Here is a 72,089-nt window from a genome sequence, read left to right as displayed (position 1 = left end):
AGAGGGCTAACCTGTTAAGTTTAGTCTCTAGAAATGTGTTATGATTTTGTTTAATATGTAACCATTTGTTCCAATATACTCTCTCACTATCTCGTGAATCTTAGATATATGTCTAATGAAAACAAGAATAAGTTTATTATTAAAATGCTGGTAGTCAGCAAAGTGCTGATCCTGAGTTGAATCACACAAACTAGTGTGCATACTGTTCCTTTGTGGACAGCAGACCTGGTATTTCTGTGCTTGTTCGGTGGATAAGGGGGCTGGACACTACAGGGGAATATTTCAAAGGGACTCAAGGACTGCAGTATTAACCTGCAAGGCAAAGTAAGGGCTGGCATTGCCCAGAGGATAGTATTGGCAATTATTATTATTATTATTATTGGCAATTATTTTTTAGAAAATTGGACATTTTTTCAGTAGCTCTCATAATTTTAAATCATGCCAGTGTGTACCCATGAGATCTGACATTTTGCTGATACTTCCTCCCTCCAGGGGTGTGAAGCACGACACAGAAAATGCAGCTCACATGGGCAAGACATAGATTTTCAAAAGATTCATAATGCACAGTACAATATACTGTTAAATTGGCAGCTTCCTATCCGATTTAATTTCAATTATATATGAAATGCTCCCATTGCTTCCAGTGGTTTAGTCTATATTGTAATTGGGTGCAGTTTTTAGGCTTTTTGATATTTTATGATATAACAGATTTTCTTTAATTCACTACATTTAGGCAAGCAAAACAAAATATTTTGTATTCAGAAGATTTTATCCAAACATGCTGGATTCCCACAAGACAATGCAAGATAAAATCCCAGTTAAATATGTGCCAAGGGCAAATTAAATATGGCCTTGTTCAGTTCTTCTTGTAGTTAAGGATGTTTGGCATAAACATTAGTTATAATATAAAGTACATATCCTGAGGTGCTGGGAGGGCGTCTAGCTGAGCTACATACTGAAGGTTCCGTCCCTTTATACACTACATTAGTGTCCACACTTGTTAAGCAAAATCCTCCTGATATATGTTATCTAATCCAGAAGAAGTCTTAGGATCTCCCTTTATTGGGTAGGCAGACTTGTGATGGCATTAATAAGCTAAATACAACACCATGAGAACAGTAGAACATCACATCAGTGAGAAACGTCACCAAAACATAAAGTTAGAGCTGACAAACGATAGCGCAAACCCTGTATCATAATGTATCATATCTAGCTACTCAGAGTTTAAGATGACACAAGAGCAGTATTTTCTCACAGTAACATATTTGTTCAAATGGTGCAACATTCTTTTTACTAGATTCTGAATTAAACAAAAATTAATCTGTTCCTGGTGTTTACACTTCAATTTTGCTAGATATTGAATTGTTGCTTCCGATTTCTTCCCCAGAAACATCAGAGAAAGCAAGATTTTCAGCTCTTATCCTAGGAGATGAGAATTTTTCTGTGTTATATAAGAGTTCTTTTTTCCCTTGGCTTCAGAAATACCTTTGACCTTAGCCTTTAAATACACTAATTGTATGATTATTGTGCATCTACCATGCAGATTAAGGCTGAGCTTCCTAGCTATTGTGGTATCCCCACCACATGAGGATCTTTGTGCCAATGCACTCTGACAGCCATTTTTCTAATCCCTGTGATGCATTTTCTCCTTCAACTACTTAGAGTCCCTCCCAACTACTTGGATTTTATGCGTTCTAGTGTAACTTTTCTAGCAATCCAACACAGCTATTTAATGCCTCATTACCCAGCATGGATGTTTTAGGGGTTTTGATAGATTGCTTTATCTTCAGATGCTTTGAATTTTAAATCAATATTACTCAGAAATAATTGTAGTAACATGTAACAACTAGTTGTTCATATACATGATCTAATTACACATTGCTCAGCCGATCAGGATTCAATACTTCCCTGTCTTTGAGACTTTGAAGTGAATTTAGTGCTCACAAAAGATGCCAGCATGCCTGACAGCCCTGTGGATTAAAGTCCTCTCTCCATGAGACAGCAAGACAGTTTTTTCCACACTGCATAACCAATATATCTCAAAATATTATCTCTTGAAATGAATGGTTAATTCAGCCTCCATCTGCATTCAGTTCTTTGCCTTTCTGCTAAGACTGCCACCTAGTGGCATAATTAGAGATGAATGAATATTGCAAAAAATTATTTGTAAACATTTCTGATTTTGAAAAAATGTAGATTTTGAGAAGACTGACTTTTGAATTTGTAATCATAGTTGCTCTAGAATTACAATTCTAACCTACATTACTTATCCAACCAAGAAACAGACTCACACCATCTGACTTTTGATTCCATTCAAAACAACTTGAATTGTGGATATAAAATACACAAAACAATATACTCAGTGAACTATTTGCTGGTAGGCCATAGGCTGAAATTTGTACACAAAGAAATAAAAGTGTATAACGCAAGCTAATACCTAACTTAAAGTGAACTTAAAAACAAAAAGTTTTTGTCTCACTATAAACTTACAGCATAGTGACTGAAAAGCCTTCCAGCCAGGACGACCCCCTCCCCCAGTTCAATTATACTTTATTTGTATTTTGAGCATTGTAGCTGCTGTGAGTAGAGATGGGGGGACAGAGAGAGGTGTTTTGTAGGCCACTGTCTCTCATTCTTATACCATTGTTACCTCTTTGTTGATTACACCCTGCTGTATTGCAAGTAGTCCCTTGTGGATGTGAGGTATGACCCATCACTGTGATGGAATGTAAATTTCTTATTCATACCTTCCCCCATCAGAGAATGGCCACTTCAGTAAGTGATGGTCCAACTGACTTTGTCGATACTTGTCTGGGGATGTCAGTGTGTCTTTGTCTTTAAAGAACTGGTTTAGACCTGCATTTCTAACTCTGGAATATGTTAAAGAAATGTTATATAGTAGAAACATATAATTTTACATAAAATGTCGATACACATATTTTACCAGGACAATAATGTTCAGCAGATTACGAGTTTTAAAATGATACCTCATAAGGCATACTTTGTACAAAATTTATCATAGTCTTGTAAAAGTGGTGACCATAATGGTGTAGACCAGTGGTGCTTAACCTTTTCCAGTCACACCCCCGCTTACCAGTAACAGAATTTGTTCATGCCTTCTCCTCATTCAAGGCTTCCTTAGCAGCAGAGCTTGGGCTGAAGGTGGAGCTGGAGGCGAACTGGGGATGGGGGAGGAGCTGGGGCTAGAGGTGGAGCTGGTCTGGGGATGGAGAGGGAATGAGAGCAGAGCTGTGCGGGGGCCAGAGCAGAGGATGGAGTGGAACTGTGGCTGGGGTCAAAGCTGGGCTGGGGTTGGACAGGTAGTGATGGAAGAGCTAGGCCTGGAGGCAGAGCAGGACTGAGGGCTGAACAGGGTTGGAGGCAGAGTGGGGCTGGAAGTTTGTTGCTCCCTCCCCAGCACCCTCCATGGGGGCTGGCCCTGGCTCCACTGAGTGCCCCCCAAACATTCTTCCACATCCCCTGGGGGGCATGCCCCATACTGTGAGAGCCACTGGTATAGACTGTCACACGGTATGTAAAATTATAAGTTTCTACTGTATAACATGGTTTGAGATAAGTGGTATTCTTCTCTCTTTCTCTGCCTCCCCTCCCACTCTGTATCACATGATCCACATCTACCTACTCACTGCGATTCTCCACTCATGGCCTCCCCTCTCACATCACATAGCTGAAAGTCACTTATTTATTTCACTGGCCTTTTAACTTTGGAACATTCTTCTTTCTATCCACTAGCCATTTCTTCTTTTCCAGTTTTCTCACAAAATCTTCAGATTTTTCATTGTTCCAGATCTGAGACAGATGCAGTATGTTACATCACCTCCAACATAGCCCCCTTCCAAGATATTAAAATTAAATAATTAAAAAATTAAATAATATTAAAATTAAATGTTTGAGCAAATGAAGACACTGTTTGCCATCAAGCAGATTTGCAGAGCCACAAAGGGGTAAATTGTGACCCAACATACATACTGTGATTTTGAACTATGCACTGCTTTTGTATGGAGTGGGCATAGCTTCTCTTACCACTAGAGGAAAGTATTGAAAAAATGTGGTACTCTGACTTGATAAAGCCTATGCTGAACAATACCACTGGCTACTCATGTGAGGATGTAATACCATTCCTTCTTTCATACCATGTGCCTGGGACCAGGATCAGAGTCATAAAGGTCAATGCCCTGTCATATGGAAGGGGACTATCCATCATCCCAATTTTTCAATACCAAGAGTGGGTAGGACCAACTTCTGTTGGTTTCTTGACTTAGTACCTAGAATAACAGCCACTGATACAAAGGATTTTTAAAGCAGTCCTGAGCTGTGTAAGGAATCAGCACCACAAACAGCTCCCTGTCACACAGCTGGAGCAGGAGGAAAACATCATAATTTTGCCATGTCTAATTAGCATAATTAAGATGGCAACAGTGAATCATAGTGATTAGATGAACATAAAAATGTAGTTATTTTAGTTTTAAAAGGTTTAATAATTAATAAATAATGACTGTTGTCATTGCTAAAATCCAAGTTGACTGCTGCAGGTATTTTATCTGAGGAAATAAAAATGGTGGCCTTAGAATGATCTGGAAGGGTCTAAAGACAAGGTCACACCAAAATACTTGAGGAGAGGGGTCAGTCAGGTAGAGCTGTAAGTTCCCAATTAGGTCTAGCATGAGAAGCACAATTCTCAGTCAGGTCCAGCATGACTGATCATTAGCATATTGAAAGCTGATTGGCAGAACAGGTACCAGGATTGAAAGAGCAACCAATAAGAAAGGGTCAGGATTTGTATATAAGGAGGAGACCTGACAGGCTTAGAGTGCAGTGCAGTGTGTGTGGAGAGTTGGAGAGGAGAGGTAGTGCGGCGGAGAAGGTGGTTACAGAAGGTACAGTAGAGCAGAAAGGAAGGAGCGGAGGCACCAGCTGAGGGTGCAGCAGAGACATCATTCTAAAAGGGCTGAAATTGAAACAGAGCAGAAAGACCCTTTGATGAATCAGAGGGAATAGAAGGAGTTTAAAGAACTAAGCCTGACTTTTATTAACATAAGGAATGAATGGTTCGGCTTTGAGCAGGGGGTTGGACTAGATGACCTCCTGAGGTCCCTTCCAACCTTAAACGTCTATGAATTAATTTAACTGAGTTAATAAAGCTGGATGACCGGGTCTGCTTGAACATAGTTATAAGTTTTAAATAAAGAACCTGCGTCTCCTATTCCATATGTGACTGATCACCACATGTGGAAGGTTGCTATCCAAAACTGCCACACATAGTGTATAGTGTGCAGTGTTATTATATTGCTTATAGTGTTGTGTTTGTGTTTTTGTATAAATAATTGCTGTGCCACATTGGGTTATATGACTTCTGTTGCTTTGTATTGTGTTATATGACATATGCTATTTGGTGATTTTAGAATCCATTTGTGTTAAGAATTGGTAATAAAAACATACTTTGTCTGGGTGTCAATCCTTCGATCAGAAGGCTGTATCTGTGGCCTCTCATGGGTAAACTGAGGCAGTCAGTTCTGTGGAGTTTTCCAATAACCTAAAGGGAAACACCTGGTAAACACTTGCAAATCCTCTAGGGCAAGTTACCTCATGTTACCCACTGATTGAGCCAAGTCTTGTGGTTGGTCCATTAATAAAATTAGGCCATTATGGAGGTGGCTTGGGTTAACACCACTTCAAGTCTAAGCCCATTTTACAGATGGGGAACTGAGGCCCAAAGAATCTAAGTACCTTGCCTAGCGTCATACAGAAAGTCAAGTGCAGAGCAGGGACTTGAACCAATGTCTGGTGAGCACCCCAACCATTGTACCATCCTTCCTCTCCATTGTTCCTTCCTCTAACTGCTGTGACAGCAATCATACAGGCATGACCCTAGAAGTCTAAATCTTATAGAGTATTTGTTCTCCAAGCTTGGCAGTCACAGTGAGTGACGTAGAGATCCTTGTACAGATCTAGCCTGAATGAATAGAAATGGCAAGGAGGCACAAAGGGAGAGTGACCCAGCCATTATTCTAATAACATGTAAGCACATTGAGAAGTGAATCTATTCACAATTTAGATTCTGAGTGATTAACCTAGTTCCCCATCCAGCCAAGGACTGCACTGTTCCTTACAGCAGTTAGCAAAGAAGGTTGCACAGAACTCTAAAATAAGATGTGTTTGGTCAGCTAACTTTCAATCACAGCTATTTTACTTGAACGCAGGCTGAGAGTTAACTACTACAGCTGCACAAGCAGTCCAAAATTACATCTTGCATGGTGCAAACTCTTGTCACTTGCAGCTGACTCACAATCCATATTGCAGGATGATTCATACCATGCCTTTTTTAAACAGTATTTCACCTATATTTATATTTTGCACCAGGCCAGGTCATTATTGCACCCTCTCTGGATTTGGAAATAAGGCCATGTAAAGACACACAGCAAGCATGTAAGTCCTTTTCCTACAAGTGGGTGCAGAGCATTCCTACATGTCATAATGCACCTGCGTAAGCCAGATAATGATTAAGGCCAAAGTAATTACAATATGACTTTGCACTCTTCATACCATCACAATGTTCTGTTGTACTCCCCTATCTGTTTATATCCTGTATCCTATATCGCTTGTATTAGACCATAAGCCCCTTTGAGCAGGGAATGTCTTTTTTGATCTGTGTTTGTACAACATCTAGCACAATAGGGTTCTGGTCTATGACTAGGGTTCCCAGGTGCTACAATAATACAAATAAATAATAACAATGCAGTGTCATAACATAGTGATGCAACATCATAACGTGAAAATTTGGCCCTCTGTCACTAACATGGGGATTGATTTACAATGGCATCCCAAAGCATACAAGATACTCGAAGGGAAGTCATCAGTTCTCATGTAGTAATGAATAATAAAAACAACTGTACTTACTGAGTGCCTTAGGATGCATAACGTATGGTACATGGATGGTTGTAGTTTACTTTTCAGGGATATTCCTTTACAAATAAAGGAAGTCATACAAAGTATGCCTCTGAGCTTGTACATGGAACATGGCAGAAGTTGGGCTTTATTATTTCAAGTCAACCATTCTCGCGGTACTGCAACTCAAAACATTACTTACTTTCTTCACAGGGATTCTCTTATTCAATAAAAATAGCTTAACTAGTTGTTTTACCAGGTTAGTTTATTAGAAATCCCAGCATCCTGTGTAAAAAAAGGTCTTGCCTCTCACATTGGGGAAGCTTCAGGGACAGGATCATTGTTAGATGGTCTTCATCTTTTTCTATGAGGCTATCACTTTTTTAAAAACACGAATAGCATTTTGAATCGGTACAGTCACTACAGTCAACTCTATCAGCCTTTAAGTCACATTATCTATGTTTTGAATGGAAATTAATGTTTTCACTTGTCATTGTTTCTTGCTACAAATCTTCTGCAATCTTTTTAATGATTCAACTTGGTAGCTCCTCTCTGGATGTTTTTTTTTGACTTTGTGCACTTCAGAATTGGATAGGCAAATTTATAACTGTGTGTAGCAAAATGGTGTGGCCTCCCTCTGAGGCTGGAACCAAGGGGCCAACACATGCCAGCTGGTGGGCAGGCCCAGGTACGGCACCACTCACAAGCCAGAAGTGCAGGGGTGGGACAGGAAGTGGAAGTATAAAAGCCAGGCCTTGCAGCTCAGTCAGGGAAAACTGCTAAAGGAGAAGGACGTCTCTCTCCCAGTGCTGGGAATTGATCCTGACCCTGGGTCTGCTAAAGGGCCACCCGAGCTACCTACTGGCTGGAGCCTAGAAGGCCTGCCAGAGCTGCCTGCCATTGGCAACTGGGAAGAGCTGCCTGCCACCAACAACTTGGAAGAGCTGCCTGCTGCCTGTGACTTGCCAGAGCTGCCGGCCACCAACGACTTGGAGGAGTTGCCGGACACTAGCACCGCTGAGGCCTGTTGGGACTGCCTCGTGTAATCCACCCCCAGGAGGTGGACCACAACTGGGGCTACAGGTATCTGGGCACAGGGGTGGAGGAAACAGCCCAGGGATAGCTGACCTCAGTCTGGCTGTGTTCAAGCCCAGGCAATTGTCAGCGAGTTTCAGCTGGAGCCCTACTGATCCAGTGGCAGGATGCCCCACCACTCTTAGGGCCCTGGGCTAAGACACAGTGGAATAAGGTGGGCCTGTGTCCCCCTGCCACCTTGCCATGCCACCTCTGGTGTAGTAACCCCCTCCTCCCTCTCCCTAGCAAAGCCTTTTAGGGCCATAGACTGCTTGCTTTGCCTGCCCCACCCTGCCTGAGGGCCTGGGATATAGACTATTTATTTGCCCCACCTTGCCCTAGGACTTGGACTCCTAGACCCCTGAAGGGCTGGGTAGTGAAGCGGTGTAGCCTCCCTCCAAGGTGGACCCCAATCTGTTACATTGTCAAAATAGGGAAATGAGTTCTTATGGGATCTTCAAGTAGAACATTTGGTTGACCTAAAAAGGGAAACAGAGACCTCTTCTCATCTACCCCAACAGCCATTCGATAATTCCAAATATTATTTCCTTATTACATATTCAATTCTAAAGCCAGACAATCATTTTCATGTCTACTTTTGTTTTTCTTTTATTTCCCATCTTTTTGTTGGCCAGTGCATATACTTTTTAGCCAAAATCAATTATAAATCAATTTCCTGTCACTGACTCACCAGGTACCGGTTACCTAATCTCTCAGTACCTCACTTCATTCCTCTAGAACAGTGGTTTTCAACCTGTGATCCATGGACCCCTGGGAGTCTGCAGACTACATCTAAGATTTCCAAAGGGGTCCGTACCTCCATCTGAAATTTTTTAGGGTCTACAATTGAAAAAGTTTGACAACTACTGCTCTAGAAAATGATGCTAACGATACTTCTTTAATGCATACTAACAACTTTTGTGTCGTCATCCCCCTCCTTCTCCCCCGCCGTGAGCAGATCACTTAATGTGTTTGAGTCTCCTACTGCCATCTATTTAATTAACTTGATCCTTTAGTTCATGCTTTCAGATCTAGAAGTCTCAAGGTAACTCCCTGCAGATGAACTGAGCAGGTGTGTCATTGCACAGACAGGACTATTATGAGGCTTACTTAAGTGCTTTGAGATCCTCTGATAAGTAGGGTAACCAGATAGTAAGTATGAAAAATTGGGATGTAATAGGCACCTATATAAGACATCACCCTAATGATAAGGCTCCTCTGATGTAGAAATATATAGAAGTAACAAAAAATATGTTATTACTCTTAACTGCTTTGGCTATTAAAAATATTCTGCATCTAATTTTGGTGTTACTCATTTACCTTGTCTTCAAAGGACGTTTGGATCAGACCCTATGCAGTAACAGAGTCTGAAAATACAAGGGCTACATCACAGCTAACACACATCTCTAGAGTTTCATAAATTAATATGGGAGTCAGGATGCTTCGGTTCTATGCTAGACTCTAGAAGGATGTGGGTATCAGTGGTTACAGTCAATAAAGACAAGAACATAGGCTAAGGCAAAATAGAAACATGGAAAATTTCAGGGAAAACACTTCAAGTCTCGCAAAATTATAAGCCATTTATATAGAGGTTTATAATGGAAGTGTTAGACAACTCCAACTGTATGGGTCACTATCCATTGGGCCTATATATATATATACACATCCATTTTAAAAAATCTGCTAAACTTTTCATTAGTTGGATTCTTTTAAAAATGCTTTGCGTGCAGCACTAGAATTACTGCTTGTGCTGAATGTATACAATCTGGCTAAATATTCGAAATAGTGACTGTTTTGTTTTCTCCTTCGTTGATTTTTTTCTGTGTTTACAGCTGGAGAAGCTCATAAATTCCATGACAGTGGCTATAGGAGCCGCAGACCGAGTGTAGCTTGGCAATACTGAAGTAACCCTCCCACCTTTGTGTCCTCTCTTATCACGAAGAAAATTATATGCCACGGGAACATTTCCTTCTGTTAGCAGTGTACTGTTGTCTTAGGGTGGTCAGCATGGGATTTAAATACACACTTCTAAAGCAATAATGTTTTCCAAGAATAGTATTAATGACCTTTCAAGCTGCTTCTGTACCTTTTGTTTAGCGAAAATGAACCAACTTCAGGTTTGATGTAAGGAAGTACAACGTGCCAATTTTATTACAACTTTGACAGCTACCTCAGCAAGTGTGTATTTTCCAACTGGATTCAATTTCATGCTAAGTATAGTCATATAAACTATTGCGTATAATAAACTATTTCAGTAGGTATACCATACACCATTCAGTGCTGCTGGTTCAATAGGATGGGTAAAAAAATCAACTCCAGGAAAATAAAAATTAATATGATATTTGCAGTTAAAGCAAATGCTACCATAATTGTGAAACAGCAATGTAGGCCTCCACTGCTCTTTTGAATGACACATATTATTCACCAGGCTATTGTCTAAAGGACGAATTCAGTTCTGCTGTGTGTGGATGCAACTCCAGAGCTGTATTTGATCCTAAGACTCTACTTGACAGGTCTCTGATTAGGATTCTTGAACTTTTGGTCTTTAATTCTGCTTATCCCCTAAGAACTTGTTCCTTAAACTTTGATTTTTGCTAAGATGGTCATCAATCTATGTAAGTCTCACTGTATTATAAACTATTGCTGTAACTATTGCAGCTAAAAAGAAAAAAGTTTGAGAAATGTAACCAAACAAAGTCAAATTTCACTGACATCAAGAAAAGAACAGATTAGTGTCAGATAAGTTAACATTTTCTGCATTATTAGAGAAACTGCCTTTCATAATACTGAACACAAAGCTTTACTGCATACAATGGAGGTCTTAAGTTCATTGTCTCAGTATTTTGAGAGATATATTATAGAAATGAAATAAAAATTGTCTCTAACTACAAAGCTAGGATAACTTCTGCTATGAATATTAACGTACATATTTAGATTTTGGCATTTTAAATATATCCTCCATATCTGATTAACATGAAATGATTAACTCTACATATTATACAAATAAATGTATACATAATTTTTTGCCGGTTAGATCTACCTGGAGTCCATTCAGTTTTCACAAGGAAAATCAGTGACACGCAAAAAGTATATTGTTAATTCCATTTACAGGCTATTACTGAATGTCAAAATGTTTCAGAATAACATCTGACTCATTCAGAGTCATCATGCTTCCAGTTACTGTAGGAGGAAGAGAATATTAATGTACTCTTGACAGTGGTGTACTTTTCCAGAGATCTTTCTAATCTTGTACAAATATACTTCAATAAAAAGTTGCTGCTAACTTTATTACCAAAGGACAAAGTAATTAAAGATAAGGTCAATAGATAATAGAAAAGATCTGCACATCTAAAATGCAGAAAATATTCATCTGGATAACTGATTATATTATATTCAGTTCAGTTATACAAATCTAATTTTAAAAGATTCTTTGCATGACATTTGGGACTAGTACTCCAGACTAGATGAACAATCTTCAGAAGATATGTTCTTTAGATAAAAAGGCTGTCTAATATAAATAAATAGCAGTACATGCAATCCTGTTGATTAGGAAATTCAGGAGTGGTTATTTTGTCTTCTATATTCCTGTTTTTTCCAGTTGGGCATTCCCCTTAGATGGTACTTGAGTCATAATGAAGTGCTACTTCAGAAGCTTTATCTCTTACTAGCCACAGCAATGGTCTACAATTTTGCTAGAATGTGGAGGCAACCACTAAGAGACCTATTTTTTCATTAGTGTACTGAAGTGTCCATGGAGCTGCATAACTGCATTAGTGTTGATGGATGTTCCTAGAATATGTGCCTCATAAAAAAAAACCCCACATTTTTGTTGGAAGAAGGATAGTTCAGAGGTGCCCTTCAGATGCCATTGCACTCCCCTCAGCTGAAGATTCTCATTTTAATCACTAATTCCATTATAATGACTACATCAGGCTAGATTCTTTCATGATTTAGTTGGAGGCATGTCACTTATGTAAATATTAAAAAGGGTTGGTGTGAGTACAGAGCCTTGTGGTAGCCCATTTTTTATGGTACAGGGTGATCTGGTCTTATTGCCCAGGTACACCTGTAGGAGTCTATTACTCAACATAGTACACAGCTGATGAAGTGTTCGATAGCTAGGTACAATTTTTAAAAGTACCAGCATCATGCCGTTAACCCATACATTGTCATATGCAGAGTCAGGTTGACAAATACTGTACCAGTCTTTAGTTTTTTCTAATAGCCAGCCTCAATATGAGCTGTGAGTGCCAGAACTTGGTCACAAAAGCTACATTTTGGCCAGAAGCCTGCCTGTTCAACAGAGATAGTTGGCTTAGTTTAAGGGCATATTTTTTTGAGGATGGTATGTTCAAGAAGCTGCTGCTGCTGCTCTTGCTATGACAATCCAAGAACCAAACTTCATGACATTGACAAAGCATTAACTGAGGATCTGTGAATTATGGACCAATACTTCTGGAAATGGAGGCTCAAACCAAGCCCTGGAAAAACAATAGTAAGCACATTCCACCTTGATAATAGGGATGCCAAAAAGACCTGAAAATAGCTGTCTGTGGTTAAAAATGTGTGACATGATTACATCCCATCGTATCTCAGAGTGAAACTTGACCGCATCATTACCTTCCATGACCACCTTCAGAAGGTAGCTGCAAAGATAAAAACAAGAGCCAACGTAATTCAGAAACTAGCAGGTACCACCTTGTGTGCATCAACATCAGGGTTGTGAACATCTGCAATGGCACTTATAAATTCGGTAGCTGAATATTGTGCACTGATATGGAACAGATGTAGCCACATGCAACTTGTTGACACCCACCTGAATACAGTGATGCCATGCATCACTGGAACCCTGAAGTTGACTCCAACACCCTCGCTTCCTGTTCTGTCTAACATCACTCCCCTACCGATACGTCGAATTGCTGCAACACAGCGCGAAACTCAGCGAATCCAGGAAAATAGATGTCTTCCTGTCCACCAAGACCTTGCCAATGCCCCCTCCCAATGGCTCAAGTCCTACAAGCCTTTCTGGGAATATTAGCTTAGCCTCATGAAATCAGGCTATGATCAGAAGGAGGCTTGGAAAGCAGATTGGGCTAAACAAGACAAAAAATACGTACCTTGTGCCAGATCCCCACACAAGGTTCCCGTAGACATCTTGGTCAACTCTGAACTGAATCCGAACCAACCATGGTAGATGAGGACATTTAATGTATAAATGGAAAATCAAGGACTCCCCGGCATGCTCCCCACAACAGATCATCAAACCTATCAGCACCTATTGCCCAATTTATAAATATGAAGGAGGCATCACTGCAATAAAATCTGCCACTCCTGATGTAGCCATCTGGCTCGATCAACTTTATGTGAAATTATAGTTTCTGCTGTATGCCAGCCATATGGAAGAAGAAGAAGAAGAAGAAGAAGAAGAAGGCTAGATTCTAACTTTACTGTCAGCCTAAGTGCCAGGTGGTGTAAGCCTGCACTGCCACAGAAATGCACCAGAGAACAGCTTCTGACTCAGAGTCACAACACCTCACCCGCTACAAAAAGGGAATGTTACTTCACCCTTTTCATGGAGCAATTTACTTCTCTCTGTGCGCCGGCCAGCTGCTTTGGCTGGCAAGCCGGAGGGCCTTGGGGCAGGGCTCCTCCCACTTCCCATCCATTGCTCCGAGGGTGGGTACCAGATGGACAGCCCTTGCTCCCCTGTTGGAGCCAAAGTTGGAACCCGGGCAGAGGACTAAGGGAAATTTTACTCCCTTATACAACCAAAGGAGGAGTATAACAATCTAGCTGATAGATACTAAATTCTGTTTCCTTGGTTATACAGCAGCTTAATCTACAAAGGATGAACCACAACCCCCCTGTAATCCTTTTGAGCTGAGCAATTAGCCAAATAGGTTTACGGGTTGTTCTAGCCAGGAGGAGAACCTGATGATACATCAGGTATTTTCTTTGATGAAATCTTGTTGATTTACAAAGTTTCTACATAATGTCCTGTTTCCTTGACCAGTGCAGGAATCAGACAGCAGGACACAGGTTTTTTTTTTTTGCACTCTTCCGAACCTGCCTTTCCAGCCAGTGCTCTGCTTTCTCTCAGCCCCAGTGATTCCTTGATGCCTGCTTGGCTTTCTGGCTGCTTCACACACATACACCCCAGCCCAGCACCTGCTCACATAATTCAAATACCCAAGTGGCCTTGATGTGCCTTTGTGTTGGCTGGAAACCAGGGCCTGTGTTTGGGGTGGATGCTATTTACTGTTTCAGCCACCTAATTACAATGGCTTCTGTTGTTTATTCTGTATGGAAGCCAGTGGTTTCACCTGACCCATAACACCAAGGTTTAACGCAACTGATAACAATAAGGTCTCACCCAACCTATAACATCCATGTTGCATCTCCATTGGGTTCAGGAATGACTTTAGCCCACTACTTTTAGTATGCACCCATCTAGACACCTTCAATACAGATTTAAGAGGCTGGTATACAGAGCAGCCATTCCAGCAGACACAGCTTTACTTTATGTATTTTTACTCTACTTCATTGATCAAATAAAGGTGATAGATGTGTGTGCAACTCATCAATGTTTATGTTTCAAGTGTCTTTGAGCTGTCACTACCTCCTCATTTCACTAGACTGCCCTGTCACAGAGAAAGAGGAAATTAATCAACAAATCAGCACACTCATTCTTAGTAGATGGTTTGGTATTCTGAGGCACATTATTCCACAGAAACAGTAACCTAGGTAGAAATTTACTAACTAAATAGGAGGTGTTACGTTCCTAACACTGTGGTTTTCACAATTGGTTCAGCTGTCAGGCTGCTGCTGTGGCTGACATCTAGAGCTGAACCTCCATTAAAAAACGTGCTGCAAGTAGGGTGACCAGATAGCAAGTGTGAAAAATTGGGACCCGGGAGGAGGACAATGAGTGGGTAAAGGGGTCCTAATAGAGCCTCTAGTGAACTGGGACATCGGGTAACCCTCGCAGCAAGCCCCCAAAACTACTGTGGTTGTACTGTTTTCAAAATATTTCTTTTTGCTAATCTGTCCTTTTCCTTCTTCCCCTTTGTCTCCATCACTACCGCATGTTCAGGATCCTTTGATCCAAAAGCAGAAATCTGTATCTATTTATTTTTATTTTTGTCAGTTATCAATATTTTGCCTACCCTTCTGGTGTGAGAACAAGGGATCCTATTATCTTTGAGGAACATATGTGTATGCTCACTGCTTCTAAACAGGTCTCCATTTCCCCTTCAGTTCTATCCTGTTTTGCTCCACTCATCACGATAATAGTATTACATCAAACCTTTCCCTCCATTTGACCTGGATTTACAGCTATTAGAGCTTGGAACAATCTATCTATGGAATAAGCCAAAAGAGATATATGGATTCACAAGCCTAAGGGGGAGCATAATTAAAGCTACTTGCTACAGTGTCAAAGCAGGAGCAAGCATTTGAAGTGACAGGTCTACATGAAAGTACAACCCTCTCGCTCACAGCAGCTAAGTCCCACCCGTAATTAATTTGTTTTCAGTAATAGTGGCAATTTTCCTAGCTGGCACCTTGCCAGCAAAACTCACCTGTAGAATTTGCCTTCTGAAAAAGACCGAACTATTGGGGTTGAAACAAACACAATATTCCATGTGCAAACACTGGATATGGGTTTTTTCCCCCCTGTAGTGGAGTTGAGCTGTCTAGTTCATAGATTAGGTAATGAGGCAGGAACTCCTGAGTTCCAGTTGCAGCTTTGACACGCCAAACACTCTATGGTTTTTGACAAATCACAACCTTTCTGGCAGCTGTATTGTCCCAGAGCAGAACAGCTCTCTCAATGGATTATGAACAGAGCAGTGATCCCTGATGTAGTTTGGTCCAACCTATTCTGGACATTAAAACGAAAATCATCAGTGCTTTCAATCAGCAAAAGAAGCCAATTGAGTCAGTGATGTGTACAGAGCACTGATGTGTGCAGGGCCAGATTAACGCCTAAGCAAGCCAGGCATGTCCCTATGGCCCAAATTCATTGAAGGACAGCCCCAAACTGAGTCATTCTGTGACCCTGTGTGCCAGTTCCACCACCACTCACTCAAATTTGGCCCTGCCGCCCTTTCATCAAGACAGGCCAAATTTCAGTGGTGCTGACATCATGATGGAAGGCTGGGCCAAACCTGAGTGGGCAATGTGTGGCCAGCACTATTGTTCTTCACCACTGCCATGGGGCCAGCTCCTGCACCAGGGTTCCCCCCAGTGGTCTGCCCAGGCTCAGCCTGCTTCCAGCTTGTCCCTTCTGCTCAGCAATGGCATAAATGCCTACTACAAGTCATCCCATCTCAAAAAAGACATACTGGAATTGGAAAAGGTACAGAGAAGGGCAACTAAAACGATTAGTGGTGTGGAAAAGCTGCCATATCAGGAGAGATTAATAAGTCTGGGACTTTTCAGCTTGGAAAAGAGATGACTAAGGGGGAACATTCCAAATGTATTTACCAGACATAGGCCCTCAGTCCAGCAATGAGCTCTGGGTGGGCAGAGCCCTATGCCAGCGAAGAGCACCTTTGACATCTGTGGAGCCATGGTGGACCTCATTACAGGATGATGCCTTCTGATTTGAAACAGGTCAGCTTTCCGTTATGTATTAACACAGTTTGGTTTAACTTTAATCTTTTATTAATGGTTCATTTTTAAAAGGGAAGCACTCTATTATGGTATGTTATTTGGTTTGGTGGATAGAACAGGTCAGTTCCATCCTTTACTAACAAGTCAGTAATTTTAAGAGCATTTCTTTTAAGGGCACTGCTCTTTAGGTCAAGAAAGAACAGAACTAATTTAATATTGCATTAATTTCAATAGTGACATATACTGCAGCACTGGAAAAACATGGAAACAAATCCCATAGAGAAAAATGCTGCTGTTAAATGTACCCTTAAAACACTTGACTAGCAAAGAATAACCTTATTAAATACAGTTCTTCAGCTGATCATACAGAGTTCTTTGGTTGCTTACTAGCTCTTTCAGCAAGTTCAGAAAGAGCTATATAAAAACTCATCCAGATTTGACCAACCCTGATGTTGGTAGAGAAATAGACTGGGACAAACTCAGTCAGTTTTCCAATGGCAGCATATCACAGACGACGTGCTTATTTCAGTAAATCCTGACATATTGCTCATTCTGTCAGTCTGAAGTGAAGAAAAGATTTCATTATATATTTACTGTCCTTGCCAAAGGATGACATTTAGTAATATCTAAATGGAATGGTGACTTTTTTCCCCCAGAGCAGAATGAAATATTGAATGTTTGAGGCTGTGTCAATTTTAGCCGAGAAGGTTCTGGCTCCCTGAGCATGGTGAACTTCTCTTTGTTAGTACCTATGCCTTTTCAAACCTGTGGACCACAATCTCTTTAAGGTTGTTTGAACCAATATTTCATAGTTTAAAGACTACTAGATTAAATGTGAAGAGTTGTATGCTTGGGACATCTGCCCACTAGTAACTGGACTGAGGCCAACAATTAATTTCACATAGACCATTGAATTGCTATCAGATAACTTTTAGTCATTAATCATCTAGGCCACATTAAGATTTATGACCTAGAGGTGAAAGACCCAGATCTCATTACCAAGCTCTGGGGGCTATTCAGTCCTCTAATATCTTTGTTAACAACAAATCCTCTTTAATGAACAAATTGAAAGACAAACAAAGAGTTTGTTCAAAGTTACTTTTTTTCTCTGCAGGGGTTGAATTCTATTTAACATGGGCTTGAAAACTCCTGAGGGTTAGAGACATCTGCATAATTTGTTCTATCATCTTTACTGCAGAAAGTAACTTATAAAAAATGGAAATAGCACATTCATAGTTTTCATCCTTGCAATAGCTTTGCACAGCAGAGTGTGGAAACAGATGCATCTTTTTATATAATAGAGATAAAGTAGGAACAGGTTTCCTGCTGATTTTTTCAATGAAAGAGTACTTCTGATAGTGTGCAGCTTTGAAACAGTTGGTTATTCAAGCCACGACTCAACAGTGACTGTGCATCTGCACAGAGTCTTATATATCTATAGCAGATGACTCATTTCCAGTTTTATACTAGTAAATCTGCATCACATCTCAGGGATGTCATTGCTGTAATACTTGTTGGTCACATAGAGACCAATGATGCACATGATTCTCATGTGCTTAAAATTACCTGGTTTGAAACACCTTCCTTTAGTACTGGAGAAGAAGTGAGAAGGTGAAGGTTATAAAAGATTCTATACTACTGTGGAAAGCTTTAGAGATTGCATTTCCAAGTGGAGAGTTTTTATAAACTTAACACACTTTAAGTTTTCAAAGTTCTGTACTAATAACAAACAATGTTTCTCACAGTGACCCCATCTACATTGGGCCAGGGACTGTATGAACTGAGTTCGATCAAACTTCCAGCTAAAGTAGTTTCTCACACAGCCATCATGATACTGTTTATGAGGCATTCTAGCGTAGGCCCTGCTATGGTCTATTTAATGTGGAATTCTTAGCTTAGTTCTGTCTCCACTGTCATTGGCTAGGATGACCTGGGTGACTTTAAGACTGGCTACCTTAGCCTGTATAGTCAAGTATTTTTCATTCAGCATCCATGAGCAGATGAAAACACTGCTCACTCTCACCCCATATCCTCCTTTGCTGATACCAGGAGTGCAAGGGACAGGACAAAGGTATTCTGATAGTAGGACATCAAGTGAACTTTACAAAATCATTAAAAATGTGGCTCTCTTTCCAATGCCCAGGAAGATTCTTGCAATTTGAGTTACTTTGTTGCTTGTCCAGAGAGTCACGTTGGGTGAAATAAGGGCCAGCCAGTTGCAACCAGCTTCCTGTTTCCTCTTGGCCCTGGCAATGGTGGATGCAAATCAGTGCTGATAAGAAGATCTAGAATGGAACCTTCTGTCCTTCTCTTTAGTGCAGAATCCTGGCTGGGAATCCATGAACAGAACATGTCATCTTTGAAATTAATAAAAATACCTTTCAATCATTTAAAAGTATGTCCAATCTCTAAATCTCTAAATTTTATCTCTAAATATGATGCATTTCTCAAACCAACATGAAAGCTGAAATTAAGGCTGGCAAAGCTTAGCTCTCTGATTTTTTCTTTAGACTGAGCCATGGATGTGAAGGAATAAGTGAGAGAATATGCTATAGCTTTTGGTCACTGGTCCCCACTAGTTGATGGAGCAAAACAGTCTAAAATTAATCTAGTAAGTTTAATGCCAGTGTTCTCATGTAACTGTACTAATTTTAACATCAATTTATTTTATCGCTCTAATGTCTGCAGCTGTTCCTAATATAGGGACATTTAGATGAGAAAATTGCAGGCTTTCTAGAAAAGTACTAGAAAGCAATAAGCAGTAGGATATTAATGTCCCTAAAATTTACTTATTCAGCATTGGTCATATAATCAGAAAACAGTCAAACCATGAGAGGAAAATACTACTATGAGTATTTTTCCTTCAGATACATTTTGAATAAAACTTTTATATTAAATAGAATTGAGTTTCTATGTCTGACTTAGTTATTAAAAATTTATTTTTATTTCTCACGTGCAATAGATAGATGATTGGATATCACATCAATTGGTAAACACTCTAATGTTTATCAGCAGTTATTTGTAGTAGCTAATACTAACTGAATAGACCAGAAATAAGTGGCTTATATATTTACACACTACAGAATTACATTAGAAGGGAAAATTAAGGGAAGGAAAATTAAAGGAGGGGATAGGATGACGACAAAAATGGTAGCTGATACATTTATGTAAGTTTCTTTGAATAAATAAAAGTTTCATTGCAGATAGTAAATGAAAACAGAAATGCTACAATATTAAGTCATGTCAATGAAAGTGTAATGGGGAAGGGGGATGCTGAACAATATTATCTATAACGAATACACTCGTCTTCTTTCTGCATCTCAGCCTCTTTCCTGAGGCACAGGCCAGAGTTCTGTCTTTTCAATATTGTTCAGAAAGCAGTACACAGACTTAAACCTAAGGGCTATTGTATGTAAACCCTGAAAAATAATAATTACCAGTCAACTTCAGGCAGAGAGTACCATACACTTTCTTAGCAAAACAAACATTTAATGCACACAGAACACATTGTAAATAGTATTTAGAATACTATAAATAACTTTTAAACAAAAGCCATTAGACAGTAAATCTATTGATGTTCTTCATATCGACTGCTCCATTTTGTTTCAGTTACATATATTCAAATATAAGGTTTCAGCATAACATATTATATACCTTATTGCACACATCAAAATCTTCTCTCAGAGATGGTATCTCAGTCTTTATAGTGTGGTCATAATATGTAATGTGTGTAACCTGGAGGCTTCAGAGTTTGAGAAGAATGGCAGCATTTCAGTCCTTTCAAACACTTCAGAACCCTGTCAGCAAACAAATAGTCTGGGGCACTCCACACCTAGCAGCATTACTGCCCTTATGTTAATAGCTAACTGGTTTTATTTTGCTGGTGAAGCAGAAATCTATACCCTCTACCTTAAATGGCACAGGTTTTGGGATCAGCATATAAAATATCCATTCCTTGGATCTCTATAAGGCTATCATTCTAGAGCACTATCTTTCCCCCATAGATCTGGCTAAAAGTCAGGCAAAAATTTACAAACCTTCATGTTACTAAGCTCTGCCTGATTCTCTCTTTAACTGAGACAGACTCCCAGTTTAAAGCAGTTAGCTGATAGCTAAATGTAAATTCCATAGACTCTGTAGCCTCTTGGGGTAGCCAATGCTTCCCTCCTTGCTCTCCCTCTATAGGTCTATAAAACACAACATGGTGGACCAAACCTTATCCTGATGGAAGGCTTCCCTATTAGTAAGCAAAGCTGGAATGGCACTCATATTTATCCAAAGTGGTACAGTTTTTGAGACCCAGAAGACACATATCTTGATTGTTTATGGATCACTGAATCCATAGGGCTGTCTTTAACTCCTGTATTCATAACTTCCCAACCTTGTGCTCTGACTGGGTGTGACTGCCCACAATGAAAATTTCCTATACAGTTTAAGAAACAGCTACTGAGCATGTCTAGTAACTGCCACACCCTATTTCTGGATGTTTCTGGGCCCTTTTAACTGAGTAGCTATGCCCTGGGCTCTGCAAGTGCACGCAGACAGAATATTCCAACGGAAATCCAGGTCTCCTTCCCAATGCTTCTCTCCCTTTCTTTGGGAAAAAGAAAGCCAGATGCTGCAGTATAAAGCATGTGGATGCAGCGATCCCTATCCACCAGGTTACAGCTATTAGTGCCAGTCTCCTGATGGGTGTCGATGGACAGGCCTTGGTTCTTCTGGATCCCGCCTCCCACTCAGCAAGGGGTAACTTCTTGATTTTCTTCCCATATGAATGTATGTGGCATTGCCTCCTTCCTCCTCGCTCCTTCTTGGCATGGTCACCAGGGAAGCTTGGAAGGAAAATTCTAACCATGGGGTAACCCCCAGTCACTTGCCAGATAGTTGGGAGACTCCCAAGAAATGACAAACACATTCAATATATTCACCACAGTAATTATATTAAACAGGTGATAAATATGACGTAACAGGGTAAAACACTATTCTGTGCGTCACCGGTGCCCACACTGACAATACCCATGAATTCTCCCAGTCACGTGACCTGCTATAGAAAACATAAAAAATTAATGTCCCATTGAGACATGTACTTTGAAGGGGCCCTTGATGACCTGTTACCATGGTATCTTCTGTGCAACAGTTAGCAACTTGGCTGACTGGGTTCAGTACAGCTCAAAAGACTCACAAGAAGATGGTAAGTCCCTCCACAGATTTAATAGGCAGCAGGTAATAAAAGCCCCAAACCCTTACCCCCTGGCTTGAGATCACAGTTAAGGGATCCGGGAGTCTCCCAAACAATTTCCTTGACTATCTAACTAAAAGATGGTGCACTCACAACTCCTCAATGGATCCTCAGGTTCAGAGAGGACGCTGGACTCCTCAGTCCCTGCAGATGAGTGGATGATTGCTGCTCGTAGGCAGCTTCTTCATGCAGGAGTCAGGCTGCTTCTGGTCCCAGGATTTCCCCTCACCACAAAGGACTGAGACCCACCCAGAGATTGGGTGCACATCAGAGGAACTATACAAGCCTGCAACTCCACAATTCTTCTTCTGATGTATATGGACTTTCAATCATTTGTATATATCTGATTGCTCTAATCCTTTAACATTTCTCTTATGGTTTCTTTCTTTCTTTTTACAATAACATTTTGGCAGCGTGGTATTTTAGGTAAGATCCAAACTTATATTGAACTGGTACTGTGGCTGACCCTTTGGGGTCAGAGGGAACCATTTTAGTAAAAAGCATAGAGTTTAAATAACTGGTTTCTTTACTGGACCTACTGAAATGCAGTAAAGGGGTCTGTGTGCATTTGTATACTGGCTTCTGTGGGGATTCAGAAGTACAGTTTGTGGCTGGTTGGGAAGTCTGGCTTCAGTGCCACCCACCAGTGCTGGGAGAATCTGTTCTCTGTTTGCAGCCTGCCCTGAGCTTGGCATTTTCAGGTGGCTACCCTGGGCATGGGACGGGTCACAGCGTGCCCGAGTCCACCAACCCAGTATGGCAGAGCAGCACACCCATCTTCAAACCATTGAAGGTCTTTTTATTTGCTTAGATGACAAAGAACTTTCTAGTGTAATGTAATAATGAGGCTGCTTGTATAATTTAATTTTATTAAGCTCAGAACTTTTAAATGATATGCTCCTGACCTGATTTCATGGAAGAAAAAAGAAAAGATTAATTACCCTCTGTTTTAAAAAGGTTGAGTTGATACTAAATTCCACTTAAATGAAGTTCAAGAGAATACAATTTATTCAAACATAATCTTCCACTTATATACATTAGTCCCTTTCCATTTCACATTGTTAGCTATTGCTGTGCCTCCTAGAACAGAGAGACAAGGTGGGTGAGGTCATGTAATTTATTAGACCATCTTCTGTTGGTGAGAGAGACAAGCTTTCAAGCTTACATAGAGCTCTTCTTCAGGTCTGGAAAACTTACTCAGAGTGTCACAGCTAAAAACAAGATGGAACAGATTGTTTAGCATAAGTAGTTAAATATTTCAAGGAACCATTCAAGGTGAAGAGGCCAAGTAACACCCCTCCAGTTATAGGAAGGAGGGAGGAGGAAGCAGCTGGGGGGCAGTTAGTGGCTTAGATCTAAATCTAGATTAAATCTCGTGTCTCTATTCCGTCAATGATGTTTAGTGCCTAGCAAAGTTATGAATTTGAGCTCCCAGGGTTGTCTTTTGATAATTATTTTGGATTTCTTGCATGATTTCCAGGTAATTTCCTGATTTTTTTCTTCCAATGTATGGCAGCATGTGATGATTTCTTGTTTGAGCTGGTCCCTTCTGGAGTAAGTGAGCTGCAGTGAGTGGTTCCTCAGTTTTTCTGAAATTCGTCTGCAGAGCTACTCAGCGTATTAGAGCTGTATGTAGCTGTCAGAGGGTTATGGATGGTGAGACCTCTGGGGATGCTGTTTTGTTTCTCGAATTTGCTCAGGAAGCAGATGTTGTTGTTAAGTTTTGCTTCCTTTTTCTTCATGTTGTGGAGTTTCCATTTCAAATAGCAAAATTCAATGTCTTCCATTGTTGTATGTAGTATTACTGTAGCTGTGTCAATCCCAAGATATTAGAGAGACAAGGCAGGTACCTCTTATAATAGACAATTTAGGAATCATAATCTTATACGTTATCCCAAATTCATTAGCTCATCTCTTGAGCATCACATAATGACAAGAACGTATTGGTCCAGTACTCTGCACATCGGACTTCCCATTACCAGATCCAAAACAAAACCTTGATGATCCTTATTTTACAGGGCCCTCAGTGGTCTTGCTGTCTCAGGAACCACTTCTCTTTCCATAGCTATGACTTGCTGTGACAGATGCAATCCAGGGCAATGATGAAATTACCATTGTCCAAAAATGAAATTACCATAAATGCATAAAACTATGCCCTCTTAATAGCTGATCTACCTCTGTGCAGCTCCCATCTACCTGACGTCAGAATGATCATGGATCACCTTCCATTCAGATAAAAAAGTAAGACATTTCTTTTCAATGGCCTTCACAAAACAACTACATAACATAGCTCGGTATGAATAGACTAAAGCATAAATACAAGAGAACAGAAGAGGAAAAAAATTCAAAGGACACCCGGACAGCTCCATTAAGGAAGGGATGGAGAACATTGTTCTCCAACATAGTGTGCTTATGTATTTTTTGTCTGTGTTCAGACATCAGAGTCACTGGAATGTTACAATACCCACCAACCTAGATTAGATAGGGAGCCCTGCTTTACTAGCACTTAACCATAGCCTGGAAAAGAGGTAGGCAAAGATGGTTTTGTTATTAAAGCAGAGGATTGGAAATTAGAAGATATGGGCTCAGTTCTTAACTCCGGTACAGACTGTGTGACCTTGTTCAAGTCAATTAGGGCCACATTTTCAAAAAGTATTTAGGTGCCTGAAGAGGCGGCTAGGCACCCAATAGTATTTTCAAAGGTGCAGAAGAAGGTTAAGTGCCTAATTCCCAATGTAAAATGGGGATAATATTAGTTCACTACTTTACTATGGATATACATTTGTAAACCAAATACTACAAACCAATATTATAATATATATTACAGTATATTAGTATTATAAACCAATGCTGCAATGCAGATTTAATGCCTTTTTTACATCAGTCTTTATTTAAAAAGTTAATTATGCCCAGATGCTTAACTCAATATTAACAAGGGAGAAGGATCTCAGGCTAGAATAAGTAAAGAACAGGTTAAAGAATATTTAAATAAGTTAGATATATTCAAGTCAGCAGGGCTTGATGACATTCATCCTGGAGTCCTTAAGGAACTAACTGAAGCAATATCTGAACCATTAGTGATTATTTTTGAGAATTCATGGGGAATAGGTCAGGTCTCAGAGTACTGGAGAAAGGCAAACATAGTACTTATCTTCAAAAAGAGGACAAAAAAGACAAAGAGAATTATAAACTATAAATTATCTTAACTTTGATACCCAGAAAGATACTAGAACAAATTATTAAATAATCAATTTGTTCAAACCTTCGAGATAATAAGGTGATAAGTAATAGTTAAAATGGATTTGTCAAGAACAAATCATGCCAAACCAATATAACTTCCTTCTTTGATAGAGTAACTGATCTAGTGGCTAGAGAGCAAAAAGACATCACGATATAGATGGACTTTAGTAAGCCTTTTGACAATCCCATATGACATCTCATAAGCAAACTAAGAAAATATGGTCTAGATTAAATTTCTATTAGGTAGGTGCAAAACAGATTGAAAGACTGTACTTGAGGAGTAGTTATCAATGGTTCGCTGTCATACTGGAAGGACATATCAAGTGGGGTCCCACAAGGATCTATCTTGGCTCTGGGATTATTCAATAATTTAATTAACAACTTGGATGACAGAGTGGGAAGTACAATATGTTTATAAAATTTGCATATTATACCCCAAAAGAGAGTTGCAAGGGCATGATTAGATGATGATCAATTGCTGTCCATGTCCACTGAGGATAGGACAAGAAGGTATTTGGCTTAGTTTACATCAAGGGAGACTCAGAAATGTATTCCTAAAATCCAACCTAACTATGAGGATAGTTAGGCACTGGAACAGTTTATCTAATGAGGTTGTGGAAACCCCATCATTGGAGGTTTCTAAGAACCGGTTAGCCAAACATCTGTCAGGGAAAGTCTAGGTATACTTAATTCTGCCTCAGCATGGGGGGAATGGTCTAGATCAGTGGTTCTCAACCTGCGGTCCATGGGCCGCTCGTAGCCCAAAGAGCACACAGCTGCGGCCCATGTGACATTCTCAGGGCCATACAGATACTATTGGATGTGGCCCACATAACACATTGTGGGCTGTATACGTGATTCTCTGCTAAAAACAAAAACAATTCAGACTTCAGTGTACTATGTGTGCATGGATGGATGAGTGGAGCACGACAGCAGATTTCTGAAGAACGTGCTATAGAAGTTCAAAGTGAATGTGTGTCACTTGGACAAGCTATTGCCCATATTTTTGTTTAATCATTAGAGCAGTATTTCAGCGACCCAACTGGATCACCCCATTCCAACTTTTACCAAGGCCCTATGATATCCTCATTTTAATAAAACTGACTAAAGGTAAAACAACCAGGAAGCCAGTCAGAAGACATCTTTATGATAGTATCACTCTGAAAATGCTGTGTGCAAGTTCCTGGTGCAACAATAAACTTAGTGTAAGCTTGGCATAAGGACTTTTTAAAAGAAGCACCCATGAGCCCATCATTATTGCCCCAGGAGGCTACCTTTAGTGTTTCTGAATTGCTTTCTCACTAAAGAACAAAAATACAAAAGTTACCTAAAAGGACCCTCTCTGATGAGTTTTGGAACATGAACAAAGATACAATAGGTTGCAGTACTCATACTGGGCAGAGAGAAAGGGTTTCACTTTCCCCCTCTATCCAAAACTGGTAGGCTCCAACTTTCTCAATTTTTTCCTTTTATCAAGTAGGAAGGAAAAAGAGTGACAGCAAAACCATCTACATCTCTTCTTCCATCATCATCCTCTGTAATGGAGTGCAAGAGGAGTACAACAATGGAAAAGACAACAACATAAGTTGTCATATGAAAACATTTTATGTTCCAATGTCAAATTAAATGAAAGTGGAATACTCATTCAATCAAGTAAAAACTGGTTATAACAGAACACAGAGTGTTAGTCTGAAGGCATGATGCAAATTAAGTGAATCTTGAAGTTTTAAGGAACACAACTATGCAGAATATCACCCAAAAAAATTTTAAATAATTGAATTAGAAAGGTTTCGGAACTCTATATTTAAACCAAGGAATAAAAATTATATTGCACCAAGGACTGTGATTTATTGTATTCATTGTCGAAATGCATTGTTTCAAAGACGGAGCAGAAGAAATCAGATGTCATATTCTCAAGCTCAGGTGATGGAAATTACAAGTAGAGGCCTTTTAGTCTTTTGATTTCCTTGTGTATTTGAGTTTAAGAAATCTTAGTTATTTTGTAGTTTGTTATAAATAATGTCTCCAAGATGTAATTTAACCTGACAACTTTAATGAAAAGAGAAATTATAGTTAATAAGGCTCTTTGCTAAGCTCCTTTTGTATAATTAACACCAAAGTTAATGAGTACTGAGCACCACCTTATGGATCAGTTGCATCTTAATATGGTGATGTAATTAATAGTTCAAGACCCTGGTAATGAAATTTATTTTATTAGAGACTTTGTTTCTAATAAGCTAATCAAGATGTTATCCAGGCCTAAATTAAATGGACAGGTTTTAAATAAGTCTTAATAACCTGTATTAGCAACTAGCACATTTCGGATGCTCTGGTAATATAAGCTATTCTTAGAAGCATTTCAGCATCAATATTTGTAACCATTACTAATTTTTGAAAATCATGAAGGGATTCCATTTCATTCAGATATGAATTAGAGTCAAATCCTGCTCTTTATTCTTGTGAGTACTCCCATACATTTCTGACCATCCTTTGATGATTAGTGGTGTTATATCCATCCATATTTATGAATGGGTTATTGTTTGGGTCATAGCTATAAAAATGAATGTTAGACCCAGTCCCTTCTAAACAGATATGAGGCTAAGCTCAGGATGTTAACAGATATTGAGATGTAAGACTGCAACAGTTCACATGTTCTAGAAAGCATTCTGTAAATGATGAGGAATTGTTCTGCTTATCTCTCAGTTACACTGACCATGAGTTAGTGTTTGGGTTATCCCACAGGATCTGTTAAATCAAATACTTAGATTTCTCTGATCCTTGAAGAAATATTAACATCTAGTGCCTTCCCAGAGTAGAATATTAGTTTCACAAGAAAGGGAACATATTTTTTTTTCAATTCTTGTGTGTTACCTGGTTTTGAAGTCCATTTCTCAGCTTTCATTTCCATTTTCACTCTTCCCAGTCAGGCTTCTGTAGTTGTTTAATCAAGAGAATTTACCTGATCAAAACTTTGTATGCAACTGAGAGCTGCAGTTGAGTCTTGGTTGAGCATTCACTATCTTGCATGGCAACATTTCAATTCCCTTTCAAGTAGCTGAATATTTGCTGTGAGCTCTGGAGTTCTGACTGAGACAGGCAAAGGCAACATCTGATTGGCCCAGGTCCTGTGCTCCATTCATGATATTCACAGAGTGCTACAGATATCTGGCAGGTTGCACGGTACAGCAGAACTGTATCACATTTCTTTGTATATTTCCAATGTTGTTTTTTTGGCCATGCTGTTGTGATGGAGACAGTTTGCATTTGTATGTTCATATTGGTATTTGGGGTCCAAATCCCAACAGTGCAGACAGCTGGATTTGAGTGCTCACCTGCCCATATGGAATTGTGAAGTGAGCTTTGTGAGTGTTGGCTTTGGGTGAACGTCAGGTGTTTGGTGTGCCTTCATTTTACCAAAGACTGCACGTATGTGGATGGTGGGGCAGTTTGCCCTGGTAGCTTTTGCTAGTAGCTCAGACCCTCTGTGTTACAGGTTCTACTGGAGGTAGATGCCCTATGACCATTCCACATTACCTTAGTTATGGTCTTTTTACATCAGGATCATCCCGCTAAAGACACTATTGCCAGGAGCCATGTTCCATGATTATAAGGCCACCAGTTCAGGTACTAAGCACAAATGATGTGGAATGTCTTACTCACAAATGAGCAGGGAAGCAATGCTGGAATCTTCAACATGAGGCTCTGGAAGGGCTTATCACATGGAAAGCACAACCCTGTGCTCCAGAAAGTGCTGGCTGCCCTCAATATCCTGACCACTGGGTCTGTTAGCAGGGTTATGACAGCTGTGTTGGACAGGTCACAGCGCTCAGTGCCTTGAACAGTTAGCTGTGGTCATAGATAGGCACAAGAAAGAGAACATTTGTTTCAATGGCATGATGGGTGAATGAATGAGAATACAGAATGCTTCTTTGGCCATTATAGGATTCCCAATTTCCCAAACATTATTAGGACAACCAACTGTACACGTCCCCTTCATTCACCATCCAACCAAGTGTATACGTCCCACTTATTCACCATCCAATCAAGTGTACACATCCCCGTCATTCATCATCCAGGCAAGTGTACACATCCCCGGCATTCACCATCCAAACAGGAAGACATATGCACAAATGATAAGGGTTTTTCACAGTATCAGTGTGCAGCCTATTTGTCATTCTGGCTGCCTCATATATGATGCAAGGAACTTAGAGGCATCTGCTGCACAGGCTGTTCATCACTGATGGGGCTCAGAGATGGTGACAGGTCTGGTGAGTGTGTAATTGGCATGGATGGTCATTGCCATCCTTGCCAGACACCGAGGAGTGGCATTTTAAGGAGGTAGATGTGTTAACTGAGTTGTGGACCGCCTTCTGGAGCTTATGAACCATCATTGGTTCCCATCCATATGCATACTTCCCTTAGACGGTGATGGCACTCATTGCCTGAGCTATTTTTGAGCTCTTGCCCACTCCTAGACATGGGCCTGGTGACTGTGGTTGTAATGCCTGTGCTAACCTATTCTGATTGAATTCCTTGATGTGACATTGAAGCTGTTTGGTCTTCTTTTACACTGCAATGATGAGGTCTTTATGCAATGCCCATCTTTTTCCAGGGAATCTGACTGTCTCCCTGTTCTCGGTCTCTTGAAATACAGGCAACAATGCTTAACTGATCCATTCCTATCTGGCGATCTCTTTCCCCAACCCGTCCACAGCTTTTCATCAGGTGTCAGTGCTGCTCACAAGAAGACATTCACACTGACTGGGGAGAGTTAGGGCCATTTGAAAATGAAGTTTCTTAGGGGCATTGCACTACACACAGAAAGGGCATGAGATACAACCAAACAGTCTGGAAGCTTGTGGTAGCAAAATGAGGGCTGCACAAGATTTTCTACTCAAGGAACCTTCCACTGATTGGAAATGTCTCATGGGAGATGGTGTTGGGACCAGACCTGTGTGTGCATAGCCCGGTGCAGGTATCTTAGTGTGCAAGTTATACATGCCCATGTGGACAGATGAGGCTAACTACTGATTTGTAACTCCCTCAGGGAAAGTGTGACTGCCTGTCAGTGAAGCTGTGCATCTCTTCACAGGTACTGAAATAACTATGTGTACAAACTTGCCGTAGCTGTTCTCCAGAGGGCAGACAACGACAACGTCTGAGACCCTTCCCCATGCCTCTGGACTAGATTATCGTGAGAGCAATGAGCAAGTTGTTTTGTGCACAAACATGGTGCCATAGAACATGCAATGCTTGAGGCACCTTAATGCTGCTCTGTTGCAGCACTGGGAGAGATGTATGCCTCCTATCCTCAGGCAGCAGAAATGTCAGATCTAACCACCTTGTCTTCCTCCAACAGGCTCCAGCATCCAGTCAAATGTGACAGGAAATCAGGAAGGTAGTGGCATTGTCAGCTGCCACCCATTGAACCAGAGCCAGCGATTCAATTCTATTCAGGTTATCTTATAAGCTCACTACTGTAGTAGCTGAGCAACTTCCAATAGTGCATTGAGCAATATGACTACACATCTGTCACCTGTTATTTATTCTCTCCTCTCCTTAGGGGGAGAAGTATGTAGTGGAGTGTCTTGTTTTGGTAGTTTTGTTGTTGTTGGTTTTGTTTAACAAATGCATTAGCAACATGTACATTTACAGAAAGGCAGGTCAAAGAAATGTCTTACACAGGTCACAGGCAACCACAGGCAGTCACACAGTGGATCAGAGGTCATTGAGTGCAGCAATGGACACCCTACATGACCAACATTACACAGATGCTCACAGAGACAAAGGGAGCATCTGATGAGCACTTACTGTGCTCCATAAGGGAAAGTGACAGGTAGAAAAACTGAGAAATAACCACAGTGAACAAGACTTCAATAAGTAAAGTGGACAACATGCTGTGCCATGCACCGTGTGGGCCCTCTCTCATTGCCCACATGTGCTCTAGCTGGATTGTGATGGTATGCCCTACGTATGGAACCTGGCAAGGGTCCATTTTAAGTGTCCTTCCTCAGCATGCCAAAGGGGCATCTCATACCAAGATGGGGATTACAATACTGCAGACCCCACTTGCACACACACACATACACACACAATGTGCTGAACTGCATGTACCCAGGCTTGCCAGGCCCCACCAGCAAGTGCACATTTCTCTCTCTGTGACTCTGCTTACTGTAGTGCATGCACTTCTCTGCCCTTGTATGTAACAAGGTGCAGCAGACTGTGCAACTTGTGTTTCGTGGCTCTAACATGTGCCTGCTTTTCATACTTCATGCTCCTGCATGCAAACATATACTGCAGACTGAATCGGGCCATATGTCTTTGTATGCTGATTTATACCAAGCTGCATTCTTAGTGTCTGGTTCTGCTGATAGTCTTCCAGTTTTTAAATCCTCTGCAACTCATGGATGTTACCTCAGTCTTATCATGGAGCAATTTCTTTTTCACAAAGAGTCATGCACACAATATATAAATGAGATGAAAGTGGAAAATACTGGAAAAAAAGGATAATGTCCTTTTTTTCCCTCCACACTATTTAAGTGACTCCTTCAGGCTTTAGCAACAAAATTAGTTAAGGTTGGTAGCTCTGGTTCCTTTCTTTCTCCTTTGTTCTGATGCTAGCAGTGGGATATTAGCCCATTTGGAAAAAGAGAAAATAAAAAGAAAGTAAAGCAGATCTCAAATGGATTTCCTGCATGTATCTCTTTTATTCACAGCTTTCATTTTTTCTCTACATGCTATCATTTATATTACAACTTCATTATTTAAACCTGTTACGTGATACAGATCGTGTGAGTGATTCTCTGTCAAATGTTACCTTGTCTGCCTCAGTGTTATGCAGACATGATGCTTTGTAAGAGCAGCTGACTTTTTTTTCAAGATTCATAAGGCATTTGTAGAAGATAAGTGATCTTTAAGTCTGGTTTTATTCTAACTTTCAAACATCTCATTACCTAAAAAGGCTCATTTTTGCAGTATTTTAAATATTCATGAACTTCATTTTCCCTTCAGGGCATAGGATTTAATCATCAGCAATGACTGCTCTCAGTTAGGAATCCTTTCTCAAACGTGAAAGTTTTAAATCTGTTCTGTGAACACACCATTCTGATATGAGTCAAACATAAATGCTCCTAGATGGTGGTTCAGAGAATGCTGTGTCTTTCAGTTCATAAAGATTTATAATAGGGAAGGCTGGAGCAGACACTATGGATCTGCACCCCTGAATCGTCAGTGAATTCAGATTTGAATCATCAGATCTTATCTTCTAGGAAAGGGCCAAACCTGAAAATAAAATCCTGCATGACAGGTTCAAGCTTCAAGAAACTACCTTGCCCTTGTCCCCACACTCCAGTCCTGTCTATGCTTCCCATAGACTTTCTTCCTCATTGTATCCTGCCTCCAGCCATCCATTCCCCCAATAAGTCTCATTCCTCCTGCCCCATTTAGCAATGCTGTCTGCTGACACAGGGTCCATGTGACCTTCAGTATTTACCATCTCCTAAGATCTTGGGAGAGGGGCTGACAAACAGGCTCCTCTCAGTTTTCAAATCAATGGGGGTCTGCTGGCTACCAAGTTTCCAGCCACTGAAGGGCTGTCTGATTTTTAGTGCATCTCTAAAGGTTTCTCTGCTGTTTTTACTCTCACTTCCCTTCACACCATTCAATCCACTAAAGAATGGGATTCTCATCTGACAGCCACAATCACCTTTATTAAGGCTCTTGCTGACACCAGATCGACTGCAGCCTGCAGCATTAGCAGGAAAGGACACCCCAGTCAATGGGGTGAGAGGGAGCAGTACAATTGCTTAAATAGCTGGAAGAGGTAATGCTTGACTGCAGAAGCACACAACACTGCAGCTCTAGATGACAATACCAGGATACTTGCTGGGTCTTAAATTTGCTTAGCGACATTTCTCAAAGGAAATGTCTGGCAAGAAAGGGGTTGGTTATAGCTGTGCGTTGAAGGGGGAAAATGCAAGATATTGCGTTAAATTCTGGCCCCCATTGAAGTCAACGGGAATTTTGCCGCTAACTTCAGTGGGACCAGGATTCCATCCATTATTCCTATGTTGTAATATAGGAATTTTCATCTCTACTTTTGGTACTCCTGTGTGTTTGGATAAAGAAATGGGCAAACCATTTCTTACCAGTTAAGAACCTCAGTAATGTCCCAAAATAGAACCTGAGTATTATAAAGCTGATCATTATTGCACAGCAGGATCTCCAGCACTTGCACTCCCCACCTCTTACAGCTTCCAATACAGTATTTTGGCCAAATTCACCATAATTATCAGACCTTTCTGTCTTTAACCCTGCCCTTTGCAAGGATGTATGTATCTGGTACACAATATACCATAAAATACATGTGGTATGGAAGCCTCAACATTTTGTTATTTATGTATAGCCTTTATTATTTGTACAGCGCCAGTAGTGCTTCGTCGCTAGCATACAAACTGGAACAAGTATTTAGGGCCCAGCTAGGTGGGAGTGTTTTGTAAGAAGGTAGTCTGAACCAAACGTCTGCATTATGCCTGCACGGTCTGTGGGTCTGCCTTCTACACTCGCTCGGGGCATACAAACTGGAACAAGTATTTAGGGCCCAGCAAAAGAGTCTGGAATCTTAGGGGCTCTATGCTGGAATCTTCTCCAAGAGCCCCCTTTACTTTTTAATTAATGGGATCTGTTGACAAAAAAGACCACCTATTGGTGGGGAGGAGGGAGAAAGTTTTGTAAAATCAAACATCTTAAGGTAGTCTGAACCAAACGTCTGAATATTTAGGGTGTGTTTTAATATGATTCTATGATGCAAAGTTCAGGTTGTTTAGAGATAGAGTTCTAGCTCAGGGCGATGGCTGTAGACGCCAACTGGGATCATCAACATCTCTACTGCTTACACAGAGAAGCTGAAAATACTGTAGATAGTCTTATTCCATTAATTATTTTCACATTTCCGAGGTAGTTGTAAAGCAAAGCTGAATTTATTCTGTACAGTCACTTCATACTGTTACAATTGTTCTGTTTCCTTTTCCCTCAAGTTCATGCAACACAATAAAAAGTAAATTGAATTGAGATAAAAATGTTTGCTTAATATCCTTGCTCATGGATTTTATTGCCTAGTCTTTAAAAGGAATTGCACTTTAGGCACTTTATTTTTAATCTATGAGTGATTATGCTGAATGCTTTGTGGAATGTCTTGGTAATATATTTGCCACTGTTACATCTTTCAGATAGGTCTTTTAGGTGTCTGAGTTATACCAAGTGGTTAGCCACCCACCAATGCTGCTTTGATAAAAGCCCAGTGGAGCAGCAGATCCTAAGTTGCTAAAACAATTAAATCTCCAATCCAATACATGATAAGATGCCACTTTGATTAGTGTCCTGGCAGCTGCATTCAGATCTCTTAATTTTACTGGAGAACAGCTTTGATTTGTTTATAATAGGTAACCTTGATAAAACTGATAGTAATTGATACACAGAAGTAGTCATATTTTTAAGGTAATGTTACACTCTTTAAAGGTACACAGGACAAGAATATCAGAAAATTGAATATTTAAGATAGCACTTTTAACTCTTGAGGATGATGTGATATGAATTCATATATGTATGGTGGCTATGCTGTAAAGCAAGAACCTTCACAGTGTATTTTTTCCTATTCCATTATCAATTGCCAAGATATTTGAAGTATAAACAAGCACTAAATTCAAATTCAAAGGAATTTGCCCATTATACATGTCAAATTGACAGTGCTAGATGCACAGAACAGGTACTGTATGAACAAAGACTGTCAAATGCCAGGGCCATAGGCAAGAAATTCCACTATTGCACTCCAACAGTCCACAGAGGGGCAGGGTGAGAAACAGAAGAACCAGGAGAGCCACTGAAATTTAAATTGGATGTGCATGGGAAAAACTCTGCTCTGCACATTAAGGGACAGATTGTCAGGTAATCAGCATAGTTCTGTTGAAGTTAATGAAGTTACACAAACTTACAGCAGCCAAGAATTGGGCCCAGTGTTTTCAGTATCATAGTAAGCTTTATGCACAGGATTTATAAAATGTTTTCCATGTAAAATCCCATTGTAATGTCAAGGACTCTTTTACCTCTGATAAGACATAATTTTAATAACTGAATTGGCTGCCTTGCATCAGCTCAGACAAGAGGCACTGGTCACGTGGGCTTTGACTCTCAGAACTCGTATTCCTCATGCGCTATAGTACAATTAGAATTCTGCAGAAATACGATACAAGGAAGATTGGCATTCTATTTGCCACTTTCCAAGTAGTATGGAAATGGGGTGCACCAACCATGTTGTGACCTTTTGGAGGAGTCAAAAAGTGCTGGGCCATGAAAAAATCTAATGCATCAGATGAGGATTGGATGCATCAGACGAGGTATTTCCAGTACAGAAAGGGAGGTGTTAATACCATTACACAAGGCGCTGGTGAGACCTCATCTGGAATACTGTGTGAAGTTCTGGTCTCCCATGTTTAAGAAAGATGAATTCAAACTGGAACAGGTGCAGAGAAGGGCGACTAGGATGATCCGCGGAATGGAAAACCTGTCTTATGAGAGGAGATCCAAAGAGTGTGGCTTGTTTAGCCTAACCAAAAGAAGGTTGAGGGGAGATATGATTGCTCTCTATAAATACATCAGAGGGATAAATACCAGGGAAGGAGAGGAATTATTTAAGTTCAGCGCAATGTGGACACAAGAACTAATGGATATAAACTGGCCAACAGGAAGTTTAGACTTGAAATTAGACACAGGTTTCTAACCATCAGATGAGTGAAGTTCTGGAACAGCCTTCCAAGGGGAGCAGTGGGAGCAAAAAACCTAGCTGGCTTCAAAACTGAGCTTGATAAATTTATGGAGGGGATGGTATGATGGGTCAGCCTTATTTGGCAATTGACTGATCTTTGACTGCTGGTGGTAGATATGCCATTGGGCTGTGATGGGACGTTAGATGGGATGGGTTCTGAGTTATTACAGAGAATTCTTTCTTGGGTGTCTGGTGGGTGAGTCTTACCCACATGCTCAGGGTTTAGCTGATCGCCATGTTTGGGGTCGGAAAGGAATTTTCCCCCAGGGCAGATTGGCGAAGATTTACCTTCCTCTGTAGCATGGAGCATGGCTCACTTGGTGGTGGATTCTCTGTACCTTAAAGTCTTTAAACCATGATTTGAGAACTTTAATAACTCAGTCATAGATTAGAGGTTTATTACAGAAGTGGGTGGGTGAGGTTCTGTGGCCTGCATTGTGCAGGAGATCAGACTATATGATCATATTGGTCCCTTCTGACCTTAGAGTCTATAAGTCTATAGATGTTGGTCACATTCTGAGGATATCTATTTAACTGCTTGAGGAAAAACTTACTGTAAGACAGAACACTTATCATTGACAGATGAGGTCATGTAACTACATTTTGACATCAGGCCAGCTAAAATTGAAGAGATCCTTCACAGTAAATACATTAAAAATGAGAACTATATCTTTGCCAGATCCATGATTCAAATATCCTAGTCAAGCAGATAAGCTCATGAAGGTGCCAGCTACATGTCAGGAATGATTAATGAAAAACAAGAGAATTTTGTCCACTGGTATTAGGTGGCAAGGGAAGGTGAATGTAAGGAAAACTAATAAATAGTTCTCATAAAATAGTTACCCATGAGTCAGAAGCTGCTGCTACTCCCCAATAGTGTTATCAGAATTACTATATCTTATGGCTTTTCTTCCTCGGCGTGTTGGTCTCCCTCAGCACCAGAACATTTATATTCAAACTCTCCAAAAGAGTTTAGCCTAATACTGGCAGGACAGGCTACTGTAAGAGAAATTAGGCATTAATGCATTTCAAAGGAGAAGTGGCTAGATTAAAAAGCAATGATATTTCATACAAAATTAGGCATCCTGGGTCTACACATAAAGAGGTAGTAAGATCAAGCCTGAGCATACTTCCTTTGAAAACTCATTTGCACTCCAGTCACGTGTTTGTTCCGAGTGTCTGGGCTTCAGGCTGCAGCTGGGGCCATTGCCACTAACACAAGACTCAGTAGCATAAAAGACCAGAACGCTTTTGCACCCAGGGCATGATTTGGAAGTGTTATCATATGTAATCCTAGTCACTAAGAGATGATTCAAACTAAGAAAAAGAGGCTAACGAGGAAAATGTAGGGGCTGCGGTAAATATGAATCAAAAGATTCAATTTTCAAAGAAATTGACATGCATATGAGGGAAGCAGCTCCTATTCGACAGTTAGGTTCAACATCAGCAGTGATGACATCATCTTCCTTCTCTGGACGGTGCTGCTCAATCTCCATGCCAGTACTTACTTGTGTATACTTGTAGTACACTATCAGACTACAGAGAAGTGAACTGCGCCAAAGCAAATGAGCAATATCATACCCAAGGAGTTTATGTTCTTAAAGAGGCAGCTCTCTCCTGAATGTGACAAGTGCCATGGTTATCTTTATTTTTCAAGTGGACATATGGACACTAGAAACTGGACTGAGAACAAATAATTCTATATCATCCTCAAAACAGCTAACAGACATCCCCATCACAGAACGAGTAGGTGATTGGTCATTCCTCTTTCATATGGTTTTGGTGTGTGTGTGCAAGAATTTTACATTCAGTTCCAGTAAACTTTGTAATTACTGGTAATTTTCCTTCTTAATCAGATCTTATAGGATTTTCAGTCGTGGATCTTTGCGTTTTACAGATGAAACTATGTGTGCTGAACTCCCTCAGCTCTTCAGGTTTTTTCACCTTGTAGTAGCAGGGTACTATATAAGCCGGTCCTCCACCAGATGCCAAATATAATGTTGTTCTCTGAAAGGTCCAATGAGTTGCTTCAAAACCAAAGGCCTTCTAGGAAAATATATGGATATTAATTTAATGTAGGAAAAGGGCCTCTGGCTAATCACACCGGTATGTCGAGAATGCTGGCAGGATGTCTGTTTCTATTAGTTCCCAGTATTTGTTGTTTTAAACCTTTGCCTATTTCTATTGTAATTTACCATAAGACATGCCCCATAAGCTATACCTGAAGAGCTCAGAGACTTTTAGCATATTAGTGCACAATTTGGTAGCCTGTTTGTTTAGTAGTCTTTCACACAGGAGCAGATTACACTTAAGTTCATACATTCCAAGGCCAGAAGGGACCATTGTGCACATCTAGTCGGAGTTCTTGTCTAACACAGCCTATAGAACATCCCCAAAATAATTCAGATATCTGCACTGGCTTCCTGTTAGCAAAGTTTAAAGCATTGGTTTTGTCCTATTACCTAAAGCCTTAAATGATCTGGGCCTAGATTACCAGAGGGACCACCTGTCTCCTTGTGATACCCCAGTAGCTGAGATCTGACAAACCACTCAGTTGTTGACCTTCACCTGTTTTAAATGGACTATGGGAGGGAGCTGGTGAGGTGTGAGGCCACATTTGAGGTGTGAGGCTCTCATCTACACAACTAAGTTCCCCACTCTGTCAGACACATCCAAGTCTCTTGACTTTCTACCAAGGCCTCTATTTCCCTGGCCTTTTCAAAAGGGGTAAAAATTAAGAGGATAGAGGATTTCGGGGAGGCTTATTATAGGTCTAACTAGGTTGTGTTTTGTTTAGTTTTCCTCTTGCTGCTTTGCTGTCCCCTGATTCTGGTTTGATCAGTAACATTTAGTCATAGCTGAATTTATATCTTTCTTCTCAAATCATTTTTGATTGGTTGTATATATTCAAACACAAATACAAAACAAGCTAAGTGTACTCTAAGTCCAAGTGTCAAGCTGAGAGCCTCCTCGGTATATGCCATTAATGTGTAGAGTGAAAGACACACTGTTCTCATAGTAATTCTGTGCAAAAAGAGTACTTATAGACTCTCCATGAGCCAGTGATATTGACAGATCAGCGTCTTCATGTGGAGGTGGAGGATGGGTGAGGGAAACAATTTTTATGTCTACAGGATTCAAATGGTAACAAATGGAATCCCTCTCTTTCATCAGATCAATAGATGTTTTCATGCTCTTCTTTTACCTTTGTGAAAAGAACAGAGAGGAGTATCATAAATCATCTTAAACCTTTAGAAAATGGAAAATAAATCCACTTAACCATACATTTTAGAGACATGTTTGCATCAGCTTCCACAAATGAATATTCATTGTCAACAAATAAGCAATACCTTGTAGTTTGTGAATGACAATGCAGAGAAGCAAAGGACAGTACCCCAAGACCAATATCATGCTGAGAAGGTTTGTGAACGTCTGTGTCCTGGAAAAGAACACAATAACAGAGCTATCTCCCTGATGTCACTTCTGACGGAAGTTCAGTACAGTAGTATTCCCCCATGGTCTGAGCCGGCCTAAAATATTTAACATGTTACTTTAAAGAAAGCTAAAGCAGGAGCAACTCCAGATTTTAAAAATAGAAAGGATACTTTAATAGATGATGCAGCTGCAAATAAGTACTACTGAAAGCAGTTGTGGCACCAATACCAGGAGCAATTGTAGTGAAGGGAGGCTAAGAAATCACACACAAAAAAGGGTGCAAGGAAAACTAAGGGTTTCTTTAAAAAAAAAAAAAAAAAAAAAAAAAAAAACTTACTGTCACTCTCTTTTTAGTTCTGAATACCTAAACCTAGAGAAACAGGCTTTATCATGGAAACGGTCACAACTTTAATAGTAGCACTACCAGCAGGATTGACTATAACATCAGTCCTGCTTTTTATTCAAGACTTTTCTAAAAGAATGCTCTGGTACAAAAGAAGTGAGTGAGCTCCTTTAAGAAGTAATTTTACAGTGAAAACTTTCAAATAAGTTCAGGTACCCATCCTACATTTTATTTGGAGAGATCCCTGAAACAAAAAAAATTTGTCATAATGTGACTAAATTTTGCATGTATTGCCCAGCAACATATCATCATTTAGGTTTTAATGGAAACAAGATTTCCATTTTAACCACCCTTACCATACACATAAAATGCTGAAAGTGTATGAAACTGTCCACCCTCTGTGCTTAGATCACCCAGCAGATCTGTTTACAATAGCAGATACTGCAGGGACTGAAAAGCACAAAAATATTGAAGAATAGGAATAACATGAAGTAAGCAATTATTTGCATCAAATGTGGTATTGAGAATTTGAAAGTTGGCCTTATGGTCCCTTTTGTTATTAGTAAAACAGTCTTCTCTGGATTTCTACCATTTATGTGAAAAGAAAGTACAAAGCGAAAGTGCTAGTCCCATGTGTGTCCCCTGTCCTCATTATATTTGCCAGAATCTGCTAAGAATAATGATTGGTTTCATATGCCAATACACAGATCTGTATCAGCAGACTTGACCTTTACCTTGAATTTATACTTCACTCTTTCTGCATGTCAGTCAAACATTTGACCTGGTCTGTGAATGGAATACAGAGGGGAAATATAGGATTAAAAAGGGATATTGTCCATGTTTTTGGACCTCAGCCATACCTTACCTCAAAATCGTTATAACCTGGGAGACTGGATAGCTCAAAGGGTAAAAAAAAAAAAAAGGTAACAGGACAGAGATCAGGATATCCAACATCACAGCATCAACATTTGCCTAAACTCGTAAGTCTTTAGCCATTAGAAACAAGGAAGGCAGTGAGAATGGGGCACCATCAGGGACATGTTTGTGTTTTTCAGTATTTAGATACCACAGTAATAGATGCCATAGACACCATCAGGATCAGAAAGGACTTGCGAACTATTGCATATATGAAGTCCAAGTCCCAGAGTTATTAGTCAGGCACCCTCTTACCAGTGACTGGATGAATATGACAAAAATGCCTTGCAGAGGTGTGGGGGAGATGTCTCATGATCATTGTGACAGTCAGTTCTTCACTCTAGCTTTCATTTTGATAGAAATCAGGGCTTTAAGTTTAATTAGTTCAGGTACTTAGAATACGGCTCACAGTTCTTCATGAGACACTTTTGTGACCACTGCTGGGAGGAAGCAGATTTTAACAAAGCTAGAAAACTTTACTTGTCCTTTCAGTAGAAAAGCAGGTTCTACTGTTTTGATTGGTGACAAGGAAGTCTGGACTAAATAAACACACTGGATTTATAATCTATTACAACAATCTATAGCCCACTAACCCCCCTCTTTCATTTTATGACTGATGAGGTGTCAACTTGCCACTTCACCTTGAATTTTCTCTGGCAACATGTGCTAACTCATTAGTTTAACAACATATTCCAGCTCGTATTTAGCTATGATACTCTGGCACCTTTTCCAGACGGAAGAAGAGCTCTATGAAAGCTTGAATACTTGCTTCTTTCACCAACAGAAGTTGATCCAATAAAAGATATTACCTCACCCACCTTCTCTCACCTTGTCATTTGTCGAAAGAGAAACAAAATGCTTCAGGCGCTGTAGCAGGCCAGAGGATGTGTTTTAATCCTATTCCCTGAGGAGCAGCGATTATGTGGTCCTTCATTTTCCTCATTCTAGTGCAGCTTGCTGCTGGTTGCTTCCTGCTGAGTTGTTAAGTTAGCATGCTGCTCACCCCACAATGATAATTCTTTCTTTAGTTGGGGGTCTTAAAACTAAAATCGTCAAACGTTAGTGCTGCTTTAAAACTTTTGCTCAAAGTATTGGTCACATCTAGTTTTATCATGCAGTTTCCTTGAAAGTGGTCCCATTTAGATTTTTAACTGTCCAGTGATGATGTAATTAGAATGGATTTTGACTATTAGCTCAGGATGGATATTGGGATCAGCGACTTTGAGCAGTATCAACCTTAAGAACAACTGCTATGATTTCAGATTTCTGTGACATGGGATGACACCTTTTAATCCATTTTCAAACCTGCTCAGTTGTATTTAAAGAGGCTGGGGAAGTGGATTTCATCCAAAGACACATCTGCCCCTTTTAAAGTCTGCCTTATCACTAAGGCATGTATTCAGACAAGCTGCCTGACACCTCTAGTACTTAAGAAAAAAAAAGTCTTTTGTGGTCAATGTCCGCCACCCGATTCTGGCAGAAGTTAGGCAGCCAACACTGGATCTTTTCCATGAGACAAAATGGAGTGCAATCAGATTATGCTGTTCACAATAACACACTTTCAGTGTAAGTGTACAGGTGTTTGGAGGTTTTCTTGGTGGGTGTTTATTTTACACAAAGCTAGTTCAGTTGTTAGAGCTTTATGTTTCCACCTGTCTCTTTAAATGTGGAATTCTTGTCCAAGATGAGCATAGCTCTGGGAAGCAGAAAGTGCTTTGCTTCAGAGACCCAAGATCCCTGCTACACTTCCATAGTGAACGTGACTTTCCAGATGAACCAAGAGTCACCTGATTTAATTATGTCTTTCCTATAAAGGCAGCCAAGCACCACAGGAGCCAGCAAACAGAGCTGAAGTCAGGGAAGTTTGAGTGGGAATTTTAAGGGGATGAGTGGGTGTTCTGTTGCGGGGGAGGTGACAGGAGCTTAGGAGGGAGGGCTGTGACAGCTACGGAAGCAGCAGTGGTAGCAACCAAAAGAATGGAAGAGACAACGAAGATTCCTGGATGTACATTTTCCAGAGAGAGTCCCTGAAATGTGCTTTGTTTGTATGAAGTGCCACCTGATAGTCTCTTCCATCAGATCTATCTGAGGTTTGGAGATGGAGGTAGAAACTATGGTTAACTTTTGAAAGGGATTTGAGCAGATGATGGAGGGAAGGAGAGAGGAAGCTGACAGGAAACCTCAAGACTTGCAGATACAAGCTGGACCAGAGAACTGAAGATTGACTGCTGGATGAGGAAAGTGCCTAATGAAAGCTTATCTACGAGAATGACGCAGAGGCAGAGACTGGTTAGCAAAGGAAAAATAGAGCTGAGGAACAACAGAACTGGAAAGTGAAGGGGAGATGCAGGCAGCAACAGAAGATGGGAGGATGAGAAAGAAGAGAAGAATGGCTAGTCCTCTAAGACGGGAAAAGCCAATGGAGGTAGCCAGAGTTCGGAGCCTCAGGAAGCTAGAGGATGACTCACAAAAGATTGCAAGTGAGAACAGAAAACAACTTTCTGCAGCCAGAAAGAAAAGGAGGAGGAAGTCTGGAGAATCACACCAACACCAGGAAAAGGAAGGCCTACATGACTGGGGATTCCCTACTAAGAAGAACAGGAAGGCCTGTCACCAGAGCTGATCCAGAGAATAGAAGGTTGTGCTGCCTGCAGGGAGCTAAGATATGGGATCTAGACCCAGGATGTAGATCTATGTAGACAAAGGTTTCTAACCATCAGAGGAGTGAAGTTCTGGAACAATCTTCCAAAGGGAGCAGTGGAATCAAAATACCTAACTTGTTTGAAGACTGAGTTTGATAAATTTACAAAGGGGATGATATAATGAGATTAGGCCATATGCCACTGTAAGCATTCACAACTGCTAGTAGCAAATATCTCCAGCAGCTGGAGATGGGACCCTAGATGGGAAAAGAGCTCTGAGTTACTAAAAATAATTCTTTCCCAGGTGCCTGGATGGTGGATCTTGCCCGCATGCTCAGGGTCTAACTGATCATCATATTTGGGGTCAGAAAATAATTTTCCTCCAAGTCATATTGGCAGTGATCCTAGGGATTTTTTGCCTTCTGCTGCAGCATGGAGCACGGATCACTTTCTGGTTTGAACTAGAGTAAATGGTGGATTCTCTATAACTTGAAGTCTTTAAAAGAAGATTTGAGAATTTCTGTAATGGACCCTTAACCTCTAGCTGAGTTACTGGAGTGGGTGGGTGAGATTCTGTTTGTGATGTGCTGGAGGTCATAGATTCATAGAATTAAAAGTTAGAAGGAACCATTGTGATCATTTAGTCTGATCTCCTGCACATTGCAGGCCACAGAACCTCACCTCCTGACCTATGATAGACCACTAACCTCCGGCTGAGTTACTGAAATCCTCAATCCTGGTCAGACTAGATGATCATGATGGTCCCTTCTGACCTTAAAGTCTACAAGTCTTCAATTTTTTCCATCCATAACATTCAAATTTCTCTCTCTGTCCACAGAAAAGTTGAACTTTAAGTATATTGTATTCAGCTGGAACACAGGAACTGCCACACTAGATTAGACCAAAGGGCCATCTAGTCCAGTATCCTGTCTCTAGCAGTGACCAATACCAGATGCCTCAGAGGAAAGCTAACAGAAGTGTAATAATATGTACCTTCACATGTGGTCTCCTCCTACTCCTTTGCAATTACATGTTGGCTTTAACCCTGAAGCTTGAGGTTTAATATCTCTTCCTAACTTTATTAGCAATTACTGTAACCATTAGATTACTGTTATCCATAATAAAGCCCAATCCCTTTTTGAATCCTGCAAAATTATTGGTTTCAGTGACATCCTGTAGCAATGAGTTCCACATTTTTATTACATCTTGGCTGAAAAAGTGCTCTTCTGGTGCAATGCAGATCACAAATCACTAGAAGACAAGACACTCTCTGTCATGGGGATCTAGCAGTGGTATGCGTCTGACCATAGGGAATATTGCAAAACTTTCCTCTTCAACCATTAGAATCATAGAATATTAGAGTTGGAGTGGACTTCAGGAGGTCATCTAGTCCAACCGCCTGCTCAAAGCAGGACCAACCCCAATTAAATCATCCCATCCAGGGTTTTGTCAAGCAGCACCTTAAAACCACTAAGGATGGAGATTCTACCACCTCCCTAGGTAACCCATTCCAGTGCTTCACCACTCTCATGGTGAAAAAGTGTTTCCTAATGTCCAAACTAGACCTCCCCCACTGCAACTTGAGACCATTGCTCCTAGTTCTGTCATCTACTAGCTCCATCCTCTCTGGAACTCCCTTTCATGTAGTTGAAGGCTGCTATCAAATCCCCCTTCAATCTTCTCTTCTGCAGACTAAACAAGCCCAGTTCCCTCAACCTCTCCTCATAAATCATGTGCTCCAGCCCCCTAATCACTTTTATTGCCCTCCTCTGGACTCTCTCCAATTTGTCCCATCCTTAATGTAGTGGGAGGCCCAAAACTGGACACAATACTTCAAATGAGGCCTCACTAGTGCCGAATAGAGGGGGATAATCACTTCTCTTGATCTGCTGGCAATGCTCCTACTAATGCAGCCCAATATGCCGTTAGCCTTCTTAGCAATAAGGGCACACTGTTGACTCATATCCAGTTTCTTATTCACTGTAACACCCAGGTCCTTTTCTGCAGAACTGCTGCCTAGCCCGTCGGTTCCCAGTCTGTAGCTGTGCATGGGATTCTTCTTTCCTAAGTGCAGGACTCTGCACTTGTCCTTGTTGAACCTCATCAGGTTTCTTTTGGCCCAATCCTCCAATTTGTCTAGGTCACTATGTATCCTATCCCTACCTTCCAGGGTATCTTCCACTCCCCCTAGCTTAGTGTTATCTGTAAACTTGCTGAGGGTGCAATCTACCCCATCCTCCAGATCATTAATGAAGATGTTGAACAAAACCGGCCCCAGGACCGACCCCTGGGGCACCCTGCTTGTGACCGGCTGCCAGCTAGACATGGAGCCATTGATCACTACTCACTGAGCCCTATGCTCTAGCCAGTTCTTGATCCATTTTATAATCCATTCATCCAACCCATACTTTTTTAACTTGCTGATAAGAATACTGTGGGAGACTGTTTCAAAAGCTTTGCTAAAGTCAGGGTATATCACGTCCACCGCTTTCCCCACATTGACAGAGCCAGTCACCTCTTCATAGAAGGCAATCAGAATTACCAGAATGATATTCAGAAAAACTTCTCCTTCCTCTTTTGTGCCTGCTGCCCTCCAAAATAAATGCTACCCCAAGCAGAGATTCCTAAAACTCTAAACTGGGGAAGCGCTAGAGACTGCATGAAGTCCTCTAGTAGCTTTGCTATTGTCGATGTATTTGATGTGAAAGGTATTCAGATGTTATGGTGATGGGCACCAGCACCAGATCCTATAAATAGAAAAGTGGAGAAAGATAACAGATTCTGACAACTAGGAATGCCCATATGCTTAGACTGTCCATACTTTAATGGGCAGCTGAAAAGTCCAGATAAAGCACCTGAGCTGATTTAACATAGGTAATAGGAAAACAGAGCTTAAAGGTAAAGGAAAGCTGCAATATATTAAGACATCAAGGCACAAAATGAACAGATGACTCGATCTTTTTGTTTCTGTATCACATTGTAAGCTCATATTTAATGTGTTGTCTGACATGACCACTAAATCTTAGTATTACAGCTTGTCCCTCATTAATTTACAGGTTATTTTTTCCTCGGGATCTATTAGTTTGCATTTTCTTCCTCCTTTCCCTTACCCCTCCACATTCCCTCAACCTGAATTTTATTTTTCGTGTTAACTGGGTTGAAATTCACTCAGTCTTGAGCACAGTTGTGCCTAGTGACTGATTTGGTTAAAATAGTTTCCACCATTCCATACAACTGCCCTTCTAATCTTATTTCTAATGTTCTTTCCCGAAATGAATCTGCCTTTTTTGCTGCATATAATGTTTACATTGCTACCTACTCTTAGGTTTAGGTCTCTTTCATATTACTACTTTCCAGGTTTCTCACTCCCAGGAATCTGTTTTTCTGATTATTAATTTTTGAATGAACTAGGTTGCGCTCTCCAAAACCAATCCTATTTTTAATAATTTACCATATACTGTGCAGGTTTTCCTATCTCCACTGGTTTTAGAACACTTCCCAGTTAGCATCATCTGTGAACTACATTAACATTCAATGCATAGCTCTGTTCAGCTCAGTTTATTCATCTTACAAAAACCCTCCCCTTAGAAACAGTGATAGAGGTAGGGGTTCCCCAAACACTTCATGATGTCTTTACACATAGTTGCCTTTCCTTATAGGTACAATTCCTAGTTTAACTGAAAGTATAGCTGAGGAAAAAACCTAACAAGTATCATAATTAACTCAAAGAGCTCTTATTCCTGTCAACACAAGCCAACAGAGCATATCTATTAGACACTCCCTCTTTTGATGAAGCCTAGAACACCAGGTGGTCAACTTTTAATTGAAGATAATTAACTTTCAATTACCATCAGTTACATTTTCCATTGGTTAATGGCTGTAACCACTAGATGTTCACTTAGTTTGTAGTGTCTTTCATTCTCTTTCCACATGTTCATTCATTAAGAAATTAACCCTCTCTTTTTTAGTCTTCCAGGGTCTATCAGCCAGCATAGCTCAGCATAGCCACAAAAATATTTAAGGACTTAAACCCCAAACTTGGGCACCTAAGTTCCAGTTTTAGGCACCACAGCAATCCAAACCCTGTAGGTACCTAAACTCACATAACACCTCAGTTATCCCATGCTTTGGACCAGGAACTTGAAGCTGAACCTCTCATATCTGAGGTGAGTGTTGCAAGTGCCAGATGAGTGACCCAGCCACTGGGCTACTGGTAATTCTGGGGTAAGGGTGTGTCTACAGCCTGAGGAAGATTTGTCAACACTGATTCATTACCATGATCATTTTGGTTCCTATAAATCAGCATTTGCCAAGGAAAAACTGTTCCATCAAAAATGTCCCAGCCAGCTCTTCTTTTAGTTCTAATTCCAGCCTCTGATGTCCCCTTCCTATAAACAAAAAGGTATTGAATTAAACAAAGTCAATTTATCTCAATCAAAAATAAAGGTTCTCTGTTTTAATTCAGATACTCAAAAAGAAGGACTGCTATATAATCTCTATTATAACTGATCATAGAATTTATAGTGGAAGAGACAGCAGATCACCAGGTCTATCCCTCTGCTAATACAGAATATAGTTTCCTCAGACAGAAAACATTAAGGTATAAAATTGAGACTACGCTTACTTGAATTAAGCCAAAGAAATGTAAGTTAGTCAGCATTGCAAATAATGATACATTGCAACAAACTGAGCTGTTCAACACATTAGGATAGCAAAGGGATTTTCATGATTTTTCTCAACCTCTGGTCCTTGTTTGTCCATGATGGATGATATGAAAAAAGGAATAATCACCCAATTCTGAACAATAAAGAAATTACTCATCATAGAAATGCCACTATATTCTTTTTTTGTAGCATCCCAATTTTGTTTCTCTGACTTTGGCCTTTTAGTTTATGTTTCTAATCAATGCAGGAGCTGAATTGGAGGAAATAAATGATAGCGAATTTACCTGAGTAATTAGATTGTGGGTCTAATGCTGCTCCCATGGAAATGTAACTAATGAGCACAGTATTTTCTGTTCTTGTTGTATTGTTTTCACACAAGCATTTCATTACAGATTCTGTAAGAGACATTTAAATTATATGGTATATTTTGACCTTTTCTACATTGCAATTAATTTAGTGCTCATAAAAGGTTGTCAGCCCTGGAAACCAAAGTCTTTTTATACACATAACACACACAACGTGGGTAGCATTAGTCCAGGATCCTGATGTGGATCAGCTGTGCTCTGGAAGGATCATGGGGAAAGAGGATGGTTCCAGTTTGTTGATTGGATCCTGGCTCTTCATGCTAGAATTGTTGGCAAGAGTTTGGTGCCAATAATGATGGAGACGTGTAACAGAGACTTCTACCTATTTCAGTGTGGACTGAAATCATTTCACGTAGGCAAATGAACATCAGTCAGATAGTAATGAATGATTAGAGTCAATATTCACTTTGTCTGGATTTGAACCTGTGACCTAATTGTGAGAAGCTCTTTATCCCATGATCATACACTTGAGCAAACTATTTCCTTTATTTTTCTGCAAACTTCAATTTCCTTTTTATATCTGTTCTATTTTATTTCCAAGGCTACCAGACAGTTATTCATTTTTATTACAGAATTATAGTTCTGTCCCAAGGCCCCAGTCTTCTAGGCTCTCCTGAAATACAGTAGTACAGGCTATTCTTCCTTCCAATGAACTCTGTACACAATGGCATTACAATTTAGCTAACTTGTTTCCATGTCTGAGTAGTGTAACAAGCATAGAAAATACCCCTAGATATGCTTACCTTATATATGAAGTGCACTGTGCTTTTTACTGGTGTTGCAAAGGGTTGTATCGAGAGAATAGCTGATAAGCTGAAGACTATCATGCTACTACCATTGGTCATGCCATTAAGGGGGTCATATTTTTTAAGACAGGTGCATACAGTTGAATGCACCTAATTTCTGTGCACAAATAAACATTTTTACTTCAATAACAGCCAACTCATATTTGAGTTCTGCAACATGAAACCAACATGATTATTTTTATAAATTTATTAAATTAATTTAGAATATGTACTTTGAGATGACACATCCTTTTATAAAGTTTCTGAATATCAACATGTGTCTGAAATGCTGCAGACCTTGGAAAACTGATGGCAGGAGCATTTTGTTGGGACCTTCACAGACCTGCTCTGTTTAAAAGTGCAGTTTCAAAGTGTAATCAATTTAAGAGATTACTACCTTAATTAACACAAAACTGGCACACTGTGGTGAAACCTATTTAAGATCCATTCTTGTTGCTAATTCAAGAATTTTGCTCCCCTTAGAAATCGATTGCAGGTTATCCAATCAAGACAAAATTGATCTTCAACTTGTTGAAACAGATTTCCTGTAGTTGAAGTATTAAAAGTTATTTTGCTTCAGTTTTGCATCATTTTAATTGACCAGCAAGTTATTATCTGAGAATCGACATCAATGGTTGATTCATAAATGCAAGACTAGTAGGAAACAAGTAAATTAACTCCAAAGATAAAATTTAAAGTTTGTTCACCTGATCCTCAGCTAATGCATAGTGGAATAGTTCCAATCTGAAGTGCTGAGCTCTGTCCTTCCTGCTCCTCTTCCTTTGTTCAGTCTCTGTGTACTCCCTTTCAGTTCTGTTACCCCAGGATGGGATGTAATGAAACATCTTACTCATCAGAAGAGCTGAAGAGATATTTTAGCATCAATTAATTTGTTGCTTGGGTTGTAAATATTTTTAATGTTATTTGTTTAATGATTCCCATGCATCTTTCAAAACTAAATGAAAATGTTACCATAATAGTCAGAAAAGCTTGCCTTAGGTATCTTTACTTTATACCAAAACGTTCTCAGCCTTTTTCATACAGGAACTAATCCAGGAGCTCTGAAATAGCTAGGACTCTTCTCTCAACTAGTAATATAGGAAGGGCAGGGTGGTCATGATTCCCTATTTACTGCCACTGGGTCATGACCTCCCTGTCGAGAACCTCAGCTTAATTTATTTTTTACTAGTTTTTTTTAATATTGCTATTTTACTTTCTTATTAGGGCCAGATTGTGGAGCCTGTATTCATCCTTGCGAACACTTGCTCGTGCATGCAGGTTGGTTGTCTTCATTAAGACTGCTCATGTGAGTAAGTGATCAGCCACATAAGAAATGGGGGTGCACAAACTAGCATGCCAGGAACTGAAATGTTTCAAAACATCTGCCCTGCATTAGGGCACAACTGCTACATTTCCTTGTGTACTATTTGTTCAGTTCAATCTCTTCCTGTAGATGTTTTCTGGTGGATTAAATTCACACTTGGGTAATTTTTCTGCATTGCAAAAAAGGGTACCTAGACCTCAGCGCCTAAGTACTGAGAAGACAACGTTTGGATTTCTGCATTTTCTTGTATATCAGCAAGTAATTTCTTTCCACTGATTCAGTTTTAGCATGAATGACTGCTATCCTTTCCCTTTTGATCTTTAACCAGAAAACAAAGGCTATACTCTCTGATTTTAGTAGTACTACTGCTTACATTGTTTGATCCAACTTTAATCTAGATGAGATTTGGTTAAAAGGAATCTTCTGTTGTAAATTGAAAAGGCTGAATTTCCCATTTAAAATTTGCCATTAAGCTTCACTCATGTAGATTTGTTAGATACCTACGGCAGTCAATTGTACTTTCCAGTCATTCTTTCATATATATTTTATGAAGGTTTTGCTCTCTGCAATTAAGATGCATCTATACTTGTCAGAAAATCTGTCATTCATGCTTTGTGTGTGTGGGCGTATATTCAACATCTTGGACATCTTTTCTGATCAGACTCATCTTTTTTCTCTTTGCCTTGTTTTTCATCATTGCTGTAATGTTCAAGCAAAGTTTTGTAGCACCACCTTGTGGAAATGTGAAATCATTACACCAGTGAGCATTATCAAAAGCAAAAATTGCCATCCTTAGGTTGATTTAGGTACTCAATCGGTGGAGTCATATTTGGGAGAGAAGTCCCATTTAACTCAATTGGACAAAACCACTTGCATAAGTAAAGAGGTGCTGAATCGATTCCTTAGTTGGTATAACAAAGACCAGCCTGTAGTTTTTAGAAAAAAGCATTTTACAACATATTAAAGATCATAACTATTAGTTATTATTAATAATTATTTGTATTACCATAATGCCTACGAGCCCTAGTCGTGGATCAGGACCCCACTACAAACACAAAACAAAAAGAAGGTCCCTGCCCCAGGGTGTTAAAAATCTAAACACTACTTTTCTTATGTTGTAGTCCATATACAAAATTTCATAGAATTTTGTTTTCTCTGAATATTGTTAATTTTGATTTATTGTGTATTACAACTACTTATTTTGAAACCAAATTTGATCCACATTAAATAAATTTTTATCTTAAACTTTTTTGACTGGCCTGCATTTCAGATACTTCATTTGTGAGAGCTTGTTCTCACATTAAAATTGTCGCGGGGGGGGGGGGGGGGGGGGTTATTTATTTATTTTTAAATCAATGGTTTTCATTTTTTCCTTTTAAACCAGATTCTCATGAACCTGAGCATATTTTAATTTTGTAGGTGAACATGTTAGCTTAATGACTTGAATTGAATTTTGTTATTTGTTTGACACAGCTTTGCAGAGTTCTAATGAAAAATCTATGAGTCCAGGCCCACCAGATACCACAGGAGAGTTCAGAAGCCACAGTTTCTGTGGGAATGACAGAAGAACTAAGACAGATTACTAATGATGATGATGAAAAGTTCATATTATTAGATTTATCTATTAAAAATTATTCACTTTGAACATGGGGAAGAGAAAAACTTTGCAAGGCTGATTTACAAAGCTTTTTCTTAGTTGTGAGGGATATGAAAAACAGGTACAGCTGCAACTGACCTAAATATGACTTTAATTATTCCACGTCCCAACCAGCTTGTCAGAGGAAACAGTCTTGCAGAGGGATACAGAAGAAGGCAAGTTATTATAACTAATGTTGGCGCATACAGGCTATTTTATTGCAGTGCTCAGTCTTTCGTTAAAATGGAAGGCTGATGTTTTGGTAGAATATGTTGAACTGCTGCCCTCTTGTGGTTGACAGTTCATTTTAACTGAAGCTGAGAAGTACAAAGCAGACATTTTTTCCAACATGGGCTGACAGTTAGGTCACATATGCAAAATATGTCACAAAGTTAAAGAGACAGTGTGAGTTAGAGGAGAGCAGCACGAAGGCTCATTCCCACTGAGTTCAGAGAGTGTGCTGTGGGCAGTATTGTGACAGGCCAACTCAGCCAGCCATGAGGTGACACAGAAAACAGAACCAGTTCTGCAGACTTAGGTGGGAGAGAGTGCGTGTTTGGTATTAGGTGTTCCCGATGTAAAGAAGCATTAACAGTGAACCATTTAACCCAAAATACAATGGGACAGAGGGGGGAGCCCACAGGGTGGGGGTGGAGGTGACTGAAAACTACATGGCATGTTAACTGCAGGCTTTGTTAAGCAAATAACAAAGCTGTCAGAAAAACGTTGTCATCTAGCAAAGAGGGATTTGGGGGCCTTAGAATGGGGAGAAGGAGACTCCCAACACCATATAGCCAGAGTCCATGGGAAAGATCCAAGGTCTCATGGAGTCATTCTGCAGAAATGGTCCCTCTGCTCAGCATTGCTGCCTATCCCTCAGCAGCACAGGCATTGCATTGCAAGGGCTGTACTGTTACTGACAGAGTCACCCTTGGGAGCCATACTACCATTGGCTGAATCCCTCTATTTCTGTTCAGTAGCAACCGCACAAGGAAGGCCAAAGGACCCTGGCTGATTTCTATGCCAAAATCTAGGGAATGAGCACGGGAGATGCAGGAGAGAGTAGTTGTTCCCTTATTCCACCCACTGCTGCCTCCAGCCCTGCCCTCGAAACACCAAGGAGCATTGATCTTCCAGAACAATGACATTGCAGGGAAGCCATGCAGTGGAAGGATGGCACCGCCTCCTTTCATAAAGCCAGAGGAGTTCTGGCTGCATTAGGTCCCTTCTACTTAGGAAACCAGAGAGTTCAATCCAGGCCAACAACATTACAATTACTAAAAGAATATACAGGATTCCCACTGTTTAAACATTTTGACTATCTGGGCGTGATCCTACCCTGCACTCCCACTTCTTTGTGCCATTCCCTGAGGATTCTACCCACAAGTTCCTATGACACTAGCCTCCAAGAAGTGTTGCCTGAATTAGGCTAAGTGCAAACTGAGTTCAGTTCTTGCTCAGTGCCAACTGCAGGAAAACACTGGCTGGAATCTTGAGAATTTTGTCATTGACGTCAATGGGGCCAGAATTTCACCAGTTGACTTTAATTGATTTGGCGCAAGAGGTGCACGTGTTGGGGCTGTGTTCATCTGCTGCCTTTCCAGCAGCCTCCTTGTCCCTGGTAGATTGCTCATCCTTCTAGGGGTTCTGTAGGCTCTGAAGTCAAAAGGAAAGGCAAGAATTTTCTACTGAAAAGGTAGAAAGGTGCTGCAAAATATCCTCTGAAGTTGATGAATAGTTCTATGGAGAGGTACGCTAACTCTTTAAATAATATTTTCTTTAATTTCTTGACTCTCTTATTCTGGATTTATTTCTGCTCGTCTTCAGTCCATAAAAGTACTAGAAAACCAGATAACCTTCCCCCACATCATCTGCATGTAATTGTTGAGCTGCAGGCTTTCACTAGCATTTTCCAATTGCCATTCTGTAACATTTTAAAAGTTGAGGAAGTTTTGAAAAGTTACAGAGTGGGAAAGGAAACATAAAAGGTGGGAGGGGGACAAAACCAAAAAAAAAAAAAACCCTTGAGAGAATTGATTTTATTCTGTTTGGAGGCAAAAAGGAAAACAAGGAGGAGGGAGATAGGAAGAACAAAAAACAGGGCTACTTACCAGTAACTGTTGTTTTTTGAGATGTGTTGCATATCCATTCCAATATAGGTGTGTGCGCGCCCCGTGCACTAGCTCCCAGAACTTTCTTCCCCTTAGCAAGCCCCATAGGGTCAGCTCAGGCACCCCCTGGAGTACCATGCTCATGCCGCGGTACATAGGGCGCCGCCGACCCCGCGGGCCCTCAGTCCCTTCTTTCTGCCGACTCCGGCAGTGGGGACAGAGGGTGGGTGTGGAATGGATATGAGCAATACATCTTGAAGAACAACAGTTACTGGTAAGTAACCTTGTTTTCTATCTTTGAGTGATTGCTCATATCCATTCCAATATAGGTGATTAAATAGCCATACCTCAGAGGTGGGTAGGAGTCAGCGTCGATCCACTCTCACCAGCACTGCTCTGCCGAAGCCTGCATCCTCTCTCTCCTGCTGCACGATGGCATAGTGGGATGTGAAGGTGTGGACCGACGACCAGGTCACTGCTCTGTAGATGTCCTGCAGGGGCACTCTTCCCAGGAAGGCTGCCAATGAGGCCTGGGCTCTGGTTGAGTGTGCTGTCACAGCTCCTGGAAGTGGCACCTTCGCCCGCTCGTAACAGGTCCTGATGCAAGCGGTGATCCAGGTGGAGATGCGCTGGGTGGAAATGGGTAAGCCCTTCATCCGGTCTGCCACTGCTACGAACAGCTGTGTTGACTTCTGGAATGGCCTGGTCCACTCAATGTAGTAGGCCAGGGCTTGTCTGACATCCAGGGAGTTCCATCTCTGCTCCTCCTCTGAACCGTGCAGTTTAGGAAAGAACACGGGGAGGAAGATATCCTGGTTATAGTGAAACTGAGACATCACCTTAGGCAGGAAAGCCGGGTGGGGTCTCAGTCGGACCTTATCTTTATAAAAGACCATGTAGGGGGGCTCTGAGGTTAAAGCTCTTATCTCGGAGACCCTCCTAGCCGATGTAATGGCCACCAGGAAGGCTACCTTCCAAGAGGACGAGCAACGGGCATGTAGCCATGCGCTCGAAGGGGGGTCCTGTCAGCATGACGAGGACCAGGTTCAAGTCCAGGGAGGCACCGGGTCACGGACCTGCAGATATAGCCGCTCCACCCCTTTGAGGAACTTGACTGACATGGGGTGTGAAAATAAAGATCTCCCTTCCATCGGCTGATGGAAGGCCAAGATGGCTGCCAGGTGTACCCTGAGGGAGGCCAGTGCTAGACCCTGGAGCTTCAAATGGAGGAGGTACTCCAAAATTACCTGTATGGGCAAGCAGCTCGGTGGGATACCCCAGGACTGCGCCCAACAGGTAAAACGCTTCCACTTGGCCCGATACACCACCTGAGTGGAAGATTTACCGAGAACTGGTAATGGCAGCCAGCTACCACAAACTGGAGGAACCTTCTGTGACCAGGGAGGATAGAGATATGAAAATAAGCGTCCTTTAAATTGAGGGCAGCATACCAGTACCCTGGATATAGAGCAGGAACCTGAGGCATCTGATGAACTTGTTCAGACGATGGAGATCTAATATGGGCCTCAGGCCCCCCCGGCCTTGGGAATAGGAAGTAGCGCGAATAAAATCCCCTTCCCCTCTCCTGTGGAGGAACCTCTTCCACAGCCCCTAGCTGGAGGAGGGAGTAGACCTCCTGTGTGAGGAGATGCTCGTGAGAGGGGTCCCTGAAGAGGGACGAGGTGGGGGGGGAGTTTGGGAGCAAGGCCGTAAGCTGGAGGGCATAGCCCCTGAGGACTACACCGAGGACCCAGCGGTCCGAGGTGTTGTTTCGCCACTTGGTGTAGTACGGCTGGAGTCTGTGGGCAAAGGGCCAGGCAAGATCCAGGGGAAGAGGAAGAGTGCCACCCTCGTGTGCACCATCAAAATGTTTTTTTTTTATTTTGGTCCTTGCCTGGGCCGTGCTGGGGCCCTGCCGATGAGCCTGAGCGGTCATGGCGGTTAGGCGCCCAGTACCAATCCCGACCCCTCCTGGGCTGAGCGGGTCTGGGGGGGTGGCCTCGAGGCAGGCTGAGGCTGTCACTGGGTCTGCGGCTGAGACTGATGCCTCAAGGCCTGCGGGGTATAAAGCCCTAGGTATCGCAGTGTGGCCCTAGAATCCTTAAGGGCATGAAGTTTGTCATCGGTTTTGTCCGAAAAAAGGCCAGCGCCATCGAACGGCAGATTCTGGATGGCTTGCTGGACCTCTTGGACAGCCCCGACGACTGTAGCCAGGAGCATCAACGCATGACAATGGCCGAAGCCATGGCCCTGCTGGCAGAGGGATGGCCCTTGTCCGGCTGGCTCGGTGGCGGGGGGGTGCTGGTTGGGCCACTGATGAGTGGACCGACGTCGTGACCTGGCCCAATTGGGTACCCCAAGGCCCCCAGTATGGCCACTGCCACAGGGATACCTGCCAACTGGGACACTTGGTGGCGGGTCTGGGACCCAGAGCCACTAGATCTCCGCTTACTGCTCCTGACAGGTGAGCGGCTCCAAGACGATGACGAGGACCGCTGGTGCCGACGTCTACGGTGCTGTCGGGGGGATGAGCTGCTGGATGACCGCCTCCTCCACCTCAACATTTTGTTCCCAGTCCAACCCCGGGACTGGGAGCAATGCCTCTGGTGCCGCCGCGATGCTGACCGCATGGAGCGTGATCGGCTGCGAAGTGCCGAAGCCGCCGGTGCTGAAGCTGCCAGTGCCGAGGACTGCTGTGTCTGCGACAAAGCTGTCGGTGCCAGTGATCGACGACTGGTCTCGGCAGGCACCAGGATCCGCGCTGGGCTGCGTGCCAGGGATCAAGACTGGTGCCGTGTGCTTGTCGGGGTGCGTGTCGGGGATGTCGATCGGCGCTGTGCAGGACTCGCTATCGGGGAGCAAGAGCTGGAGCTGCGACTCCTGCACGAGGCGGAACTGGAGCAGCGTCGCCACGCGCGTGAACCTCTCGACCGCCCTCAGTGCCGCGGTGTCGAGGAGCTCGACGACTCAGTGGCAGAGCTCAGAGGGGAGCCCACACTCTCTACCCTCCGTGACCGTCTGGGCAGAGACTTTGACTCCTGTTTCTGCCACCCAGCATGGGTTTACCCTGAGACGCCGGTCCCTGTGCCCTCGGCCAAGGGGGGGACGGAGGCATGGGCATACCCATGAGGGCATGTGCCGCGGCGAATGCCTCCGGCATCGATGGTCCTTGCAGGGGTGCTCCCCCACCCCAAGGATTCGGGGGAGACTCCCTGCGCGGAGATGCCGGTGCCGGAGTAATCTTCATGGAACGTAGCTGGGGCATCTCCTGACTCCTCCCAGGCCGGACGGGTGGTGCAGGGGAGTCCCAGCGCACGACATCCTTCCCCTTCCGGTGCTTTGGTGCCAGGCCCTGGATGGTCAAAGTTGATGCCGGTGGGGCGCTCCGCACTGAGGAGATGCTCGGTGCCATGGGGGAACGCGCTGGTTCCGAGTCTGGCTGAAGCACAGACTCCATAAGGATGGCCTTCAAGCACGCAGCTCTTTCTTTTTGCGTGTGGGGCTTGAAGGCCTTACAAATCCTACATTTGTCTCTTCTGTGCTGCTCTCCAAGGCAGCGGAGGCAGCGGTCATGAGGGTCACACACAGGGAATGCCTTCGCACACGCGGTGCAGGCTTTTAAGCCAGTTGAGCCAGGCATGGCCCAACCTGAAGCCCCTGAGGGCTACTATCTAAGTACTCTAACTATTTAACTACTTAACACTACTAAACACTATACTTAATGATAACAGTCTACTTAAACAACAACAGTCTAGGCACAAAGGAGATGCTACTTGCTGAAGCAAGAGGCAGACGTTCCAGCAACCATCACAGGCGGAAAGAAGGAACTGAGGGCCTGCGGGGTCGGCAGCGCCCTATGTACCGCGGCATGAGCGCAGTACTCCAGGGGGCGCCTGAGCCGACCCTACGGGGCTTGCTAAGGGGAAAAAAGTTCTGGGAACTAGTGCATGGGGCGCGCACTCACCTATATTGGAATGGATATGAGCAATCACTCGAAGATAGAACCACAAAATATTGAAATATCAGAATTTACAGTTGTGATGAAAACTTGGAATTTTTAGAAAAACCAGAAGTAGAGCTGATAGGAAAATGGTAAGTGTTTTTCACCAAAACTTTCTAGCAAAACTTCTTTTTTCCAAAATTTTCACTGATATTTTTTGGTTTTAATTTTTCATTGAAAACCCTAGAAAAATGCAAAGGAAATGAAAATTATCCTGTGATTTTTTTTTAAATAAAGACCGTTTTTAATTGAAAACTTTTTTAACAAAGAAGTTTTGACCAACTCTAATTACAATAGTCTAATATCAAAGTGACAGAAACAAGGATAGCTGTGGAAAAATTGGCATTCTCTGGAGACACGCTTGACATAGAAAATATATTTTCACTATAGCTCTTATCCTAGTATCCAGTACCACCCCAGAATCTAACAAGACTCCCAAAATGCAAACCTGGATCACAAATAATGGTCACACACCCTTAATGGTAAAGCCAAAAATTATTCCCTACAAGCTCTGCCAGCTGTTTCTCTCAAGACTGAGACACAGCCATCTAGCCTCATTCATGCCTCAGTTTCCTGCAGACAGTGGGCCATTCATTCCCCTGCCTCAATTGGGCTGGACAATATGCAAACATAAAGCTGTGTATCTTCAGTGTATTAGGGACATTGCAAACCATTACTCCTCAATAAGCCCCCTGCTAGCCTCCTGTACATATTGAAGAAGAAGATAGAAAAGAAGGAAACGTGTTATTCTAGCACGTAGAGCCCTTGGAGTAGAATAATAATTCCCCAAGTCATCCTCTGTGATTTCCATCTAAAAAGGATCAAAGCCAAAAGCCAATCTATGAACTCCCATATCAAAGCCTTGTTGTAGATGTAACAAAATCAGTATGGACACTTGGGGCTAGATCCTCAAGGTATTTAGACACCTAATTGCCACTGAAGTCAGCAGTTAGATGCTTAAATACCTTGGAGAATGTGGACCTTACCCATTGCTAGGAGGAGGTCACTGACCAATACCACCAAAGCAGTTTCTGTCCCATACTGAAGTCTGGAACTGTACTGAACAGGGTCAAGGAAATTGGTCATTTGTAGATGCTGCCAGTGTTATTTTGCCACAACCTTCTCAATAAACTCTACAAGAAGGGAGATTTGAAACAGTTTGTCAGTGTCAAATAATAGTTTCTTGAGTGGGGAATCTAATCTTGAGCACACCTAGCACCCACTGCTCACAAATGGAGACATTGATGATCTCCACTAGCAACAGGCCCAGTTCACACTATTATTTATTGTTGGTATTGTGGTAGCATCTAGAGGCCCAATTAGGAGTCAAAGCCCATTGTACCTATATACACACACATAATAAAAAAGAGAGACCCTGCCTCAAAGAGCTTGCAACCACAGCATTTCATTTGACACAGCAGTTGGATATGAGAAATTATTGCGCAAAACTGAAAATCTGGTCAACTATTATCCTGTTTTAAACCTCTGGTTTTTGTGAAAGACTCATGAGAAGATTGTGGCAAGGTAACAGAGACAACGGATTTAACTGACCCTGTTTGGTCCAGTTTCAGACCTGGGTATGGTACAGAAACAGCTATATCTTCTCCTGGCAATGGATAAGGCCCAACTGTCCATTCTGATTTTGCTACATTTATCAGCAGCCTTTGATACTGTTGTGGCCTTTGGTAGCAGCAGATAGACCTGGGTCCAATTCACAGGATGCAGTCAGAAGATATGCCTGTGATAAATTGCCTGTGATAAACTTTTACCACCCCCACCTGTACTCTGTCCACTAATTCATCTCTGCCAAGTATATTTCAAATATTTCAATCTGCACAGAAGCTTCAAATAACAGCTATTGCTTTTTAAAAAAACACTTACCAAGAAAATTTTTCTTTCTTTGCTTCTTACCACTGTGAAATTTCTCCCCTACTCCCTGCACTAGGATGGGCAATATTGAAATTTGAAGAGATGGGTGTGAACCTGACTCTGTGGCTGCTAAATAATGAATATGACAATAAAAATATTGAAGTACTAAGGCTTCATGAAGAGACAGGTTTCCAGGTCGTTGCTGTAACCCTTCTTTGAGCCATTCATTGATCAACTTTCCATCAGACTAAGATGTCTTCCCTATGAACAACTATTGCGCTTTCTCTCTGTCTCTCTCATCTGGAAGGTTAGATTCTCCACTGTCTTGCAACCTGTGTAGTTATTTATAACAGTGCAAAATGAGTCCAAAGCAGGTGTAATATGCTACTAAATCAACATTTCACACTCACTCCAGTTATTGGACCTGATTCTTATTTACACTAAGGCCTCTTTACACTACTCTAACAGAGTAAAGGGACTATGAATTGGGCATAAACATATGTATGTCCATTTTTAGGCTCCCCTACATTTCCAGAGCTGTGCAAAGGGACCTTAGTGTAAATGAGAATCTGTTTTAAACTCACTTGTAGAGGAACACAAAGTGCATGGCAGTGGAGACTAGGAGCTCTAGCATTAATGTGGTATTCCTTCAGAACTAATTTAATGCCAGGTAAGAAGGATTAGCAAGAATGAACACTGGATTAGTAGCTGCAAGAATTATGGCCATGTGCAGATTCCTCTTCTCTGCACTTTCTGCTTCCCCCAACACTACTTGGGCTTCCTGAATAATATTCCTGGCATCATGTGAATTTGAGAAAATCTTAGTAATTGTTTAGCAATTTTCCTAGTATTAAAACTGCTGAGATTTTGGTGACTATCCAGAGGGGTAAGAGGTTCTGTCACTGCCTGCCCTGTAACTTCGGGGTGCTTTGGTGCTGTGAGGTTGCAGTTCAGCTCCCTGACCCCAGTAACCAGCCCACAGCCTTAAGGTCTCACCTTGGCTCTCACCACCCTAGTTACTATTGGCAAGGTGACACTAACAGTCCTTCCAGAGTCCTCTCATCAAATACATCCTCCTCTGAGTTCTTAAGTACCAGACTCTGTAATTCATTACCCACAAAGGTGTGAAACCAGCCCCTCAATTATTAGTTCGCCTTGGGGTACGCACTCCACACAGTTTGCACACTGGAGACCTGCTGGGGTGAAAATAAACAAAAAGTGTATTTAATAGAAAACACATAGATTCAAAGATGAAATAGTAAGGGACAGCAATCACATATGAGTTACACAGCAAATCAACATAAAGATGCAACCTCAGGCTTGAGGCTTCCACATTAGATAACATCCCTTTTCTAATACTATTTACGTATTTGTTCAAAAGCTGTTCAAATATGTATTGAACAGTTTTCAAATGTATCCCTTGCTATCGTGGGGATCCAGCATTCCCAGACAGCTAGTCAGAAATGCTTAGACAAAACAAATGTTTATTAGAGAAAAATGCTTGTGAAATATTACATGAGTTTAGTTTGATGTGAGATCATGATACTTGATTTCTGAAGAGCACTGAAATATTGCATAAGGGTTCTCCTATTTCTGAACTGTCACTTCCTTTTTTCCTGCCTTATGCACTTGCATTTTCAGCTAAGAGATTAAATTATATAGAGACTTTTCAACCACATAGTAAAATGTTTGCCCACTGACTGCTTTGCTGACACTTCAGCTGATGATTTGACTGCATTGCTCTTAGAAGGACAATTAACTCACTCCATATAAAGTAGTGTGTTGCCACATTCATTTTTCTGAAAAGCAGAGAGAGAAAGAATATTTGCATATATTTTTGCAAATAAAGAGGATTCCTACAATCAACACTGTTACATAAAATTATGACTGGGCTGATTTTATGATGTTGAGACACAGTTAGTGCTCACTCTAGTTCTCTATGAAATGCCTGCATGAGAACCCAATTTTCATCCCTGTACAAATCTGAGAAGAGGCACACAGGTTATCTGTGGGGGATGGGGGCATGGAATAAAAAATACTAGGTCACAGCTGCTACTACATCCCTTGGGCTATTTAATAGCAGCTGTGGCTACTCCATGAGTGGATTTGGCCAGTAGATCCGTCTCCTCATGACCCAGCCCTCCCACACCTTGCCCACTAATATAACTACAAAACACACTATCCCACAGATGGAATCCTTCCAGAGTATGGCTCTATGGCAGGCAGGAGCTGCTCTTTAAAAGCCCTGCCTCAATCAATATGTATCTCCTGCACTGCACGTTACATGTACTAGAGAGCGTTTTATAGGACAGAGTGAGCTTTTTTTGTAATTACTTTTCCTGTCTCTTTTTTAAATCAAATCCCATTGAAAAGCTACATTAAAAGAATATTAGGGTTGCACAAATAGACAACCAAAGCTGGAACTAGTCCAAGTTAAGAATGCAGAAATGCAGCCTCTCTCCCAGTGGCATGCTGCTGGAGTATCCCTCATCAGGGGAGCTCAAACTGTGACCCCCTTGGCATAAAATAAAGGATACCATTGTCAGAGTATAATCCAGGAGGGTCTTTTTCCTTAGAATGCTTTTCTGCCCTGGATAGGAGTACCTGAGCCTGCTGACCCTCCAGGCATATCGCAAAGCCCATCACTTTGAGTAAGTATTGGTGGAGGGCTGAGGCTGTTGAAGATGGATTTTTGTCTGACAGAAAAGTGCAGTGACCATTGTGGATGGCTGAAACCATTGTGATCAGCTGACTACACTTTGATCTGAGTAGAGGCGATATGATGTGGTGGAAGAAGTACTGCTGGTTTGGGTGGTTTTATGTTTTAAAACTCTTATGTGACTGAATTTTTAAATGTATAGCAAGGACACTCAGATCTGTGGCCAGGCACCCTTTCATGGGAGGTTTCTTTTAAATCAAAATTGAAATAAATAACACACTCCTAGGAGCTGAAAGCCTGTGTTGTCACATGGTTGTGGCAGCTGGGCCAAGATTACCACCATCTCTGCAGTCTCCCTCATACAACCAATGAAACTGTTGCATTCAAATTATCTTTAGAGTAAAGATGGTGACTGGCTGAGTTATCTCAGCTTTCGTAGTGGTCTAGGACTTCGACATAACATAGATACATGCCTGACTGTAGCGGTACACCACACGGATGTAAAATCAAAATGACTGAGAACTTAAAAATTGGATGGTAACAGACTGCAAAACCCAATGATGATTGAACCTGGTGATATTCTGGACAAAAAGAGCTGTCAGCCATGCTGTAACTGCTTCCATTGATTCACACTGACTCAGCAGACGTTCTCGACTTCAGAGTGACACACACAGATTCCTGGAATCTTATTATATACATAATAACAATGCAATTCTGTTTCTACATTCTCTCATTCAATGTGGATATTTTATACAAATGAGTTCCATAGACTCTGGTATACACATAGTAATGCACAGTTGCTAAATGTTCAATATGCAAATCTATTAGAAAAACGGCATTGTCTAAGATTGTTTTTATGAGAAATAATTTGACCATGTAAACAAATACTTGTATCAGAATGCACCTGCACGAAGGAGAAGTGTTAGGAAGGCAGGATAGGGAATGCGTGGAGCTCCGTCCCCATAACCATTGCATTGGCATGATGGGCAAAGTACATCATACTAGCCTTGTTTTCAAGTATTTATGATTTTGGCTTGAAACCAGCTTTCACCTGAAAGTAGCTAAAGAAGTTCTCAGCCTCACAGCAAATGAATGTGGTAGGTATCCTCTGAAGGTTTGTTCTCGGTAGAAGTAAAGAAAGAAATATAGCAGTGGATTTTTAAGACTTTTTATGTGGCAAACAGCTGAATTAAAGGAATTTACATTTTTTTCACTGCCCCAATCCAGCAAAGCATTTCCAGCTTGTGAGAAGTGACTAGTTGCTGTACAAAGTAAAAGTACCTGCAGAATGAAGGCCTTATATTGCACTTTTGAGAAGATTCATTCTATTTATTTATGTTTACAATACATATTTTCTGTTGTTCCCAAATTAACACTTGCATTCTTTAGGCAGGTAGTTTTGCTATCTTTACTACCCATCTGATTATCTTCATTCATGTAGATTAACTAACAGAAGAACACAAATGGTAGCATATTTTCTTCCTAGCAATACTTGATGAGAAACCTGCCCAGCTTGGACTTTGGGTTTTTCGCAGCCCATTCATTGTGGGAAATTGCTTACTTTCTATTCTCACCCCCTTCCTTGCACCTTCCATGTACATATCATGACTAGCATGAAGGTGCAGTATATCAGTTTATAAAGGTGGTATGCATACATGTCACTTTCAAGATATACCCCAGGCTGGTGAAGCAGGAATATCTGAACACTGGTCTCCCACGTGAAAGCAGGATCTGCAGCCAGCAAGCTGCAAGGCCAGCTACAGTTAGATTTTTCATTTAAATTTTGGCACAGTCTGAAGTCATTCCTGTTACTTCCAAGAATTGTTGCCATTGTATTAAAAAGAGTAAATTTGCTGCTGAGTTACTTACTGCCCAGAAAATCCAGCTGAAACCTACTACTGCCAAATCTGAGGATTCAATATTGGACCAGAGACTTTAAATAGCTTCTGCTGCTGAGGATTTTCTGCTGGCTAGAAAAAAAGAGGTTTGATAAAACTTCAGTTTGAGGGATTGGACATGGACTGTTAGAAACTGAAAATTGCCTCTTCTGGTATGGTTACTTCCTAGCCAGTTTTCTGATTGAATCATCTGTTTTTTAAGCCCAGATTTGGTTGTCTGGTGTCAAGGATAAAAAGAACCAACTAATTCTCTTAACTAAGTCTGAAAGACAGGAGCTCTGTTCATTTCTGTACTATACCTTTGGTAATGCTTAACACTTTGACTCTACCTCAGCACCTTTGTTCTGTGCCATATAGTTCTCCCTGTAACGTTTCTGCTTTCATGGTGATATAGTTACATTTACTAACCTCTTTTGGTATTTCTGAAAATACCCTTAATTTTATAGTAAAAACACCTGCAAATATGTAACGTTTTTAAAAGTACACTTGAATATGTATGCATGTCTGTATCTACAGAGAGAACTGTCATTATACCCTTCTATCACATATTCTTCATCTGCCCACATGGCATTCACTTGGGACATGATGATAGTGCACTTAATTGCAACGTAGTTGTAGGAGATGCCCAACCTGAAAGATAGTCTTATATTTTTATTTAAGTGGGGTTTTTTTATTCCAGCTGGAGATACATCTTTCACAAGTTCATCCAAATCTATCTGTGTAGTGGGTAAACTGAGCAAACAGGCTATTTTCAAACCCTCATTATGAATACTCTGGCATGTACTCAGTGAGTTCCCCTGCATTTAATCACACTCTGTAAGAACAGGAAACCCACCCTGATCACATATTGGATTATTGCTGTCCTTTTGAGGAAGACTCCCTAATTTACTGCCAGTTTCTGTAGGAAATTACATGTCTCTATGATAACTTTCACACGTGATTATAAAAAAGGACTTCTTGGCCTCTGAATTTGGGTGCTGGTGTAAACAGTCATATTAGGTGATCTTTTTGATGCAACTGTTTCTTTGGTTGCTCCTGAGGTAACAGCTATGTCCTTTTCATTTTCCTGTCTGAGAAAGACTATAAAGTCAATCATCAATCTTCGGCCCAAGGTGCTCTGGTACCAGGTACGTTTATGAAAGCCTTGTGTTCCAACATGGTGTTCATTGTGGACAATCCATAACTAGTACAAAAGTCCATTAACAACTCATCTTTCAGGTCCAGATGAGGAAGGCCATTCCTCCTAATCACTCCCCTCCAGGTATCTCCATCGTTTCCCATGTGGGCATTGACGTCCCCCAGTAGAACGATAGAGTAGGTAGGTGGCACTCTATCGAAGACCAATTCCACCATATCCAAAAAAGCCAACTACGCTGAACTGCTGTTAGGCACGTAAACAGTCACAACAGTCATGGTTTTCTCTAAGACCTGAAGTCTCAACAAGGTGACCCTATCGTCTACCGGGACAAACTCCAACTGCACAGCACCTAGCCAGGGACTTGTGAGTATCCCCCCACCTGCCTGGAGCCTCTCATGTGGAGCCACTCCAAAGTAGAAAAGAGACCACCCTCAGTCAAGAAGTTTCTTTCCAGAGCCCATGCTATGTGTGGAGGTGAGGGCAGCTATATCTAGCCGGCACCTTTCCACATCTTCCACCAGCTCTGGCTCTTTCCCCACCAATGAAGTAGATGTTCCACATCACTAGAGACAGTTTCCATTGCAGAGGGCCAGGTCTTCATGGTCCATCCTTCCTGATGCCATTCTGGCATCGCACCTGGCCCTCACTCTTCGCCTTGTGGGTGGTGAGCCCATGGGGTGGGTACATGTTGCCTTTTCAGGCTGAGCCCGACCAGGTTACATGGGCAGCCTGGTCATCATACACCTGCCTAACACTACCTCCAGGCCATCAGATCTAAGGCCATATGTTCTGGACACCTGGGCAAACAGAGGAGCAGAGCTTTCAATCGATCACTATTTGGTGGTGAGTTGGATCCAACACACAGGATGCCTGGCCGGATAGACACAGGAGGTCCAACTGAGCAGTGCGGGTCACCTGGGAATGTCTGGTGGAGAACCCTGTGAGGAAAGACTTTAATTCCCACTTCCAGAATGTCTCCTGCATTCTGGGTGAGGTCTTGGACATTGAGTCTGAGTGGACCATGTTTAGGGCCTCAATCATTGAGGAAACCACGAAAAGCTGTGGCCTGAAGGCAGTTGGTGTCTGTCATGGCAGCAACCCTAGGATCTGCTGGTGGACACCAGGAGTGAGGGAAGCTGTCAAGGCGAAGAAGGAGGCCTTCTGAGAAATGCTCATGAATCAAACTCCTGATATGGTACCTGAACGGTACCAGTTGGCTAGGAGGGATGTAGCTGTGGCAGTCATTATAGTAAAAGCCTGGGCTTGGGAGGAGTTTGGAAAGACCATGGAGAATGACTACTGGAGGGCCTAAGAGGTGTTCTTGCAAACCATTCGTCGCCTTAGGAGGGGTCAGAGGGATGTTGCCCAGGCTGTTCTGCATAAGGGTGACAAAACGCTGATCATGACTCAGAAGATTGTTGAGCAGGGGAAAGAGCACTTTGAGGAACTCCTCAACCCTGTGGAAATTCCCTCCTTTCAGGTGGCAGTGCTGGAAACCCCCAGTGAGATCAGATCTATTTCTGTTGATGAGATCGCTGTGGTGGTTAAGTGCCTTTGCGGTGGCAAGGCAGAAGGGATGGACAAGATTCATCCGGAGATGTTGTAATCACTGGACAATGTTGGGGTGTCATGGCTAACACACCTCTTCAATGTTGCATGGAAGGTGGGTGCATTACCTTGGGATTGGCAAACGGGGTTCATGGTCCCAAACTTTAAGAAAGGAGACCAGGTGGTGTGTTCCAGCTACATGGAGACCACGCTCCTCAGCCTCCCTAGCAAAGCCTATGCCAGGGTGTTGGAGAAGAGGCTATGCTCGTTAGTTGAACCTTGGATTCAGGAGGAACAATGCGGTTTCCGTCCTAGACATGGAACAATGGACCAGATCTTTGCTCTCTCGTAGATACTCAAGGGGTCATGGGAGTTTGCTAATCTGATCTATCTTTGTTTTGAAGACCTAGAAAAGGTATAGGACCACTTTCCCAAAATGTCCTGTGGGAAATGCTGCGGGACAATGAGGTGCATGCAAAAGCAGCAAGTTAATCCCTCTATTCCCAGAGTGAGAGTTGTGTTCAGACTCTTGGTATTAAGTTGAGTTTGTTCAAGATGAGCGTTGGATTCTGCCAAGAGTGAGTCCTGTCACCACTCCCATTCATGATTTTCATGGACAGCCGAGGTGGAGACTGTATGTGGTACGGGGACATGGAGGTGGTATCTCTGCTGTGTGCAGATGATGTTGTCCTTCTTGCTTCTTCAGACTGTGCTCTCCAACATGCACTTGAATGTTTTGCAAAGCAGATGGGATGAGAATCAGCATCTTCAAATCAGAGGTCATGGTTCTTTCCTGGAAGAAAGTGGACTGTTCTCACCAGGTGAAGGGGGAATAGCTGCCCTTAGTGGAGGAGTTTAAGTATCAGGGGGTCTTGTTCATAAGTGATGGTAAGCGAGAGTGTGAGATCGACCAGTGGATTAGTGCACTGGAGGCAGTGACGCTGATCTGTATGTGGTGAAGCAGGTGCTGAGTTTTTGGACAAAGCTCTTGGTTTACAGGTTAATCTATATCCCCATCCTCACCTATGGTCATGACATTTGGGTAAGGACCAAAAGTGGAAATGAGGTTTCTCTTCAGGGTGGCTGGGTTTACTTTCCGATATAGGGTGAGAGGTTTGGCAATTTGGGAGAGCCTTGGAAGAGAGCCACTACTCCTCTGGCTCAAGAGGAGTTAGCTGAGGTGGTCTGGGTACCTGAAAGGATGTCCCCAATAGGCTTCCTTTGGAAATCTACTGAGCACATCCCATGGGGAGAAGGCCCTGAGGCCAACCCAGGATATGCTGAAGGGATTATATCTCCTGGCTGGCCTGGGAGCACTGTGGATCCACCAGGAGGAGCTGGAACCTGCTGCAGAAGAAAGGGAGGTCTCGTTCTCCTTACTCTCCATACTTCTACTGCGATCGTCACCAGGAAAAGTGGCATAAAGGAAGAGGAGGAGAAGAGAGTCTTGGATCTATATAATCTTTAACACAACCCACTTTACTTCCTCATAGCTAGATTGAGAGTTTACTGTCACCCCACAGCAATGGGCATCTGGAAGCTGTGTTTCTCATGAGCAGAACCAGGAAGGAATTGTATTTCCAAGAATGCTGGTATATGCAATATGCAAGTGAGAGTGCCAAGTCTAAACTATTTAGTGCAAACTAAACTGCATATTGCACTGCTTACTTCTCAACACAGGTTTATGGGTAATCCACCATCTTGTCCTTAATATTTAAGATCCTTTATGTGTTGGAGAATGGCACTGGAGAGGAAGGAGAGAATGAATTGACTAAAACAGTCTTTGCAAACAGTTATTTGAAAGAAAACTGCCAATTTGCTTTGATGTTATGCAAAATCCCTTTTACTCATTTCCCAGAAACATCTGTACAAACAAAGTTTTTGTTTTCAAGGATGTTTGAGGAAAGTGTTGTACATACTCATGAAAATATGTAGTTAAATGAGTATTCATACTGGAAATTTTCATGCAGCCATACATGCAGCTCCTCATTGATTTGCCAATCATCCAATCTGATAACAGAAAAAAATATCATGTGATTTCAGAGAGTTCTTATGCTACAAATTCTGATAGTGAATATTGAGACAGCAAATAATCCACAGGCTGACACATTTACATAAATTGTTCACTTAATTTCAAATAATGGATATATTTGCAAAAAGCCTATTAATGGATAATTAGTGAAAAGAAAAAGAAGCTAGATTATTCCCTTGAAATAGTTCATACTGCTCTACTAACCTCTTTTGTAAACACTTTAAGATCTATATATGAAAAGCACTATATCAGAGGTAGATATATTATTATTATTATTATTATTATTGTTGTTTACAAGATTGTCTCCATCCAGTTAAATAGTACATGAAAAGGAGAAAACATTGTGAAGCGTTATAATATTTCAATATTTTTATTTTTGTTAATATATCGGGGGGGGGGGGGGGGTAATAAAGTACAATACATGTATGCTAAAGTATTGTACTGAGGGTGCTAGTGTTATACTGCCATCCTCTTCTGGAAGGACTCAGAACCCCTCAAGTGTGTGTCATAAGCCTCGCAACAGCTGTTTCTGAGTGTTCTTTAGCTCGAGTGACAGGGGTGCCTCCTGCTGGAGCAGAAGTTTATGAGTTCCAACTCCACTGGTCCTGTGCAGGTCTCTCAAAAGAGAGACCCCCACGGGTCTGATTCCCACTCTGTCTTTTGCTAAGCAAAGTATTTTTTCCGTCTTTTCTTCTGCATCCCAATGCATCACTTTAAAAGAATGCCAAAGTTTATTTTAATTATTGTGTAGACCCTACTGACTTCCTATCTAGTTTGTGTCAGATTCAGTAATAACTCATGGCTAAATTGATCACCAAACTCAACACCTAGCTTTTAAAACCTCACACCAAACAGCTTATGCAATTTTAATTAGCTAGTTTTTCCTTTTTTCCCCCTGAATTCAAAACTATGAATAGTCCCCAATAGCATGATTTAAGGGCTCAAAAGAAAGCACTCTGTGCCATAAATTTGCCAAGCGTCCTCTTATTTAGGAGGTTTGTATGTAGGGTCCATTCCTGCAAGGTATGTAATGCACTGGTAATACATTTTATGAATGCCTAATCCAATCCACCTTTTAGATCCTGTGTGGTGTCACTGTGCAGCACAGGCTGCATTCCTGAGTCTGAGAATTTGTGTGTATGTCTCCATCACCCTGAATAAAGGATCACTTATGAGTTCACTGAGCCCCCTCTCTTCTCTAATGGACATAAAACTGAGCAACTCCTGCAAGGCACTTGGGGCCAGATTTTTAACGATATTTAGATGCCTAAAGATGCAGCTAGGCACCTAATGGAATTTTCAAAAGCACCTCTTGGTATTGATTGCCATTGCAGGGCATAGCAGTCCAGTCCTGTGAGCTCCCATTAAGCTAAGCAATTAATGCCTTAAGGCCCCTATCTCACAATAAGCTCCATGTGGGCAAACCCCTGCGTGGAGCCCCATTACAATCCCTGAAGTTTTATGAGACGCTCAGGGAAAGATAGGAGCCTAAGGGCCTGATTCAGCAAGGTAATTAAACACATGCTGAACTTTAAGCATGTGAGTAATCCCACTGAAATCAATGGCCAATTTAGCAGTCCATCCCTAGGAACACTCACATGCTTAGCTTAACTCACACTCTTCAGTACCTTGCAGAATCAGGGACCAAGTGAGTACTTCATGTATGCATGATGCTTAATCTCCCATATATATTTTACACAAGACTTCTTCTGTATGGGCTGATCTTGTACATTGAAAATAATGACTCACGACTGCCCATTGGATAGAAATTTCTCCTCATGTAATCAGTTAGCCACAGAATATAAGATTGCATGCTATCCCCAAAATAATTTGGAAAAAAACAGCATAAATACATGCATATTTTACATCAACAAAACATCAGATTGCCAAATAATAATTTGTCCAGCGTTATTCAAAGACAATAGTATAGATGTAGGAATAATATTATACAAGTTATTATAATATTCAGTAATCTGATATATATATTTTGACTTATTAAAATGTGATGAATAGAAATGCAGAATACATCTATATTCATAAATATAATTAATAGATATATATAACGAATTCTCAGCACTTATAGACTACTTTGTGTTTTTGATATTCTTGTGAACTGATAGCTACTTAAAGCTTAAAGATTAAAAAATGCACTTGTGCACAATTTTATATATCAGTAATGTATTAATATTTCTATTGAGATTCAAAAATGCATATAATCTGTTCTGTCTGTAGCCTCAACTATCAGAGCTTCTGCTTTCGTGATCTGTCAATGCTTAGCTGCGCGTTAGAGTTTCAAGCTTTTCAGTGCAGCCCTGAAGTCAGCCTTGACAGAACAATTTATCAGTACAGTAAGTGTTCACTAATATGTGTAATATTAATGGCCATCTTTGTGTGTGTGTGTGTTTAAGTCTGTTCATATCAAATTAAGCCTTCATTTGCCATACTGCAACATTTTATTTTTAGCTGCAGATTCTTTAACTGGAAACTCAGAGGAGGCTTATGGTCAGAAGAAAAGAGACTAGAGCTTCCCTATTCTTGTTCAGTTTTTCTCCAATTAAGACACAAAGTTCCTGGAGAATTAATTTGCCTTTGCTGTAGATGTCAGACCTGTCAAGTACAAATAATCCATAGACTTTACTCCTCTTCTTCAAGTATTGTCTCCAATGCAATGGTTATTGACCACTAACTTCCATCTTTCACTGTCGCAACATAGATGTAAAACTTCCCCTCTCCTTTGGATACCAGTATGTCTGACAATATTTCCAATGTAATTGTCTCTCTTTCTTCCTCTTCTTGGTTTGCCTGTGTTCTTGCCTGTTAGCGTGAGTGCA

The 72,089-nt window shown here is 41.3% G+C and overlaps 1 long non-coding RNA gene across 1 annotated transcript; it reads right to left on the bottom strand.

The window, feature by feature from the left end:
- Positions 1-38,537: 38,537 nt before the first annotated feature.
- LOC137145354 (uncharacterized) lies at positions 38,538-48,347 on the bottom strand. The gene is made up of 3 exons (XR_010917633.1): positions 48,178-48,347; positions 47,505-47,617; positions 38,538-39,099 (listed from the first exon to the last, which is right to left on the bottom strand). It is a non-coding gene; the product is annotated as an uncharacterized lncRNA (long non-coding RNA).
- Between the last annotated feature and the right edge of the window lie 23,742 nt (positions 48,348-72,089).

This window comes from Emydura macquarii, unplaced genomic scaffold (genome assembly GCF_026122565.2).
Source record: "Emydura macquarii macquarii isolate MOO-44397 ecotype Brisbane River unplaced genomic scaffold, CSIRO-AGI_Emac_v2 contig_383, whole genome shotgun sequence".
Lineage (NCBI taxonomy): Eukaryota > Metazoa > Chordata > Testudines > Chelidae > Emydura > Emydura macquarii.
Note: the sequence above shows the minus strand (reverse complement) of the source record. Positions and strands in the feature narration are given on the sequence as shown.